This window comes from Zootoca vivipara, chromosome 5 (assembly GCF_965207765.1).
Source record: "Zootoca vivipara chromosome 5, rZooViv2.hap1.1, whole genome shotgun sequence".
Taxonomy (NCBI): Eukaryota; Metazoa; Chordata; class Lepidosauria; order Squamata; family Lacertidae; genus Zootoca; species Zootoca vivipara.
Genome location: NC_142588.1, coordinates 89,071,208 through 89,143,296, shown reverse-complemented (window position 1 = coordinate 89,143,296; position 72,089 = coordinate 89,071,208). Strand labels below are relative to the sequence as shown.

At 47.5% G+C, this 72,089-nt stretch overlaps 1 long non-coding RNA gene across 5 annotated transcripts; it reads right to left on the bottom strand.

The window, feature by feature from the left end:
* Positions 1-21,597: 21,597 nt before the first annotated feature.
* Positions 21,598-50,970, bottom strand: LOC148685774 (uncharacterized). 5 transcript variants are annotated; one of them, XR_015949913.1, is made up of 4 exons: positions 50,002-50,913; positions 42,395-43,543; positions 42,020-42,164; positions 39,152-41,311 (listed from the first exon to the last, which is right to left on the bottom strand). It is a non-coding gene; the product is annotated as an uncharacterized LOC148685774 (long non-coding RNA). The 5 variants fall into 5 exon arrangements; XR_015949914.1 differs by lacking the exons at positions 39,152-41,311; positions 42,020-42,164 and adding an exon at positions 21,598-23,339 and having other exon boundaries at positions 50,002-50,910; XR_015949915.1 differs by lacking the exon at positions 42,020-42,164 and having other exon boundaries at positions 39,153-41,311; positions 50,002-50,910.
* Positions 50,971-72,089: the final 21,119 nt, after the last annotated feature.

The following is a 72,089-nucleotide window of genomic DNA, read 5'->3' as shown; positions in this document are numbered from 1 at the left end:
GCTAAAGCATCCATGACAGATGGCCATCCAACCTCTGCTTAAAAACCTCCAAGGAAGGAGATTCCATCACCTCCTGGGGGGAATCTGTTCCACATATAGTAGTGGCTCCTACTGCAATACCAGTAACAGGGTACTGCACTGCCACTCTGAGGGAGATCAGCAGGGTAAAGATGGGGGGCAAGGTGCATACCACACAGCTCTCTTCTCCAACAGACGTGTCTGGTTTGGGAGCTCAGGAGGAAGAGCTGAAGGCCGTCTGAGGCAGGAGCTTCACTAACAGCGAGAGCCAGTGTGGTGTAGTAGTTAAGAGCGGTAGACTCGTAATCTGGGGAACCGGGTTCGTGTCTCCGCTCCTCCACATGCAGCTGCTGGGTGACCTTGGGCTAGTCACACTTCTTTGAAGTCTCTCAGCCCCACCCACCTCACAGAGTGTTTGTTGTGGGGGAGGAAGGGAAAGGAGATTGTTAGCTGCTTTGAGATTCCTTCAGGTAGTGATAAAGTGGGATATCAAATCCAAACTCTTCTTCTTCTACTCTAACAGTAGGACTGGCCCTGACGTGGCTGGCTGGGCTGATATTCTCTCTCCCTCAAATGGACTTTTGAGGTTGTAAGAGCAGAGGGTGACCCTGGTTTTAACTTTGGGGGGGGGGCTGTTGAGGCGGGGGAGTGTGGCTCAGCTCTCACATCGCAGTCACGGAGGCAGAGGAAAGAGTATGAGGGAAACCAAGCGCTGTGCCTGATGTTGTGCCAGTGGCAATTACAGCTCCCCGACTCCTGCCCTTTTAAAGTACTTACGTGATGCATTAAGCCATAAAGGGATGACAGGTTTGAAGGATGGGAATGTTTTACAAGTCGAGGGGAGGACTGAGGTAACCCTCGACATGGAGGAGGGCAACCTATATCCTGATCGGGGAGAGCAGGTCTGGAATATGTCCTTGATCCCAGGGCACAATGACTGGCAGAGGCATTGCTGCGCATTGCCTTACAGGGGCCCCCTTGCAGCAAAAGGCGTGCGCCGGGGAGGGGGCAGTGCTATTGAATAACACTGAACTCGCCACGAGGCTCACAAAGGGAAGTGTGTTTGGGAAGGAGCGTGAGGCGTCTGAAGGGAGGATGGATGCGAGGACCCAGGCAGACGGTCTCCAGTTCCCCAGTCAAATTTGGCAAGAAGGTGCAGGCATGAGCTTGCAAGCTGGCAGAGCAAGTTTGTTTTCTAGAGAAGCCTCAGCCGAGCTGCTGCTGCTGTTGAAGTGGCTACTTCTTTCTACTACACGCTTACTCAGGCCCGGCTCTAGGTGCAGTCCCGGTGGCGTGGGGCGCCAGGGCGCCGGGCCAGCAGGGGGGGGCGCTGCACAGCAAAGCCGGGCCAGCAGGGGGGGCGCTGCACAGCAAAGCCTGCTCGAGACGGCCCTACGCTTACTATTGCTGCCACTACTGGTATTAGCTACTCTTAGGATACTACTGCCCAGGCTGCTTTTCCAGTTGGAACTGAAACCTGGAATGGTTTTCTCTCTCCCCTTTCCCAGTGAAATAAAAGTGAGAGATGCTCTACTTTTCCATCCTCCTTTTGCAAGGATTTCTTGACAACATGCTGCTTTGAGTGGCCACTGCCATCAGAGCCCCTTCCATCAGGATGCTATTGCCCCGTATGCGTCCTTCCTCAGAGTGAGGTCTGGGGGAACAGCTGAAATATCGGGGTTCTGGAGGTGGGTGGGAGGTAGAGGAAGTAGCTGCACTGTGGTGGCGGGGAGCATTTGCTAGGCAGCCTCAGGTGGCAAAACGTCTTGAGCCAGCCCTGCTGGAAAGGACCGCTGCCAATGGAACAGCTCCATCTAAGGCTACTTCAGGTGCTCATCCTCTTACACAGGGGTGGGGAACCTTAGGCTCAGAGGCCAAATCTGGCCATGTGGCCTCTCCCCAGGCCACACCCCTTCCCAGGCCATGCCTTACATGGGCCCTGCTCCAGCCCTTCCTCATGTGTTCTCGCCTAGCTAGAAGGTATCGTTGAGTTCCTTTGCCCATATTTTGCCTCTGTCAACACTCACCACTGATATGTGACCTCTGGAAGATTGTCCATAAGGGGAAGTATCCCCTCTGCTGCAAGAGATTCATTTCACCTGTTGAAATGAAGGGACGCTTAGTAGGACCTTCCCATCTATGTGTTCATGGTGCAGCTTATAGAGAAGGAGAAGCTCTCTTTCCGACATATTGGATCCGGGGCATCGTTGCCCTAGTGGCAGTATTAGTCAAAGCAGGTCATCTATTCTGGATTACTTCATCTAAATTGAACTGAAAGGAGACCCTTTGTTCAGGGCTGCCCCAAGGCTTTCTGTTGCCTAAAGCAAAGGGCAATATGTCCTGTTCATGGACAAGAGCTGAGTAGACTGGCAGGTGAATTTTGCTTCAGCACTGGCAAAAGGACAGCATCATCCACTGCACCCAAGGGCAGCAGGCTAGCTTAGGGGGATGCGTAACAACCCAGCTGGCACACACACGACTATGATCTCCAACAAAGGGAACTGGCAGAAGGCCCTGGGAGGACTTATCCTGCACCATCTTCTGCCTGATGGTAGGGCTGGCTCTGCCTTTCTTTCAGAGCTCCATGATTCCACAATAATAACCACGCATGTTCTGCTAGCATAGCTGCCAAGTTTTCCCTTTTCTCACGAGGAAGCCTATTCAGCATAAGGGAATTTCCCTTAAAAAAAGGAATAACTTGGCAGCTATGTCTGCTAGCACCCGATCCAAGAACATATTGTGATCAGAAGAGTCTCACTGCAGCATTTGTGCTTCAGGAGAATCCAAATTTCCTATTTTAGTGCCTAGTTTCCTGTCCTTAAGCTTTCAGGGCATAGTGTGCAAAATGCACAACAGTGTTTGCTGACAGCCAGGAGAAATCAACAACCAACGATGATGGCCTTCTTTTGACAAGATTCCTAGCATTCTAAGGGCAGGAGAGCTCTTTGTCCCTCCATGTGGATCCTAATCTCCATCTTTCTTTGCTGATCCCTTGCAAACTCACACATGGGTGCACATGGTGCAGCACTTTGACTTTGCTTGGATGCAGGTTGGGGAACCTTTGACCTTCCACACGCTGTTGGACTCCAGCTCCCATCAGCCCTAGCCAGCATGACCAGTGGTCAGGGACAATGGGAGCTATAGTCCAGCACAGTATCTGGAGGGCCACAGGTTCCCCCTCCATCTCTGCTCTGATGCATCAGTTCCAAACCCCAATCAGAGAAACACATCGCTGCTGTCAACAGCAGCATATCCAATGGGGTCATTAAAGTTTTCCTTCAATATTTGTAGCTTCAGGGTATCCTCCTGCAACTTTTATAACCATTGCCTGTTCCAAGTGGCAAATGCAGAATTGCTCTCCCATCTCTTTGAAGGAACCTTTAAATATTTGAAGACCATGATCATGTCATCCTCACCCTTCTTTTCCCTCGGCTAAACAGTTCCCGGTACCTTCAGATTCTTCCTCCTATGTCAGAAGCATGAATGAAAGCCTTTATCACCTTGTTGCCATCCATGAATTCAGCTCCATTTTGTCATCACATTTTTCTAATAGGTGGTCTCTTGGCTCAAAGCCCCAGGCCTCATTTTTTATTTAAAAGGAAAGACTCTTTTGTCATTTTGGTTGTGTCACCAGAAATGTTATTCTGGAGGTAGAGCACACTGACAATATACACAATGCGGAGCTCTTCCATGTATAAAACGGTTTAGTGCAGAACATTAGCATTGGTATTAATAATGCAGTTCCTGCTGATCTGAACAACAGGAAATGTTGTGCGCAACCAGGGTGCATTGCATCTGCAAGCTTGGGGTTCAGCAGGTTCCCCAAACAATGTCTTAAAAATGAGCATCTTCTGAGCACCCTTTGGGTTCAGTCAGTCAGCCATTTACAAATTATTATTTTCTCAGTTGCACAAAAGTAGATAAAATGTCCAAATACAAGTCTTAAATAAACTTAATAGCAATTCTAAAGTAAAGCACTATTATCACTTTAGGTAAAGAAAAGCATTTTTATCCTGTGCAGAGAGGACAAAAACAAAGAGGCATATAAAGCTTGGCCAGATGTGCCACTACAGAGAAGGCCTGTTTCTGGGTCATCATTGCATGTGGATGACTCTGAAGAAATGACTCCTTTGCAGAGTTTGACAAGAGTAGGTTTAAGCTGCAGTGGGTTGAGGACGCTCTTAGGATCTTCTCCATTTTTTCCCAGCCTGCCATCAGCACGAAACCATGAAATCGTTAGCAATCTTGATGGAGGTAGGGAGTAAAGGCAGCCCCTGTGTTGGAAGTACAAGTCCCCGTGGGGGCGAATGAGAGTAGACATGACTGAAAGTGATCCATGATGATGTAGTTCAGGAAGGTGAATCCAGAGGAATGGTGGGTAACAGAGTCTTAGCCAAGGAATCTGCATTATATGCAAGCACTCCAGGAGTCAGTAGGGCCCAAAGCTGATGACCATCATGCCCTATTGTCCTATTTTCATCTGAGGAATGTTGAAGGGTATGTTAGCCACAGGGTAGCAGACTGAAGAGGCCCACAGACCACCTGGTCCCAGTCTTCCCCACTGCAGGGAGGCCTATTGTGTTTCTGTTTAAATTACAGAAGCTATTTCTAAATTTGCATGAGTGATGTAGCATCTTTTCCAGGAGCATTCCTGGGCAAAGGGAGATGGCTGTCTCCACAGACCCATGGAAGCGGGGGCAGGGAACAACCTCAGCCGCTTCTTCAAATCGCAAAGTACACCCCCATCTGAAAGTGCTGAGACTTCCCCACCCCCAAATGTGCCGAAACAGGCAGGGCCTAGCACTAAATTTTATCTTTAATCAAGTTATCTTTCCACCCATTTACCCGGGACAGATGTTAAGCTAAACAGCCTGTAATTTCCCAAGACCCGCCCCCCCCGGATCCCCTTTTGATGTTGCCTTGGCCACTTTCCAGAGGTTGATCTGAGGAACAAGTCACATATTTCTGTTGCAAAATCAGGGATTTCACATCTGAGTTCTTTAAGATGCCATCTGGATTGAGTGATTTGTTTGTTTTTGTTTTGTCAATAAGGCCTAGGACTTCATCTCTTATCGCCACCATTTGCCTCAGTTCTTCAGATGCTCTTACCAAGAAAGTGAGTTCAGGCACAAGCATCTGCCCTACATCTTCCGTCATGAAGATGCATGCACAGAATTCATTCAGCTCCTCTGCAATCTCCTTTTCCTTATGCAACACACAGAGTCACTTAGACGATGTGGGGTGTAAGGAAAGCCCAGGGTCTAAAATCACCTAGCCTCACCAGAGATTGTTGTTGTTTAGTCATTTAGTCGTGTCCGACTCTTCGTGACCCCATGGACCATAGCACGCCAGGCACTCCTGTCTTGCACTGCCTCCCGCAGTTTGGTCAAACTCATGTTCGTAGCTTCGAGAACACTGTCCAACCATCTCGTCCTCTGTCATCCCCTTTTCCTTGTGCCCTCAATCTTTCCCAACACCAGGGTCTTTTCCAGGGAGTCTTCTCTTCTCATGAGGTGGCCAAAGTATTGGAGCCTCAGCTTCACGATCTTTCCTTCCAGTGAGCCTCACCAGAGATAGGCCAATGGGTGATTCTTGGAGACAGGGTCATGCTTCTAGAAGAGAATATGGCCTCTCCTTCCTTGCTCATTCTGCAGCCTGTTGACACCCAGCCCCAAAGTGCTTGTGCGCAGACTAAGGAGTTCGCACCTGCAGTTTGGCCAATTCTGACAACATGAGTTATGAGGGTCATTAACGGGGCACTGACTTGCCACTTTGAGCCACTGAAGCAACCAAGGAAGGTATGATGGTCTGCCCCTTCCTTGCCCTGCTCTCAAGGGGTTCCCACTCATTTCAAAAGGTGGTAGAGCCATAGCACACATGCAAAAAGAGTCCTAGGGAAGACAGCTCACGACAGCATCACCAGAGGACCCATTTCTTTGAAACAGCAAAGCTGTTCACGCTTGTTCTTTTAAAGAGCAGTACATCTGAGATGAGGGATGTCCTAGAATGCCAAGGGGAATAGAAATGGGAGCAGAAATTGCCATTGTTTTCTTATTCATCCTATCTCTGAAATGGAGATCAATTCAGCAAATGTGATCAGCATTCACTTCTGTTGCTGCTTTCGGTCTGCAAATTATACAATATTAGTTATGTGCACACACACACACACACACCCCGATTTCCATTGTGTTTCCTTTGCACTGAAAGGAATGGGGTGCAGTGACATAATGACAATGTAAATTATGTAAGTGGCATAATTTTGCTGCAGCGGACAGTGATACAAATGGAATAGTCTTTGGTAGAAGACAAATTGCAGTGGAAGGAAAACAGCGCTGCATGCGATGAATGCAAGGTGAACATAAAACGATGCCTTCTTACATCCCTATCTGAGATTATGCTGATTTTAAGGGACATTATTATTCTCTAACTCTTTTCTTTTGTCTCTTCCCCCGCCTGCTTGTATGGAATTTCCTTCCATCGTGTTTGGAAACTTGCAATTCCATGCAAGAGTTTTTCAGAGCATCTTCTGTCTTTGTCCCATGCTCCCTTGCAAAGAAGCAATCAAGAAATACATTAAAGCAAGAAGTGAGCATTTGATTGAATATTTGCATCTTTTTAGCATTTGCAGCCACATCTTAGGGGGACTGTCCTTTCAGATTAATCCATTCTCATTAGGCAGTGCTCATAAATGGGGCCATCTCTGCTTAAGATGATCAGTAATAGCACTGTAATGTTTCTTGGCCCTCAGAGACAGCAACGTACAGCAAATGCAGGCTGAGCTCAACAGAATCTTTCCTGCATGCCAGAACACTCCAAGCTGTGAGAGACCAAACTGGCCGCAACCGGTTTGCAGTGCACCAGAGCCAGGAGGACTCCCTGATGAAGGCCCTCGAGTGACAGCCTTGAGCACCTTCCCTTCTTAAAATCAAAGAACAACGCACGAATCCTGCAACGAGATCATCAAACAGATTTGCTTTACTGGGTGAATGCAGAATGTAACATTTTTACAGCAGTAGCATCAATCTGGAGACATCCCCCCCCCATGCATTTAGCCCCAATCATGGATTTCCTCTTCAAGGTCAAGCACTGAAAATACTACCTCTGCATATTTGCTGCAGAAGGGAGCTACCAGTATGTTGAATGTAGGAATCTGCCTTATATTGACTCAGATCATTGCTCCATCTAGTTTGGCATTACTGTATCTAAAAACATAGGGACCTAAGAAGAGCCCTTCTGGTCCATCAACTCCAGCATCCTGCTCCCACCATGGTCAACCAGATGCCTACAAGAAGCTTGCAAGCAGGATCTGAGTGCAATGGCACTCTCCATAGTCATTTCCGGTGACACTCACCTGTACGGTGATCTGCTCCAAGTGTAATCAACATGGTACCCTCCAGATGTCGCTGAATCACAACGCCCATCATTTCTTATCATTGGCCATGTTGGTTGAGGATGAAGAGACTCAAAATTGAACAACATCTGAAGAGCAGTAGGCTGGTTATCCATGATCAACTGACTGGTGACAGCTCTTCCCCATGACATCACAGCTTTACCTCTTCTCATCCCTGGTGTGGTTGTACAATTGCTTTACTTAGTGTGTGAGTGTTTAAAATCATTTTTAAAAAAAATTCATTTCATTGTACATGCAGTGCTATGGAAAATCAGGAAGAAGAAACATTTAAAATTCTTTATTTTGCATTTTTCTGTTGTGAACTGCCCTGGGATCTTTGGGTGACGGGTAATATACAAATTTAATGAATAATAATAATAATAAAACAAGACTGATGGTTAAAACGGTGTTTGATCTGCAGGTATTTCTATCTGTCACTTCAGTTGTGAAAGCAGAAGGCTTCCCACATGCTGAACTGGACGCTCCATTGGCTTGATCCAGCGGGGCTCTTGTTATGTACTTAAGAAAAGACATTCAACTCAAAACACCATCATTATGCCCAAATACTGCCTTAGCCAGAATGTGCCCCTGTTTAGAGGCTTCCATTGTGAGGACTGGGGTGCTGGGGTGTTAGGGAAGGAGTAGCACCTCTGGTATCACATTGTGCTCCTCCTGGGGCAGATGGGGCCAGTCAACCTAGGAAGGTAGCCCATCTAGGAGAAGGAAAACTCTGGTCGCAAACCTCTGCTGCCTTGCAGGACATCTTTAGGAGAAGAGAAGGCTAAGAAGTCCCTAGAGTGGCTTGTACGTCTCTTCTGGCAACTCCTGCAGCCAAGCTTGTGCCAAATATATAGCTCTGCTTTCCATAGTGAGGTCAAGAGGGGAGTCTTGTCATCTGGGCAGCCCAGGACCTCCATATACACTGCCCAGGCTTGTGCCCCACAGAGGTCACTTCAGTGTTCCTAATGCAGCAAAACCAACACAGATTCACTTCACCCACAAAAGGATCACTCCATTGTCTCTCAAGGCAGACAGAGGCTACCAACAGCAACTGTGAGAACAGAATGCAGGCCTACCTACACCTTTGACCTGAGTAGCAAGGTTCTTCTGACGATCATCTGTAAAGGCTCAGCAATCTGAGTTCGCTACACTTCCTCAAGGCTCTTTTGCAAAAGCTCCAATTGTTGTGAGTCATTGCCTGGAAGAAGATGCACACTGCATTCTTCCATGCAGGGACCTCCGCTCAACGCCGCAATCCAAGGATTTGATGGACCGTTGCCCTTCCTCCCCCAAAGGCCCTCGTACAGCCAGTCCCTCAGAAACTCTGGCTACTCGACTCCCTTTGTTGCTTGACATACATCTGATGCAAGAGGGAGAGGTTTATGTTTAAATCTCCCATCCATTGCTCTGGGCACGCGTGAGGTAATTAGAAACAGACCCGATCATAAATACACTAAAATACTAGAAGTAATGATAAATTAGGCCTATCCATTCATCACTAGGAGTAGATAGGGCCCGCTCCCATTCTGACTCAACTCCTCTGGCTGTTCCAACGAAAAGAAGATGACATGATCTATGCCAGGGTCCAAAGGAATCTGACTGTAGCCACGTCAGCCCATATGGAAAAGATGGTTCCTCTCTTCCCTGATCTTCCCCAGCTTTTTCAACACGAGAACTTAATGTACGCACAGTTGTTCTTACTTGAGCTGCCCTCTTTGTTCACTGTGGGGCTTAACTGGATGTTATAAGAACTCTCATACTCTGCACCTCTTTCCCTCCCAACTTCCTCAAAAGGTCTAGGCCATGCCTAGGGGAATCTGTTAGATGTTTTTGGGCTCCAGCTTCCACAGCTAATACAGCCATGTTTTTAGTTTATCTATGCGTTGTGTGGAGAAGTAACTTCCTGTGTCCTGAATCTTCCTTTGATGGCCCAGAGTTCCAGTATAATGAGAGGGGGAGGAAAACTTCTATCTCGCTCTCTCTCCAAATCTCTCTCTCTCTCCAAATATCTCTCTTTTCCGGGCTACCAAAATGGTAACTGCTGGAGTCCATCACAACACTACGTGCTTTCCCTTCACCTTCCCAGAAGCAAAACCAAGGGGATTTGCTGAGGCAAATGGAAAAACCATGGAGCCGCACCTCCGAGTGCCGGGAGTGACTCAGGTTGGAAAAACAGGGCAACCACATTCTGAGCTTTCGTCTGTGTTTACATACCAGTGCAAACAGAATTCTCTCTCTCGACTCCCGCTGTGCATTCCTAGGGCAGCTCCATATGGTTGGAATATTCTCTAATCGCCAGCAAATGTCAATGACATGTCACCCAGCTAAAGCTCGCAACCAAAGAGGAAGAGATTACTTTGGGCACTCAGAGAGCTTGAAAAGTGGCCAGCCAAAAAGGATGACATGGATTTGGCGCTTGGTCATTCCCATTGTCAACACCTCGGCCTCTGTCGGTTGCCTTCTGTGATGGTTGACATCTCCCAGGAAGCAGGAATGCTTGCTTAAAAATCTCTCCACTGCAGCCGTCCATGCTTTGCCTTGTCCCTCAGTGTCTGGGTTCTCCCTTCTTATTTGTTTGTTTGCTTGCTTGTTTATTGAATTTATAGCCTGCCTTTCCTCCCAAAGGAGTCCAGGGCAGCAAACAAGAGATAAAAACGATAAAAGCATTTTAAAAACAATAAACCGCTGCATGCTTCTTATCCAGTGGTGGCTGGAGCCCATTAGGACTTGTAGGTTAGAAGGCAGAGAGACCCACAGAAGATAGTGCCCGGCCTAATGATAGGTGGAGCCATGCAATTCTCATTTTGTCCTCATTCTCTTCCCCATTCACACTTCCCTTTGCTTCATATTTCTAGGCAAAGGTCCAGGCTTTCCAGGTGTCCAAGAACTTTTATCTTTGGCCTGGTGCTTTCCCCTGAAAACCCGCTCTTTGCCACTGAATCAGAGCAGAACGTAATCCATGGAAAACCCAAATTTCTGTTTGTTCTGATTCAATGTCAGAAAGAGGGTTTCCCTGGAGAAAGCAGTGGGGCAAAGAAAATAGTGGACACAAACCGGGAAATGGGGACTCTGCATGAGAAGCCGTGATGGCTTAAGGTTTTTCATGATGATCCCGGTATTTGGGGAGCAGTTGGAGGGTATGCATTTGAGGTGTAGGACTCTTTTTGTGAAAGGCTGGACTGGATGAATCCCAAGCCAGAATTAAGATTGCCGGAAGAAATATCAACAACCTCAGATATGCAGATGACACAACCTTGATGGCAGAAAGTGAGGAGGAATTAAAGAACCTTTTAATGAGGGTGAAAGAGGAGAGCGCAAAATATGGTCTGAAGCTCAACATCAAAAAAACCAAGATCATGGCCACTGGTCCCATCACCTCCTGGCAAATAGAAGGGGAAGAAATGGAGGCAGTGAGAGATTTTACTTTCTTGGGCTCCTTGATCACTGCAGATGGTGACAGCAGTCACGAAATTAAAAGACGCCTGCTTCTTGGGAGAAAAGCAATGACAAACCTAGACAGCATCTTAAAAAGCAGAGACATCACCTTGCCGACAAAGGTCCGTATAGTTAAAGCTATGGTTTTCCCAGTAGTGATGTATGGAAGTGAGAGCTGGACCATAAAGAAGGCTGATCGCCGAAGAATTGATGCTTTTGAATTATGGTGCTGGAGGAGACTCTTGAGAGTCCCATGGACTGCAAGAAGATCAAACTTATCCATTGTAAAGGAAATCAGCCCTAAGTGCTCACTGGAAGGACAGATCGTGAAGCTGAGGCTCCAATACTTTGGCCACCTCGTGAGAAGAGAAGACTCCCTGGAAAAGACCCTGATGTTGGGAAAGATGGAGGGCACAAGGAAAAGGGGACGACAGAGGACGAGATGGTTGGACAGTGTTCTTGAAGCCACCAATATGAGTCTGACCAAACTGTGGGAGGCAGTGGAAGACAGGAGTGCCTGGCGTGCTCTGGTCCATGGGGTCACGAGGAGTCAGACACAACTAAACAACAACAACAGGAACTCAACAGAGCTTAATCTAGCCACATGGAGTGCCTCGCGTGCTATGGTCCATGGGGTCACGAAGAGTCGGACACGACTAAACAACTAAACAACAACAACACTTGTTTCAAACTGTTTTTAATGTTCAGTTTTGTCATTGCAATCTGCCCTGGGACCTTATGGGGGAGGACGGGTAAATATTAGCATCATCATCATCACCATCATCATTATACAGCCCTTCATCACAAGATCTCAGGACAATTGTTGTTGTTTGTTAAAATCATTTGTCCTAACACACCAGACTCTACAGGTAACCATATTCTCTTAGGGGGTTGCCCTATAGATCAGGTTTTCGTGTAATATTAAATATTACACGGGACATACATCTCTGGGACCTCGAGATATATCTGTGGCTGCAAAAGATCTAAATCCAACAGGAATGGAAGGAGAGAGAGTCTGAACTGGCTAAAAAATATTAAATAATTTTTTTTTATTATTTTAAAAAAGCATGTTTCTAAGAAGGATGAAAGCTGCAAAGTAGGTATCAATAGACTCAGAGAGTGGTTAGATGAGGATTTGGTTAGAGGTGGGGTGTTGTAGTGAGATATTTGCCTAAGGAATCATAAGGGACTTCGTACAAAGGTTAGTGCCTTTTTAGTGAGATACTAACTTTCATGCAATGAGAGCCAGATGTGGGAATACTCATTGGAACATGATGCTGGGGGAAGAGTGTGCAAGCTTGCTGCATTATGTTGAGGTACAAATCTATGAAAACATACTGCTCTAGACACTGGTTGATTCACTGTTCCGGTGCTTGTTGAAGCGTTCTCAACAGAAATGACAAACAGGCCAACATTTACTGAAGGCCGCCCCCCCTCCCCCCGAATAAGGAGCCCCATCAACTACCCAAAATGAGTAAAAAGCATCAGAATGATCTTATCATGTGCCAAATTGCTAAAAGCTAAGGAATAGAAAGCAACTTAATCACCTACCCAAAGACATTGGTTCAATCAGATGCAGGATATTTTGATAGTGGAGAAACCGGCTCATCAGTTAAGAACATAGCAAGGAGAGAGGCGAAACTTGAAGGTTTTCTGACAGTGCAGCATCCCTTTTTTTAAGCACACAGATGGCAACAATCCCCCAACCAAGGAACCAATCAAATTTAAAGCAATGTGTTAATTATTAAGAAATTGGAGAACCCCTGCAGTGCGTCGAGTAAAAATGTCCCTTTCTTTTCACATCCATTCTGGCAGACTTTGCCAGTGTGGAGGCTGATGGGAGTTCTTTTTTATTTCTTATTTATATTTCTTACATTGAGTGGTTACTTTTTTTTTTTACAAAAAGAATCGCAAAGTGACTTAATACAAATATTAAAACTGAATATAAAGACCAAAGCAAGATGAAAACACGAAAACACAGCAATGGCATATATAAAAAGGAAAGGCAAATGCTATCCATCCCAGTAAAAATAAATGTCAATGAAGAGGCCACAGGTATACCCTGAATCTACCAGGTTAAGATGTCCAAAGTCTGGATAAAAAGAAACATTTTTGCCTGGTGCCTAAATATAGATAGTGATGGTACGTCATAAGCAGGGAGCCACCACTGAGAAGGCCCATTCTCCACTTTCTTTCTTTTTTAAAAATATTTTTATTGGACAAATTTAACAGAACACATTATCAATCAATATAACCAATTACATTTTCCCCCTTTTTATGCCCTCCCCTCTCTCCCTCTCCTTCACCCTCCAGAGACTTCCCTCAGTTCCCCCCTCTGATTTGTTTACACATGTTATTCTCTGCATGTTATAAAGTTGTACATATCATTGCCTTATCTATCTTATGTTCTAGTAATACATTGTGGGTGTTTATTCTAAACCTGCCAAGGAGTCCAAGTCCTTTTGTTGTCTTTTTAAATAGTTTGTTAAAAGTTCCCATTCTTCCTTGAAGTCATGGTTGTCCTCTCATAGTTTGTATGTTAACTTTGCCAGTTCCGCATAGCTCATCAGTTTTTCTTGCCATTGTTCTTTCGTTGGGACGTCCTCATTCTCCCCATTCTTGACCTTTCCTGTAGGGAAAGAGTCTCTGGAAGAGTCTGGAATGCTATATGTGGGGAGAGGCGGTCCTTGAAGTTCCAGGTCCTGACCCACATAACGGCTTCAAAGGTCAAACCCAGCCCTTTGGATTTAGCCTGGAACCTATCTGTAGTTACTCATCGTCCAAAACTTCTGAAGAGCTCCACTTTGGGGAAGTCTGGCTTAAGGAAATCTAGCAAATCAGAGTGCATAAACTCTGAAAGAAACAAGAGGTTCTTCCCTCAACGTTCTTCAAGGCCTTTGCTTCATAGGAAGTGGGACCTACATTGGCTCCCAGTATGTTTCCGAGCACAATTCAAAGTGTTGGTGCTGACTTTTAAAGCGGCCCAGTATACCCGAAGGAGCGTCTACACCCCCATCATTCTGCCCGGACACTGAGGTCCAGCACGAGGGCCTTCTGGTAGTTTCATCACTGTGAGAAGCAAAGCTACAGGGAACCAGGCAGAGGGCCTTCTCGGTAGTGGTGCCCGCCCTGTGGAATGCCCTCCCATCAGATGTCAAAGAGATAAACAACTACCTCACATTTAGAAAACATCTGAAGGCAGCCCTGTTTAGGGAAGTTTTAAATGTGTGACATTTTAATGTATTTTAATCTTTCTAGGAAGCTGTCCAGAGTGGCTGGGGAAACCCAGCTGGATGGGCAGCGTACAAAGGATAAATTATTATTATTATTATTATTATTATTATTATTATTATTATTATTATTATTCCTGGAAGAACCAGAGCATTGAACTGACACCTTTACAACTGTAGAAACAGCCTTATGTGGCTGCCTGCCTTTCATGGCAATGTCTGCCACTTGAGGAGGCAATTAAAGTGAGCAGGAAAGATGGGCAATATAGATGCCTTTCACTTAATGAGAAAAGCTGCAATGTTCCTGGAGGCAGTAAGTCCAAAATCAGGTTTAAAAACCAACCAGGGAAATACCTCTGCCTTTCCCTGCAAAACCAACAAGCCCTCCATACCCAACAAAAAATCAGAACTGGAAAGATGGAGTGCAAACACGACCACTTTGTGTAATTCCTCTACACACTCCCCCCCCAAAAAAAGATGGCATCTGCTAGCAATCAGGCCACCTTAAGAGAGCCTTGGTAGATTAGACTCAGGTTTCTGCTCATCAGGATTTCCGGGGGAAAAGGGGGACACTTGAACCTTTCAGGAGGTGATGAAAAGCCAGCCATGGGGATGGGGCATGTGAGTGATGGAGGGAAGCAGGCAAGGAGCAAACAGAAGCAGAACACACCGATACAACAAAACCTGCCCATCTCTGATCCCCTTTCAGATTTCAAGTACTTCCCCAGCTAAACCTTGTTCCAAATGTGGAGTAGGGCACGCCAGCAATGGCTCTGGATGGAGGATAGAGAGATGTCTGCGGGAAGTAGCCTAGGCAAAATTTGCATGTATTGCTCCACCCACTTTTGCCTTTGGCTCCACCCTCCAATGGTCCCCTGAAGGTAGCCTAAAAGGGAATGAAAATAAATTTCCCTGCCCGATTAAAAATCTTTCTGGCCATTTGACTTCCCACCGCCTGTTACCCACAACGAGGGATGGATGGAGAAATTTGACTCAGTTTCCTGCTTTTTCCACCCACTCCTGATGTGCCAGATCCACTAGCCTCTCTTAATGGCTCTTAAGCTGGAAAGTTCTCAGCTTGAACCTCACCTGCTCTGAACCCATGCATCTAACAAAAAAAAGGTGATCGCAGAGCCTAGGAAGACCTTGTCCTTGTGACTTTTAGCAGCTGATGCATTGGGGTCACTCCTTCTGAAAGAGCAGATTTAATTGCCGCCGTCTAGTAACGCCCTCATCTGCTTCGTTTTCTATTTTCAGATCCGATGCAAAACTCTTCTCTGCACCACTGGCAACTAATGAATACCTTCTTCCCCGGGCAGAGCTGCCAACTCCACCCAGGCCATCTCACACTGGGACTTTGCGAGGGCAGAGAAAACGTGGACAAAATCCTCTTTGCTGAGCGTAGAAGGCATTAGGAGAGAAAGCTCGGCTTTGGCCCAGGGAAACTGCTGCTTCAGCGAAAGCATCCCCTTATTCATCCCTCTCCAGTTGTGGCACAGGAAACAATTTCTGTGCATCAAACAGAAAAGCACAGGGCCGTTCAGGAAGCTTCTGGGAAGGCTTTTCGCTCGCTGGGGAGTATCTGCCTTGCCAGCAGAATTGCACGCCGGATGCGGGGAGAGAGCCAGCCCTTTCTCTTTCTATCCCTGGGGCTGCTGTCAGGATCAAAGCTGGTTCCCCTGCCGAGACTTGCTGCACTCCCAGGAGGGAGCTGTTTACCTGCAACTGGGCCCGTTGCTCCAGCGACTGTTTAGATGCTGATAAGTTTTGCAAACTGCACACCCCTCCCTGCACAAACTAGAGTTCTAGCCGCATCTTTCTCTCCTCCATTGAATTCGCTGTTCAGAGAAGGTGGCAAAGTCCTACAGAAGGACTGGAAGCAGAAAAGAGCACCCAGAAGCGCAGAGTTCAGTTCCCAAGTAGCAATTAGCCAGTTGCCAGCCATTAGTTGTCTGGATCAGGGCTTGAAGGTCCTCTGTTCTTTGATCACAGTATTGGAAATTCGCTCCCTGGAAGGACAGATCGTGAAGCTGAGGCTCCAATACTTTGGCCACCTCATGAGAAGAGAAGAATCCTTGGAAAAGACCCTGATGTTGGGAAAGATTGAGGGCACTAGGAGAAGGGGACGACAGAGGACAAGATGGTTGGACAGTGTTCTCGAAGCTACGAACATGAGTTTGACCAAACTGCGGGAGGCAGTGGAAGACAGGAGTGCCTGGCGTGCTATGGTCCATGGGGTCACGAAGAGTCGGACACGACTAAACGACTAAACAACAACAACAACAACAAAATTGGAAATTCATTCAGAGGTCTCCTTCTTCTTTCGCGATCGCTTGTAGCCGAGTAAGATTGTCTTCCATGAACATGGTCTTAACAGTGAGTCTGTAAGTGACCGTGGAGGCCAATTCTGGATCCACATGTCCTTCCAGTGGGGACATAGGTTTCCAGGTGGGAGTTGATCATGGTGAGGGTTTGCCAAACATGCCTCCCTCTTAGCACATTTCTTCCTTTCATCCTGAGTTTGAGCATCTTCAAAGTCCATGACACCTTTGGTAAGGGCTGTTCTCCAACTGGAGCGCTCGCAGACCAGTGTTTCCCAGTTGTTGGTGTTTATACTATATATTTTTTAGATTTGCCTTGAGAGAGTCTTTAAACCTCTTTTGTTGACCACCAGCATTACACTTTTCATTTTTAAGTTCGGAATAGAGTAGTTGCTTTGGAAGATGATCATCAGGCATCCGAACAACATGGCAAGTCCAACAAAGTTGATGTTAAAGAATCTTTGCTTCGACACTGGCGATCTTTGCTTTTTCCAGTACACTGGCATTAGTTCACCTGTCTTTGCAAGTGATGTGTAAAAAATTTTTGGAGACACCATTGATGGAATCTTTCAAGCAGTTGGAGATGGCATTTATAAGTGGTCCATGCTTCACATGCATACAGTAAGGTTGGTAGTACCATAGCTTTGTAAGCAAGAATTTTGGTTTCCCTGCGAATGTCACGGTTCTCAAACACTCTGCACTTAAATCGGGAGAAAGCCGCACTTGTAGAGCTCAGGTGATGCTGGATTTCGGCATCACTGTCGGCCCTTGTGGAAAGATAACTGCCCAGGTAGGAGAAGTGATCAACATTTTCCAGTTACAGGTAGGTAGCCGTGTTGGTCTGCCATAGCCGAAACAAAATAAAAAACATCCTTCCAGTAGCATCTTAGAGACCAACTAAGTTTGTCATTGGTATGAGCTTTCGTGTGCATGCACACGAAACTCTTTGCTTTCAACCTACTCAGATTAAAGAGCTTTCCATCTGTTCAATATATGATTTCTACTCCAGTGGGGAGTTTCCCTTCAACAAAGTGTAGGATCATGACCCTCACAGTCCTTCCAGCTTGACAGTTCTATGGTTCTATGATTCTATGAAATAGGTGTGTTGTAGTAGTTGGAAAATCAGACTGGGACCTGAGAGAACAGGGTTCAAATACTCACTGGGTGACCTTGGGTGGCCAGCCACTGCCTCTCAACCTACTCTACCTCACAGGGCTGTTGTGGGGATTATATGAGGAAGGGGAGCACCATGTAGCCACCTTCACCTCCTGGGAGAAAGAGGTGAGATAATAAAATAATTTTTCACGGGAGAACTGCAGCTCAAAATTCAGAGAAGTGCGGATTTCGAAGGACTGCTGTATTTCAGCCTGTGTATTGTTCCAGCAAGTGCAGATTGTTGTTGTTTAGTCGTTTAGTCGTGTCCGACTCTTCGTGACCCCATGGACCATAGCACGCCACGCACTCCTGTCTTGCACTGCCTCCCACAGTTTGGTCAAACTCATGTTCGTAGCTTCGAGAACACTGTCCAACCATCTTGTCCTCTGACGTCCCCTTCTCCTAGTGCCCTCAATCTTTCCCAACATCAGGGTCTTTTCCAAGGATTCTTCTCTTCTCATGAGGTGGCCAAAGTATTGTCCTTCCAGGGAGCACTCAGGGCTGATTTCCTTAAGAATGGATAGGTGTGATCTTCTTGCAGTCCATGGGACTCTCAAGAGTCTCCTCCAGCACCATAATTCGAAAGCATCAATTCTTTGGCGATCAGCCTTCTTTATGGTCCAGCTCTCACTTCCATACATCACTACTGGGAAAACCATAGCTTTAACTATACGGACCTTTGTCGGCAAGGTGATGTCTCTGCTTTTTAAGATGCTGTCTAGGTTTGTCATTGCTTTTCTCCCAAGAAGCAGGCGTCTTTTAATTTCGTGACTGCTGTCACCATCTGCAGTGATCAAGGAGCCCAAGAAGGTAAAATCTCTCACTGCCTCCATTTCTTCCCCTTCTATTTGCCAGGAGGTGATGGGACCAGTGGCCATGATCTTGGTTTTTTTGATGTTGAGCTTCAGACCATATTTTGCGCTCTCCTCTTTCACCCTCATTAAAAGGTTCTTTAATTCCTCCTCGCTTTCTGCCATCAAGGTTGTGTCATCTGCATATCTGAGGTTGTTGATATTTCTTCCGGCAATCTTAATTCCGGCTTGGGATTCATCTAGTCCAGCCTTTCGCATGATGTGCAGATTAGGTTTGTGCTAAAATGTGGATGGAACTGGATTTCTCCCCCACCCCTACTAGAGGCCTGTGGGAATTCCATAGCACCTCTAAGTAATTACGCAAGGAGAGCAGGAGTGGGAGCGAGCAGGCTCATAGTCATTGGACTGGATCTGACCCATAAGGGACACCTGCTCCACCTCTGCCTTACCGTTAGCGACACCTGCCTACTGCCTGTGGCCCTATGCACTAGGCAGGTAGTCTCAAACTGCAACCATGGCATTGCTACACATAGGCGTGAGTTGTAATTGTATGCTCTGTCTCCACCAAGACATGCAAGGATGGTGCTCCGGACGTGTTCAAAGGCAGGTGAGCATTCACCCTCCTCCATGCGATGAACCAGGTTAGGGGAGAAGCCTTGCCTGAACCAGCCCGCTGCTGGTACTATGGCAATGTCAGTCTCCTTCAAACAGCAGGTGGGGAATAATTTCAGTCGGAGGGAGAGATCTGAGAGACAGATACAGAGGACTTGGAGTCTGCATTTGGCTCCTGGACCAGAGTTTCCCCACCCTGATCTAACGACAGATAGATGATAGATAGATAGATAGATAGATAGATAGATAGATAGATAGATAGATAGATGATAGATAGATAGATAGATAGGTAGATATGTATATATGTTTCTGCTCATATCATAACTTCCAAACCTGCTGATCAAAATCCAGACTCTCGTTATTTGGTCCCAAGCTCTCACGGCTGCTAACTGACTCATGCAAGAGTGCGAGACCACAAAATGAGTGTCTTTTGGCCCAGACAAAAGGATGAGTGTCTTTTGGTCCAGCATTGTAGCGCAAGCCAGCTGACTCATGCCCCAAAACAGGACATTGCAGAATCCAATCAATTCCGAGATGTCTCGCTCAAATCAGGACAGTTGAGGAGTACGCCATATCCTAGACCAGGGGTCCCCAGACTTACCGGCGTTTGGGCCGGTTCCCGCCGCGCCGATCGCGCGGTGGGCCAGAGGACGGGGGAGCGCGCGCCTGTGCGGGCCGGCGGGCGGGGGAGTGTGCGGCGGCGCGCTTCCAGGGTGGGAAAAGCGCCAAAAATCCGTTGTGCACATGCGTATGGGCCTCCCCCGACCCGGAAGTGCACCAGAAATGACCTCTTCCGGGTTGGGAGAGGCCCATACACATGCGCACAAAGGATTTTCGGTGCTTTTTTCCCGACCCGGAAGAGCGCTGCCGTGCTGCACGCCATAAGAGCGGGCGGGGGTCGTCGTGGGCCGGATTGGCAGGCCAATTGGGCCGCATCCGGCCCCCGGGCCGTAGTCTGGGGACCCCTGTCCTAGACGCATAATGTCAATGGATGCCTTAGCTGAGATTCCTGCATTGCAGGGGGTTGGACTGGATGACCCTTGGTTCCCTTCCAGCTCTAAGGGTCTATGATCCTATGAAATGCAGTCTGCAGCTCAGTGTGGCTTCAGCTACCTTCCAGAAGAACAGGTTTTTGGGATAACAAAGGGATAGGCAATTACTGGCTGTTCTAGAAATATCTATTAATGCACCAGGCAGTGACAGGCACAGAAAGTAACTCTGACCTCAATAAACCACTGTCAGTATTGATCAGGTCTTGAACCAAGAAGCTTTGATACCCCTTTGAGCCCATAACACGGAAGCAAAAGGATGAGTATCCTTTTGGAGCCCACAAAGTTCTTCTCCCAAATATACCATTGGTTGCTCTCCTCTTGCCTATAATTGTTTCCAGGTCAGGTACGGATCTTTCCTTGATTAACAGCCAGGCTCTGGTCTAGGGATCAATCTATTTCTGGTCCGCATCCATTTTGCATGTGTTTATTCATCCGTCTATTCTTCCCAGTTTCTCATTAAGCTGCCATTCCCCCCCCCTTAGAAAAACCCTTATGAAAATTCATATTTAAATATATGCATGAATACGCATGCTATCACAAAATATGTATTTAAATATGTATTTTATCTCAACGTACACGTTTCTGAATGTATTTTATCCTAAAATACACATTTAAAACACTTTTCGGGCATCTTCTGAGCCAGGAACTGTATCTCCAAATTCAGGGAAGTGTGAAATTCAAAGGATAATTACATTCCAATCCATGCATTTGTCCAGGTGGTGCGAATTAGGTCAATTGCTTTAAAAATGCGGACCAAGTGACATTCTCCTCTGTCCTTACTTTGGTCTTGCCTCTCTAACTCCCTAGATGCTCTGCAGGTACTTCTGCCTCTCAGTCTCCTTCCTCCTCCTCCAATTCCAACCCTCCATGCCTCCTAGTCTGCAAACTTTCTGAAATGCTTCCCTCTCCAGCTGAATCCCAATTCCAGCTCCTCATCAGACAAGGACTCGCGGGGATGTCAGGTCAGGAGCATACCAGACCCTAAGATTTCAGGGCCCCAACCTGCATAGCTGCCAAGTCTCCCGTTTTCCCCGGGAAATCCCCGTTTTTCCAGCTGTTCCTAGCTGAAAAAACAGAATTTTTTGTTTTTCCCTGGTTTATTCTGGCACGGCGGCCATTTTGGAACTGGGCGGAGCATGCTCAGAAGCGACTTTTGATGCTGCTCTGCCCAGTTCCAAAATGGCTGCAGTGCGACTTCTGGCACGGCGGCCATTTTGGAACTGGGCAAAGCAGCATCAAAAGTCACTTCTGAGCATGCTCCGCCCAGTTCCAAAATGGCGGCAGCGCTACTTCCGGTCTGCTATTTCCGGCCCGGTCCCTTATTTCTCTGACAGCAACTTGGCAGGTATGCAACCTGAGACCTGGGCGATGCTACGGGGGTGGACCCCAGTGATGTCATTAAGCACAAAAATTAACCACAGTTGCAGAGAGCATGTCATTCACATAAGAAGCACAAAGTCTAATGAATGAACCGACATATCACTGCTTGGAAATGAAGGCAGAAACCTTAGCCAAATAAATAATAATAATAATTTTTTATTTATACCCCGTCCTTCCCGGTTTAAAAAATCAAAGTGGATGTTCCACACCCTCTAACAGTCCTCTGATGAAAATCGGGACATGTATCTCACACAAGAGCATGGCACCACTGCAAGCACCAAGGCTGGCTCATCCTCCTCCCTGAGCTTGGCGGCAGCAGCGCTGGAGGAGGAAAATAGGACATTCCATTGGGATGCGGGTGGCGCTGTGGGTTAAACCACAGAGCCTAGGGCTTGCTGATCAGAAGGTTGGTGGTTCGAATCCCCGTGACAGGGTGAGTTCCCGTTGCTTGGTCCCAGCTCCTGCCGACCTAGCAGTTCAAAAGCATGTCAAGTGCAAGTAGATAAATAGGTACCGCTATAGCGGGAAGGTAAACGGCGTTTCCGTGTGCTGCTCTGGTTTGCCAGAAGCGGCTTTGTCATGCTGGCCACATGACCTGGAAGCTGTATGCCGGCTCCCTCGGCCAATAACGCGAGATGAGCGCCGCAACCCCAGAGTCGGTCACGACTGGACCTAATGGTCAGGGGTCCCTTTACCTTTACCTAGGAGCAAATCAGAAGCTGGGATGGCTTCTGTAATTCCAGGAATGTCCCAGGAAAATTGGGACACTTGAAGGGTATGGTCCAGGTCCAGCTGAAGCAAGGAAGTCACCTGCTTAGGAAGTCTAGGTAGGGAATGTGCTCTCACCCACCTGGAGATTCAAGCCTCCTTCTTGGCAACTTGGCAACCTCCTTCTTGGCAACTTGGCAATCTCCACCTGGAGATTCAAGCCTCCTTCTTGGCAACTTGGCAACCCCAATGGCCTATAATTTGCTGTGCCTCTTGGTGGACCCTGCCATCAATCATCCTCAGGGCTCCATCCAACTGGCCGGACTTGCATTGGGGTTCCTTGTGTTCTTTGCTGCCTGTATTGCACAGGGGGGTGGACTAGATGACCCCTGGGGTACCTTCCAACCCTACAATGCTATGATTCTAACTCAGATAAAAAGCCTTTTGCTTGTCTCGATGGAAGAAACAGAGAAGTGTGTGATCAGGTGTATAGATTTCGCCGCCCACCCACCACTGCCACGGGAATGCGGCCCTTGGAAACATCCCTGGCCCTTGCTCTATGGCCTCCTCTTTCCCCCTCTTTACTTCAGACCCCCTTGCAGAAGTGGAGATGCCGTAGAATTCCTTCCCCTCCCTGCGGTTCCTCAGGAAAGGGGTTAACCAGGACCCTTGGGGAAGCTTCAGCAGCTCAGTGATCTCCCAAGGTGTTTCGGGCACATTTTAATTCTCCTTCCCTTTATTTCCTTTGCTTCCTTGGCCCTTGCGACACCTATTAATTAATTAATTCCCATGTTTGTTTCTGCCTCATTAAACAGTGCTTATTAAATGTTTCCCAAGGTAGAAAGAGTCACATTTGGCAAGTCTGTGTTCCTCCATCTCACAAGGCAGATAATTACCAGCTCGCCTCTGAAGAACCAGACCTTCTGGTGCCCTGTCTCCTTCAGAAAACGTTTGGGCTGGGGAGCCAATGGCCCTGGGAAAACCAGGAGGGGAAATGGCAGGATCGGTGCAGCAGGACAAGTACCAGCTGTTCTTGGGCCTCCAGAGAGAACCCCGGCCTCCAGGTTTCCATCTTTACACGTTCTCCATTCTGCGCAGGCAACAGTCAAGTATTTTTATGCTTATCCTGTTTGCTGTCTAATTTAACTGGTTCAGATGGCTTCAATCCAGACTTCAAGCCTTCCCTCTGATGCTGTGGGCTGTGCGGGAGAGGTTCTTAAGGGCATCTGCAGATCAAGATAAATACAACTGAAGACATGAATGAAACAAATGAGAGCTGGTCCAGAAAAACACATTTGCCACGGGAAGCTAGGGCGTGGGTGGTGCTGTGGTCTAAACCACTAAGCCTCTTGGGCTTGCTGATCGGAAGGTCAGCAGTTCGAATCCCTGCGATGGGGTGAGCTCCTATTGCTCTGTCCCAGCTTCTGCTAACCTAGCAGTTCGAAAGCACACCAGTGCAAATAGATAAATAGGTACCACTGCAGTGGGAAGGTAAACGGCGTTTCCATGCGCTCTGGCTTCCATCACGGTGTCCTGTTGCACCAGAAGCACGTTAGTCCTGCTGGCCACATGACCCGGAAAAGCTGTCTGTGGACAAATGCCGGCTCCCTTGGCCTGAAGCGAGATGAGCACCACATGCCATAGTCGCCTCTGACTGGACTCAACCGTCCAGGGGTCCTTTACCTTTACCTTTTCCTATATCCTTATGGCAAATACTCTCGTCCCCTGTTCATGTGACAAAACAGTCCAAAGAACCTGATGGGTCAAGCCAGAGGCCCATCTATCCCAGCTAGAGGCTTCTGAAATTGGTTGCTGGAAACAACAGGAGGGAAGAGCGCTCAAATCCTGCTTGTGGATTTCCCACGGGCATCCGTTTGGCCACTGTGGGAACAGTGCACTAAATGGGCCATTGGCCTGATCCAGCAGGCTCCTCTTATGTTCTTATGTGGAGTCCCATTACTGGGACATCCCAGTGTGTACATGCAAAGTACTTTTTCCCCTCTGCAGAAAACCCAGAAATAGCATAACACACAAACACTGTGGTTTGCAAGCTGCAACCCCTGCCCAGAGTCGTGGCTTTGGGCCTAGCCCAGCTGTCCTGTCGGCCATTTTGTTGGGTCACTGCAAGGGTAGAAAACACATTTCCGTTGCCAGGCAACCCCAAGACCGGCTGCCCAGCCACTTCTGGGTTGACTCTGATGTGGTTGGACAGACCGAACTTGCCCAGCGAGCGCAAACATTGTCACTCTTTCCATCCTTTCTTCTTCAATAAAAGCAATTACATCTCACGAACCGCAGCTCAGAACTGCTGAATGTTGCCACATCAGAGTCCTTATAGTTTTCGGATACATCAATTTCCAATTAAAGCAGTTGGCTCATTCCGTTAATCTCATTTGTTTGAGTGTTCCAGCAAATATCAAATAATAGCCATTTATTATGGAAAGGGCTTTTGATTGGTCTGCCTTCCTCCATGCAGAGAAAATAGGTTAATTTTAACCTTCTTTTGTAACCATACCGGTCCTGTTAACCATCTTTCAATTGCAGGAGTTTTATTGCTTCGCAGAACACTTAGCTATTGATACGCTCACTGTAAACTAATTACATCAACTTCCTTCTTTCCTTTGACCAACCCCCTCCCCCCCCAAAAAAATACCCCACCCCAACCACATCGGCTAGCTAAGCTAAAATTGAGGGCAGCTTCAATGCTAGAGGCAGTGGAAGTTACAACCTCGGAATCATGGAGGGAGATCCCATGAGACGAGGGATTTGCATATCAAATACACGGGACAACCTTGCTTGGAATATGAGAACAGCTCAGCTAGAGGAGTCCAAAGGTCTATGTAATCTAGCATTCTGTTTCCAATAATAGCTATTGCCTCTGGGAAGCATGGAAGCAGAGCATGAATGCAACAGTCTTCCCCCTATTGTTTGTCCTTTTTATCTGGTATTCAGAGGTAGACTGCCCTCAAACAAAAAGGCTCTATTTAGCATCATGGCTCAGACCCATTGGTTCCCATCGTGGAATCATCTTGCAAGCTTCCTGAAACACCCCTTCCAGCTAGAGGAGCGCCATCAAGCGAAAGATAATGGGTTTAATCCAAGGTACCACCAGTTTATTATATTTTGTTTGTTTATTTCTTACATTAAGATGCCACCTTTTCCACCAAGCAGTCCCATGACCTTACTCCCACCCACCACCCATCCCCATAATGGCTCTTCTCCCAGGCAATTTCCTGAATGGGAAACTGGTTTTGCCTGTTATTTCAACACTTTGCTAAATCAAAGCATCTGGCAGCCCATTTTAATACTGCAGGCATTGATTAAACTCCAACACCCACTAGAACAAGGAATTTAGAGGATATGGCACCGAGGAATTTAGAAGCACAGGTGGCACTGTGGGTTAAACCACTGAGCCTAGGGCTTGCCGATCAGAAGGTCGGCGGTTTGAATCCCCGTGATGGGGTGAGCTCCCGTTGCTTGGCCCCTGCTCCTGCCAACCTAACAGTTTGAAAGCATGTCTAAGTGCAAGTAGATAAATAGGTACCGCTTCAGTGGAAAGGTAAATGGCATTTCTGTGCACTGCTCTGGTTTGCCAGAAGCGGCTTAGTCATGCTGGCCACATGACCCGGAAGCTGTATGCTGGCTCCCTTGGCCATTAAAGTGAGATGAGCGCCGCAACCCCAGAGTCGTCCGCAACTGGACCTAATGGTCAGGGGTCCCTTTCATAGCTGTTAAGTCTCCCGTTTTTCACGGGAAACCCCCTTATTTAAATCTGTTTCCCGCTGTTATCCCAAATGGCAACATATCCCGTAATTTCCCCGGATTTATAAGGAAGCAGCTCCTGCTGGCCAAAAATCACCTCTGCTCATGCCTGGGCATGCACAGAAGCGACTTCTGGTGCCGCTCTGCCCATGTCTGGGCACTGGAAATCGGGAAGAGCCGGCACCGGAAGTCACTTCTGCGCATATCTGGACATGCACAGAAGCGACTTCCGGTGCCACGCCGCTGCTGATCCCTTCTTTTCCAATCTGGAAGTTGACAGCTATGGTCCCTTTACCTGTACCTTAGTCACCCACAATCTCAGAAGACTGCACGTGTAGCTCTCAAACTTCCGTGCAGCACAAGCTGGCAGCAAATTATACCACAGACACTCTGGAGGGCCTGCCCTCTTCCGCTCCCCTTCCACAATTAACTTCCATCTCCAGGGCCCACTCCTATGACATCACCAGGGCTTCCTGCATTACATCACCAGGGGCCTCCTCTAGGTCTCAGGTCTGGGCTCTGAAATCTCAGGGTTTGGGATGCTTCTGATAGAGGTTGATTTTGGGGGAAATTTCAAAATGCAGTGTTTCCTAAGAAATGACAGGCTAGATATGGATGGTGGCTAACATGTGTAAACTGCTTCCCGTATGAGCAGTGGGAACACATGGGATTCCGAGTAGATGGTATACAGGCTAAGAAATGAAAAGATCAGTCACAGCAGAAGTTCAGAGTACAAAGAGAAGAGGGATCACACCACACACGAGAAGCTGCCGTCGCTCACATGGGGAGGGTCACCTCACCTGCCTCTGCAATCAATCATCCCTTCAAAGGGAGCTTGGGCAAGATAGCATCTCGGTGGCCGAGATTGAGTTCTGAGCTGGAGCTCAAACAGGAATAGAGATTGCTACAGATAGGGGCATACATGGACTCCCAAAGTTTGAAATAACTATTTGCGTCTGATGAGACCAGTAGTCTGCAGGGGATTTGCAGGGTAGGACTAATGAGGAAAGATTAAGCAAACTAATTGGCCGGTAACCGCACCAGAGAATAGATAATCACGTGGCAAATACAGTGGTACCTCGGGTTACAAACGCTTCAGGTTACAAACTCAGCTAACCCAGAAATAGTACCTCGGGTTAAGAACTTTACCTCAGGATGAGAACACAGAAATCATGCGGCAGTGGCGCGGTGGCAGCAGGAGGCCCCATTAGCTAAAGTGGTGCTTCAAGTTAAGAACTGTTTCAGGTTAAGAACAGACCTCTGGAACGAATTAAGTTCTTAACCAGAGGTACCACTGTATTACCGGTAGCTCTCACTAGGAGTGTGGCCTGTTGAGGTTGCACCCTGCTCTCCCTCATCATGTCGTGTGCATAAGTCATGTGGAGAAAGCTTGCTTTTGCTTGGAAGAATGGAAAATAACAAGAGTAGAAACTGTTCTGAACATTTCATGTGTATGTGTGTATTTAAATTGTCTTTGAAGTGTAGGTGGGTCCCCATGAGGCAAGACACAGTGATAACAGCAAGAACCTTTATTGAATCAACAGAACTGGACAACAGGGGCAAAGCAACTGTTTTTACAGTCATACCTCGGTAGTTGAACAGAATCCATTCCAGAAGTCTGTTCAACTTCCAAAACGTCCGACTTCCAAAGCACAGCTTCTGATTGGCTGCAGGAAACTCTTGGAGCCAATTGGAAGCCTCAGAAGCCCCGTCAAACGTTCGGCTTCCAAAAGAATGTTCGAAAACCAGATCAATCACTTCCGGTTTTTGATCATTTGGAAACCGGAACGTTCAACTCCCAAGGCGTTCGGGAGCCGAGGTATGACTGTATACATTTCTGGAGGCCTGGGCCACTCCCACTCCCAACGTGAATGGCTATCTAAACTTCTAAGCTGCGAATCATGATTCAGAGTTTAAGGGTCAGTGGCAGAGGCCCAAATCCTGAAATGTTCTGTGATTGGATATCATGTATCAAATCAGAACACAGGGGCTCAAACTTGAGCAAACACAGACCGCTGAATACGTAACAGCCTTGCAATGTATTTCTCCCCTCTAGGCTGAGCACACACCAGGAGTGGGGCAGAGCTTTGCTTCACTGCTGTTTACCTGGATAGGGCAGTGGCAAGGTGAGTGTGTTGTGGTTGCACAGGTGAGAGTGCTGCTGGCCAATCCAGTGTGACTGCCTGGCCCTGCCCAGGTAAACTGCCCACCCCCCTCCCCAGTGTTGTGTAGTGATTACCAAGTTGGACTAGGACCCAGGAGACTGGGGTTCAGACTCAGCCAGGAAGCTCATTGGGCAGCCTTGGGCTAGTCACTGCCTCTCAGCCTAGCCTACCTCACAGGGCTGTTGTGATTAACCAGCGAGGATGAAAACCATGTACGCCACTCTGAGCTCTTGGGCGAAAAGTGGGATATAAATGTCATAACATCAGCGTGTCTGATTAGGACAAGGGTTCGAATCCCCATGAAGCTCCCTGGGTGACTTCAGGCCAGTCACTGCTTCTCAGCCCAGGGGAGTAGCAGTGGGGAACCTGCTTTGCTTTTGCCTGCCTGAAATGTGTCATTGAACTCTGATAATGCATGCCTCTTGCTTATTTCTTTTTTTTAAAATATATTTTTATTAATTTTCCAATTAAAACCAATTATATCACATTCATTATTTCAAATTATACACATATATATATCAATCAAACCGAATGTTATGCCAAATCATCTAGAGAATTTTTTTTGGGGTTCCCATGCTTCAAGAAATTGGGGATTCCTCGCAACCGTCCACTGCCGTCTTTTTTCTAAAGTTCAAATCGTCTCTCCAAGTTCATAATAATCCAGATCTTCCCCTTACAGTCACATAGATGTTTTCCACTTTCAACCGATTGTTTCCCAGCTGCTGAGATAAATATCAAACAAGGTTTCACAGATGTTCTTTCTCCTGTGTGGGTTAATCAGTCCAGCCTCCCCATAAATCTTCTTAGTCTGGAGCTCCCTGTTGCTTCGAAGCAGCGCCATCTTAAAAAGCTCAAATCACTTTCGTTTTCTCTCATAGCCATGTAGATTAACGATCTTTATAAAATTTACAGCTTTTCCAGGCAGAAGACCCAAACATCAAACCATAAACTCTTGGTAAATTAATGGATCTCCTTGCCCTATAGCTGAACTTAGCTTCAGGTCGCTGCTCCAATTCAAAGTGCGTCACAGCTCATAAATCCTCCGAACGCGTCTAGGCACTCCTTCCGTCCGACTAGGGGGGGGGGGGCTTTTCTCATCGGCAACTCCACATCTTTAAAAAATATGCTCAGTAACAACAGTTTATAAAGTTCAACTCACACAGTCTTTTGCTTCTCTTTCACTCCAAACAAGCCAGGACATCGCGTCTGGGAAGGTACGAAGTAACTCATATGAAGAAAAATAAAAAAAAACTCACTTCCCATATCGCTCCGTCCCCATCAATCCTTCTTCCAGATGAAATACAGCCTTTGACTCCTCTCCCTCAGCAGCATAAATTTCTCAGCAGTAAACAGTGCTTCTTCCTCTCCTTCTGAAGTATGTCCATAGATTTAAGCCTAATTATCTTCTTTAACCATGGAAATCCCCGCCATGTAGATTAGCGTCCGGGAGTCCTGGCCCTCGTAAGTGCTTTTCAGCCCAAGCTCCCCCCACTCCATAAACAGTCGGAGTGGGTCTGGGGGCATCGCGGGCCAGCGGCCCCTCTCCGTAACCCCCGGAGAGGGTAGGGGGTTGCCATTTACTCCCCTAGCAACCGCCAAATTCCTTACGAAGGTCAGAGGGATGGAAAACAGGTCCGCCATTCCTGCCGGCGGAAACCGGAACCTGATGCCTCTTGCTTATTTCATTCATGTCTTCATGCACCATCCGGATTTTCCTGAAAGGTTTCTGTGGGAAAATTAAACTTTGGCTGTCCAGAGTGGAAGGTCAACGCGCACCAGTAGCTTCTCATGTACAATGGTTCCCAGATACTTTCATATCAATAACAGCTCTGTTTTAGGAGGAACACTGGGGGTTGATGCTGCCCCCACCCCCCAAAGCATCTTCCACCTGTGGCAGGTGCTGCTTTTTGGCTAACGGTAGGGCTGGCCCTGGACATATAACATGTATATAACATACAGCTCTGAACATGGCTCACCCATGAGGCAAGGTGAGGCAACGGTCTCAAGCAGCAGGATCTACAGGGGCAGCAGACCCTGTTGTCAATCTCCTCCACCCCTGCTGGCACACACTGGGTTGCTGTGGCCAGTCTACTGGCATAGCACTGCTGTAAATCTAACATGGGGAAGGAGTTTTCGAATGCTACAGGATACAAGGTTTTTTGGGTGGTAAAAGACTGACTTGATATTCCTTTATGATACATAGCTACAAGCTTACTGAAGAAGCCAACTGTGGTGAAACAAGGTATATAACCTACCGGTAGGAACATTGTCTTCACCTGTGGATATTCCTATGCCACGCCCGACCTTCATTCGGACGCATTGTTGCCACCTACCTAAACATTGGTGAACACCTCATTCTGTGGAACTCAAGTATTTACATCTATTTTGGAAGTACATTTGAATTGATTTATCTCCATATGGATACCCTATATCAGGGGTGGCCAACTCCCAAGAGACTCTGATCTACTCACAGAGTTAAAAACTGGGAGTGATCTACCCCCTTTGGGGGGGGGGTTCAGGTCAAAGCTGTTGGGTTTTTTTAAGGAAGGGAAGCCCTGTTTTGGGGGGGTTAGGTCAAACTTGTTGAGCTTCTTTTAGGAGGGAGGGAGGCCCCATTTTGTTGCTTCAGGCCATAGTTCAGCTTTTTTTAGGGAGGAGGAAAATTTTGGGTGAGGTTTTTTTAGGGGTGCCAGTGATCTAGCAGTGATCTACCACAGACATCCAGTGATCTACTGGTAGATCACAATCTACCTGTTGGACTTGCCTGCCCTATATGAACTATTACAGGCATGTCAAACCTGCGGCCCTCCAGATGTTTTGGCCTACAACTCCCATGATCCCTAGCTAGCAGGACCAGTGGTTGGGGAAGATGGGAATTGTAGTCCAAAACATCTGGAGGGCCGCAGGTTTGACATGCCTGATGACATATGAACTACGACTTATGACTGTGGACATTGCATTTATGTTGGACTAAATCCTTTTCTGATACTTCTGCAACACGTGGTTGTGCTATTTATGTTATTTCACATTGTCTTTATAAATTCTTGAAAGACTTGCTACACCAGCCGGTTACGCCTGTTTATATAATTGACAATTGTGTTTGTAACTGAGGTTATTTGTGTATATTTGTAAATCTAACACCAGCATTATATGAGTGTAGGATTGCTCGGCCCCAACTCCTTGCAGTTTTGGAGTGTCATAAAACCTTTGCCAAGGGACAGGTTTCCGGTTACAACAAAGTTTAAAGAAACACACACAGGAGTTTGGGGGGGGGGAGAGAGCCTCAGCATTCAAGCCTTAACTTGGTAAAGGTTTGTTTCTCAGCACAACATGCTCTTTACTGCTAAGTGGGCAGTGCAGTGCAGTGGGTAGATCATTGGGTTCAAATCCCAGCTCAACTACAGAGCTCACTGGAAGGACCCTGGGCATAACATTCTCTCTCCCAACCTACCTCACAAGGTTATTGTGAGGGTGAAGAAGACAATGTGTGCAATCTTGAGCTGGAGAAAGCATGGCATAAGAATGTTATTAAAAAACAGAAGGTGGACCTGAGTGAATTCCATTCTTTGGCCTCCTCCCTTACCCTTAATCTGATCCCTTCGTTATTTCTCTCTTTTTTTCTGAGTCCAGGCCACACTTCCTTAATTTGGTTTCCCTCATTATAATATTTCTCCAGGTTTGACAACCAACCCCTTTCTCGTCTCTGGACCATTTATATTATCCATGTTACATTCTTCCATGTCTTTCCCCCGAGGACAGGAATATGTAAAGCATGTCCTTCACCAAACGGCAAACAAAATGGCCGTCGCCCTCAGGGCCGCGGTTTAATTACCTGGAGTTCCCCAGTGTGAAACGGATGCCCACCTTGCTCCGTGCAGTGGGTTTTCTTACAATGCCCTGCGGCTCAGGAAGCCTTCCCTCATGCTCTGTGTTCCAAGAGCTGGGCAAATTCAGAGTAATATCAGCCAGAGTAAGGCAGAATATTTTCTGTACGGCTGAAGAACTGAGATGGAGCAGGCAAAGACGTACTAAAATAGCTTGTGGTTTGTATTCCTCAAGATGTCTGATTTGGCCACAAGTGACACACACCTCAGTTGCATCCCGTTTGGACTACTGTAACGTGGGACTCAGAAACTAAAAAATACTTCAGCCAGACTGTTGACCAATGTTGGTTATAGGGAGCAGGCGACTCCCTTGCTACGACAGCTCCCCTTGCTGCAGCTTATTTTCTGGCACAATTCAAAGTGCTAGCTATTATTTATAAAGCCCTATAGGGCTTATGTCCAAGCTACCAGAAATATTTTAGTAGTACTTTGATTCTGTCTGTTCCAGAAATCCATTCAACTTTCAAAACGTTTGAAAACTAAGGCAGGGCTTCCAATTGGTGCAGGTGCCCTGGAAACAATAGCTGACAATTCCGAAAAACATTTGAAAACCAGAAGGCTTGTTTGTCTATTGTGTTTCTATCCCACCTTTTTCTCAAAGAAACTCAAGGTGGTGTACATGGCTCTCCCCCTCCTCACTTAAATCCTCACAACAACCCTGCGAGGTAGGCTAGGCTGAGAGGCAGCGACTAGCCCAAGGCCTCCCAGCAAGCTGCATGGCCAAGTGGGGGATCTGAACCCTGGTCTTCCCCAGGTTCTAGTCCAGTGCTCTAACCCGTACACCGCACTGGCTCCCTAGTTCTCTGCCAGTTTCCTTCCTAGCCCCACTCGGCGATTTCCCAGCAGCTCCTCCCATGCCCCTTCTCTTCCTTTCTCTCCCCACTCTAAAAACCCACCGTGTCCCCCATTCTCCATTTGCTGCCCACCTGGCACTCCTGGCGCACTCGTGCATCTTTCTCCCGCAGCCCAGAGGGACTGGCCGCCTGTTTATTACCCAGACACTTTTATTGCAGCTGTGAATTATGAGCTGGCATTGTGCAAGAATTTAAATGCCCCTTGTCTCAGAGATGCTTCTCCTATTAACAGTTCATCTTTTATTGTTGTCCAGACAATGATCTGTTGTCCTCGGGATGTAAATCCCGAGGGCGCGCCATGCTTCAGTTGCCTGTCCTTTCTTTGAAAGGCAGACGCTGCCGCGATTGTGCGGCTGTTTGTTTTGCGTGCCGTACTCTGCGCACGGCACAACCGAGTCACCTAGACACAGGACCGATGCACCAGAAAAAAACTCTGCTTGCCTTCCATAATGCAACGTCTGGCATTCCGGGTCTCCCCCCCCCTCCTTCCATGAGAGGGATTGGATTTCCTCCCCACTCCCCTCCACATCCCTCTAGATAGGTCCAAGACTTTATTAGAGGATGGAGGATCCTGGCCTAGGATGAGAAGATGAGCTGAGCCGCAGCATGCAAGTCTTGGCAAGAGGGAGATTCAGCTCAGGATGGGGAGAGGAGGGGTGGTGCTTGGTTCAAGGATGGTTCCAGCTCTCAGAAGCTGATCAAAGGAGAAAACACACACATATGTGGGACTGAAGATAAATGTGCAAGAGTTTGTGGACGTTGTGTGTGTGCCTGAAGGCTTTTCTCCTGTTCCGGGAAACCCATTTGTGGATTCGGTCTCCAGTATTTCGGGGAGTAGCCAGCGGTTCTTTGACCCTTCTCAGCTGGGCTTCCTGCTCCCACCTCTGTTCTTTTTGCTTTATCCAAGACTTTACAGCCCAGTCTTTACTCTCTTTTTTTGCACACACCCTTCTCTGAGCAGTCAGAAACCTGATCCCCTCCCCTGGACACTTATCAGAGTTTTGTAGCATAATAATAATAGTAATTTTATTATTTATACCCCACCCACCTGGCTGGGTTTCCTCAGCCACTCTGGGCGGCGTACAGCATATATAAAACATAGTAAAATGTTAGTAAAGTATTTCAGTCTATTTGCAAATGAAGCGTACGGGAAGGAGGCACAGCCTAAACATGACAACAGTCAAATCCATTGCTCCCATAAGACCTGCATCAGCAATTGGTACTTCCAGGCGACTGGGGGAGAGACTGGCCATGATTGCCCTCCCCGACATTTCTTTTTGCTGCTGCCAGCCTCCTCTGATGTAAGGATATGGGGACCAGCTGCATGCCATCTATCCTGGTGAAAGGACCCTTCCCCTCTGAACTGCATTTAAGCCAGGCTCTTTGGAATTCAGGAAGAACAATACCAGAAACTTTATTGCCCGTTAACTCTGGTTTTGCTTTGCATTTATGTACTCAAACCTAGATTGGGCATATGTGTGTGTTTGGCAATACTGAAGTTATTCTGTGCTTTGTGAATTTGTTGGTTTTTGCTCTGCTTTTCATATATTTGGTATTTGGATATTTTGGATGCTTGCTGGAAGCCGTGTTGGGCACAGCTCATGGGTGGGGGTGGGGTGGGGAATGCCGTATAAGTAAATTCAATCAATCCCACATCAGATCTGCAGGGAGAGGTGCAGAGTACCCCTTAACACAAGGGGTGTGGGGTGGGAAAGCAAACATTGCATCCTCACCGATGGGAGGGTTTAATGGGACAGCACAGCCCCCTGCCTAATGGGATGAAGAGGGCACGGCGCAGAGGAATAAGGGGTATATGGATGGATCTCAAGGGGTTGTGGAAAATAATGAACTGGAGAGGAAGGAAATCCAGCTTCCTGGACTTGTCACAATTGCTACACTTAGGCTGAAGCAGCCATGAAATCTCTGCCCTAATCGGAAGCTCTCAACAACTGCTGTGGGAGAGATAGGAAGCGGAGGGCTGGGTTGCTGATCTCACACTCCAGCCCTGAGACGGCTGCATTAAGTTAGCTATGAATTAAGTTGTCCACACTCTGGTTCCCTCCAGGGCTTCCGGTAGCAGAATGTGCAACAAGGTGCATTTGGGCAGAACAGGATAAGATCACCCTCCAAACTACACTCCCACCCACCCACACAGAGTACACACGGGGGGGGGGGGACAAACACCCCACAAGCCAGTGTGAGTCAGGGACATAATTTTGCTGCCGTCTTACCTTTGCCTGGAGAAAGGGGGAGGGAGGCAACCTGTTGCTCCCGGGAGTGACATTTAACATTAGCTGCTTTGAGGCCGTGGAAACAAAATGAATTGAATGGGTTAAAGGTGGTACATAGGGTTTCCAGGCCAGCAGCATCCCAGACCCTGAGATTTCAGGACCCAAACATGAGGCCTAGGGGTGGGCTCTGGTGATGTCACAGGGGATAGACTCCAGAGAGTCTAGGCAATAATTTGGATAGGTTAATTGGGACAGGGGAAGAGGGAGGGGACGACGGCACCCACTATCCAAGTGTGCATGCAGAAATTTGCAGGTGACTCCTGCTAGAGTGAAGCTTGCACACTGCACATGCAATAAATTATTATTATTATTATTATTATTATTATTATTATTATTATTATTATTACTACTACTACTACTACTACTATTACTCTTGCCCACCTGGAGATTCAATCCCTCTACCTGCCACCTGGAAGTAGGAGCAGGCAAACCTGGAGACGTCAGGTCAGCCAGGGTGTGTATGTCTGGCATCCCTAGTGGTGCAAGACATTCAGTGGAGACCTGAACCCATGGTTGGGGGCAGGACAAGCCCCCACCCCTGCAATGCCACTGTTATGTACTGAGCTGAATCCTAGAAAAATAGGATCCAGAATCAGCAGTCTGATTGGTCCGCAGGAGCCACCCAATCCAACTCCAGGTGGAAGTGAATCCGCAACCTGATTGGCCGGCAGGAGCAGCCAATCAGACTGCTGGCAGAAGTCAATCCACAACCTGATTGGCCCACAGATGTAGCCCTGAAGTAGCCAATCACGCAAGGCCCATTGTGTAAATAATGTATATACTGTACTGTAAGCAGATGATTTTGGGGAAAGAGCCATTCTTCTCTTCTTCTCCTTTGACGACTACGACTCTCGACTCCGAGTATATTTCACCCACCATGAACATTGCCCCCAAGCACATGACTCAACTTTCTATCTTCCCCATGTTGAACAGAGAAAACCCGCAAGTGACTTTTACCTGCGTTCCTTTGAATGCCAGCGGAATGCTCCATGTGATCCTGCAGGGTCCCTGAGCGCATGAAGGGTTCAACGTGCCTTCAGGAGAATGCGAGGAAAGGCCCTGGGGCAACATGCGGCTGGGGCAACATGCACAGAGGCAATGTAAGAGGGGTTTCTTTGCATGCACGAACACCCCCCACCCATGGATATAGCATGTGCATGTTCAAGAAAATTCCCAAACGCAGCTCTGGGGATGTGGCAACAGCTGTGACATGTCTGAGGAAGGAGGCTGCTGGAAGCCAATAACTGCTAGATGCAAAGGGAGGGCTCTCTCCCAAAACAGTCTCTGAGACATCTTCCCTCCAGTTGGGAGATCCAGACAGAACTGAGCTGAACTTTCCCAGAATACAGTACATTCCCCACCCCCTGAGAAAGTTTATGGGGTTTTCCTTTTTCTCACCACTCTAGGAAAAGGCCACTTCACACCGTTTTCTCCAAATATTTTCCAAATATTTATTTTACTGGTGGCAGACACCCCTGGGTCTGGGACCTTGTGGGGGATGCAAACTGGCAGGCCAGCTGCCCAATGACCTGAACTGGTTTCTCTGCACACAAAAAGAAGGTGGAGAATTTCAAGAAGCCATTTACACATTTCTTGTGCCAGATGTATGATGCGAGAGACTTCTGTGCTGCCTGGCATATATCAGGCAAGAGGAACTTCTGACCCAATGGCCAAATGCAGCCCTCTAAACCTCTCTGCCTGGCCCAGAGAACTCTCCTTAGGCCTCACCCTCTTTCCCCAGGCCACACCCTTCACTGGCCCTGTTCACACCTTCCATGAGTGCTTTTGCCTGGCCACCACCTTTGAACTTTGATCCTACTTCCTGTTTCCCTGGAAGGAGGAGGCAAAGGGGTGTGTGGAAGCTAGCCTACTGGACAAAGGTGAAATTTGCATGTTCCACCCACTTTTCTCTCTGGCTCCGCCTGCGGGCCCTGGAAGTTCGCTCAAAAGGGATGTGGGAACAAAACTTCCCCCACCCCTGTGGAGAACTTTCAAGACAGCCTGTATCTTTCCCCCAATTGACGTCGAGGTTTCCTGCTGCGACTGTTCGTTAGACACTGATCTGTCGCTCCCACCACCACTTTGTGGCTTGCTTGCCTTGCCCATAATAATACTCTGCAGCAATCCTACTTGGCCAGCGTGAGGAAGGAAATGAGAAGGGGGTCTTTTATTCCGATCTAGAGACAGGGGGGGGGGGAGAATCCGCTTGTGAGTTCCCACTTCTGGGAGCCCGAGAGGTAGCCGGAGCTTCCCTTTGAAGGGTTCAAAGTGACGAGACATTTGGTGACGCTCTGGGCCGAGAACAAAGCTCTATTGAGTGACGGCTAGCAGTTGCTGTCTCTGTCCCTTGAAGTGCGCTAGGCATTTGATTCCCTCGTGCACACAAAAAATGACTGCTGTTGGAGGGGGGGCACATTTGCAGACAGGCGCAAGCTGCTGTTCTCACAGATGCTGTCCCTTCCACACGCACTCGGCCCTCGGCCCGCCCCTCTCTGCAAACGGGAAGGAAACAAGACCCCGGCTTGGGTCTCTTCAGCCTGGCACCGAGTCCCAGGTTCCTTCCACACCTGGCTTCTCGCAGTGCTCTCGAGAGGTGGCTCTTGGAGGGCAGCCAGGTTCAACGGGACGCTGCGAGGGAACACAGTCGGATGGGGACTACCCAAGCCACGTGAGGGGGGAAAAGAGGCCTCTTGACCAAGCTCGGGACTAGGACGTGCTGGAAGGCTTGTCTTTGACAGAAGGCCTCGCGCCCACCAACATCAAGGCTTGCTTCACCTTGCCGGCTTACGCTCCGACCTCGGAAGAGCCCGCGGGGGTCACTTTTTTTTTGTTCCGGCAATTCCCGGCGCATTACCTGCTACACAACGGCCTGGTAACGGTAGTTGAGTAATGCGATTTTCAGCAGGGATTGAGAGCATGACTGTAAAAATAACACAGTTAGAGCCACCATGAAACCAGCTGTTTTCATGTTTAAATGGGAAGCTAATTTTGTAACAAGCTGGGGGTTAGAGAGGAGGAGGAGGAGAGGGGGCTCAGGGAGCAGCTGCAATCCTTCCAGCGACTCCAAAGCACCTACTTGGCACCGAGTCTCGTTTTCGGAGGTGTTTTAATAATAACAACAACAACATCAACAACACAGCAAAGTCCCAAGCAAACAGGTCGCAGGCCTAGCTAGCTCGCCAGGTGGAATCCCAGCTTTGCATTCAATTCCCTGCGTCCCTAACATCCTTCTGTGGAAGAGGCTGGGCCAACAGCAACTTGGCAGCAAGAGAGAGGAAGACCTGCTGGGGTTTACTTTAACATCTTGTTCTTAGGCCAAGATCGCTAAATGGAACTTCCATGCCCAGAAGCAGTAGACCTCCAAATATTAGATGCCAGGACAATTGGTGGGAGAGGGTTAAGCAGGTTCTCCCCTTAAGGAGAGAGCATGGGCATAGCTGCCAAGTCTTCCGTATTCCCCGGGAAACCCCCGTTTTCCCAGCTGTTCCCAGCTGAAAAAACGGATTGTTTTTGTTTTTCCCCGGTTTATTCTGATGCGACGGCCATTTTGGAACTGGGCGGAGCATGCTCAGAAGCGACTTTTGATGCTGCTTTGCCCAGTTCCAAAATGGCTGCAGCGCAACTTCTGGTGCGGCGGCCATTTTGGAACTGGGCAGAGCAGCATCAAAAGTCACTTCTGAGCATGCTCCGCCCAGTTCCAAAATGGCGGCAACGCTACTTCCGGTCTGCTACTTCTGGTCCGATCCCTTATTTTTCAGGCAGGAACTTGGCAGGTATGGAGCATGGGTTGCAGAAGGGTTAACAAGACATCCCAGGGTCTGTTGGGGCGGGTCAGTTTGGATGGCCACATGTGTGATTGGTGGGTGTGCTGTTGCTGGGGAGTTTGGTATGTTGCAAATGATTGATTGGCAGCCATAGCCATACAGTTTCACTTTGCTGCTCGCAACGAATCTCCCGCCCGCCCTCCTCTATATTTAGGGGTTCTCTGCACTTGGCATTGCTGCACCTGTCATGGGGTCGCCTGTTTTGAATCAGGGGCCTGGTAGGAATTTTGCCCACCTGGCTGATTGGCTGGTGCCAGGTGGTTTTTGCCTACTGTGTAGCAAATGATCACAACTTGTACGGTTGAGGTTAGGCATTAACTCAGATTGGATGGTGGAGGGGTACGGTTTTTGGTTGGGCCTGCCCCTCAAAATTGCTGCTGCCTTTAGGGGTATTCCGTTAAAGGAATCCTGGGGCTTCACATGTTTGTCCGTATCCCCGGTAGGGGCTAGGACCGTGCATGTGCCTTGGGGAGCATCTGAGGGAGAGGTGAAGGGCTTGGGCCCCTGCCCCGTCCTCTCTCAGAGGGTGCTTACCTATCCTGGCTTCCCTAGTATGCTAGCGGGAGTCAGATCTGTCCCAGGCGGGGGACAGATGGCTGGAACCAATGCCTAAGCAACCACTCACATCAGTTGTATTTAAATAAAGTTGTGGCCAAATGAATGCCAAAAACCTTAAACTTAAAATCTTGTGTGAAGTGTGAGTTATTGGGGGGATGTCTTGGTACCTCGGCACGCAACTGACTTCCAGCTCTGCCTGCAAGGTTCCCTTTGGCCACCGAAGGACACAGGTTGCTGAGTAAGAAGAGTCTTTGCGGTCCATCAACAGGGTTCCTCTTACTGAAGTGTTTGTTTACACCGCTTAATGTTCACCATATAAAATAATGGCCTACAGCTTAATAGAGGTGTGTAGCCCAGTGGCTAGAGGACCTGCTTGGAATGCATAAGACCCTCGATTTGGGTTCCTGGAATCCCTTTGCCATTGGAAGATGGCAGAGTGTTAAGGCAGAACGGGTGGAAAGCAGACGACCACAGTTTCAGGAGACAGTCAGGTGGTGTACCCATAGGATGTACACCAGAGGAGGAACGACCTCTGGGAGGAGCTCAGAGAGAAGAAACGCCATGGAGCATTTGCCGCAGCACAACTAGACTCCTTCATCTGCCTCAGCTGCAACAAAACATGTCTCTCCCGTATCGGTCTCTACAGAAACAGCAGGCGCTGCAACTTTCCAACAGTTTGTCTTTGCTCCCAAAGGCGCACTCCTCCATTGTCTCCCGAGACAGACGGATGTAAACAAGCTGAGACTGGCTGGCCGGACGGCTGGCTCTCTTGTACATTTCCACATTTCCTTTGGTCGCCCCCCTGTCCCGCCTTTAGAACATTGGGAAACAGTGTAATGACAACCTAGTGCAAATATACTATAGAGAAGATCATGCACTAAAATGTGATGAATATTTGCAAGCAGCTTTTTATTATTATTATTAATTTTCAAAATGATGCAGAACTCGGGTGAACTGAACTTAAGATAGGGAAAAAGAAGTAATGGAGAAAGCAAAAAGTGATAGATTTATCCATTCCCTACTTGGGACTTCTGAGAGCCTCTTTGGGTAAGAAATCATCAGGTTGCCATTTTGCCCCCTGGCTCTAAAACGCACCCACAGGGCTGGACTCAGTTCTTCCCTCCTCGGCCTCCTCTCTTCCTTCCTCAGTTTCTGGCCTCCTCCTCAACTCTTTCTCGGCTGCCGCTCACTCCTTGGCAGGAGCAGTGGGAAAGTTTGCTCATGCTGAGAAGGAGGAATCACAGTTTGGTTGTTATCCTTACCCCCCACCCACCCAAGCCCTCTTCCCTCCAGCGTCCTCAGCTTGGGCTCTGCTGCAACTGATGGCCACCTGGCATTTGTTTCCCAGGTAACAAGAAGCCTTAATATTTATATGAAGTTCGGAGCAGTAAAGTTTGTGTTACCAAGGAAAGCAATAGGTAAGAAAGAGGGACTCGGCATGCATCATCCTACACACTAAAAGAGGAAACTCATTATCCAAAATGGCACCACCTGCTCAGAAGGCGGAGGTGTCGGGGGAGCCCTGTGTTTTCAGAGGTTCAAAAATATATTTGGGTAGGGGGAGACTTCTAAGGTGGAGGGTGATAACCCAGAAGAAGCCAGCAAGGAGTGAATGTGCTCAGTGGTCATGGGATACTGACTAACTCTTGGGAACAAAACTGGGGAGAGGACAATGGAATAGAAGAGGGCTTGGATGGATGGATGGGAATCTGAAGAAGAGCTCTCCACGTCACAGCATTTTGTTGAAGGCTGCATTTGTCGTAACTGTTATGGAAGATGGGATCACAGCCTCGGGTTCCACCACTTGCCCCTCCACAGACAGAAAGCAAGCGAAAGCAATAGGTGCTTCACCTTTCATCCCTATCAGAGAAAAAGAGACACTCTTATCTGCTTGTAACATTGCTTGATCCCAGCTCCCCACCCCTTTACACTCTGCCAAAGGCTCATTTTTACACCATTTCACTCTGGAGTAGCTTCTCGTGGTTTAGCTATTCAAATTTCCGTTTATTCTGATCTTTTGCATGTGGTTTTAGTGCCACTGTTTCACAGCTAAGCAAATGTGCAGAGGACTTCAGCCCATGCTGCTTCTGTTTTTTTTAAAAGGTAACTCTTATCATCCATTTACTCACACACTCCACTTCAGGATCCACAGAAGCATAGGACCACCATGTCGAGGATGCAAAAGCCTGAGAGCTCCTCCTGAGGCCCACACGCCAGTAAACAATGGGCATTATTTTAATTTAATTTATGCAATTATTTACCTACCGGTATTATTACATTTATATCGCCCCATTTCCCCCAAGGAGCTCAAGGCAGTGTGCACAGCTTTCCACTTCCCTATTTTATCCTCACAACAACCCTGTGAGGTAGGCTAGGCTGCGGGACTGTGAGTAGCCCAAGCTGACCTAATGAGCTTTGTGGCTGAGCGGGGTTTTGAACCTTGGTCTCCTGGGTCCTGGCCTGATACTCTCAAAGTTGGCATTCCAGCCAGGCAAAGGCACCCAAGGTGAGATGCAAGGCCAGTGAAGGGGTGTGGCCTATGAAGAGTTCTGGGGTTCTGCAGCTTACCTGGATGGAGAAGGTAAGCAGAGAGGTCAGGACTGCATGGAGGCATCAATGGGACCAAGCCAGTGCACCTTCCCAAGCTCACCACTGGCCACTCTTGTTGCAGGCTCCCACCATCCTTGTGATGGAGATGGACTGAGGATTAAATCTGTAAATTAAAATTTAAACCTCCTGTCCCATGTGTGAGAGTAAACAGGCTGTGGAGCCCTTTTTAGCAGAATAAAACACTTAATGTGCTTTTGCAGTTCGTTGGAAGCTAGGAATTAGGCAATTGCACTTTTTAACCCTGTTTACTTGTGGTGTGCTGACCTTTCCCCTGCTTGGCCCCATTGCTATGAATAAGTCACAAATTTTAGTTTTTAAAAAAGGTTTACTTACATTCAGTGCAGGCAGCAAATACTTCTAAGTAACATGGCCCAAAATTAGTTTCCAGAATGGAGTCTGAGCTCTGAGCAGAGGCCAAGGCAGGTACATCTGTTCACATTGCTGTCTTGAAATAGAGAGAGATACCGGTAGCTCAGGCAGGCAGGAAGTATGTCGGATTATCTCCTTTGTTAGAAATTGCCACCAAAGTGTTAAGGAAGTGACCTCATATAGTCCCTTCTACATTGATTCAGGAACTTTATGAGTGCCACCTCCTCGTGTGCCTGTCTGGCAATCATGCATTTGTGATTTTGACTGGAAATCCCACATCCTGATCACTGGCTATACTGGTTGGGGCTGATGCGAGTTGGAATCCCAACAATATCTGGGGGCCCCATTAATGCCTGTTCAGATACAATGGTACTTAGGAACATAGGAAGCTGCCTCATAATGAGTCAAGATCAACCCTCCATCTAGGCCAGTACTGTCTACCCTGGCTGGCGGCAGCTCTCCAGGGCTTTGGTAACCTCCCATATAGCCCTCCCTGTAGATGCTAAGGATTGAGCTTGAGACCTCCTGCATGCCAGGCAAATGCTCTAGTACTGAGCTCCCAGATGTCTTTGAGCGGCAGCGATAGTACAACTGGATCCATTGTAGGCGAGCAAACTTTTTGTGGTTGCTTTCCCCTTTAAAGAACATGTTATGGTCAGTTGACTTGCACACAGTGCTTCGGAAGCCAGCGCAGGACAGGCTTTTTTGCAGAATAAACGAATACACTGTATGGCAAGTGAAAAGAACTTCAGCCATGAATGTGGCTGCAGCTGGGGAGGAGGGGGGGAAGCAGGACTCCAGCTGTGATCTTCAGAACAAGAATAGGGGTCTTACAAGCACTCTAGCACGTCTCCTTATTCAGGAATGTCAATGGAAGCAGGGGTGCAGATCCACAGACCCAAAGCAGGCGGAGCTGGGTGGCTGAATCGGCTTGCAAGATTTCCTGGAGATCTGTGGAAGTGTCACAAGGTAGGCAGGGGGCAGGTGCTCCCCCTCACCCCATTCACCCCGCCTCTGTTTCAGTGCTGCCTTCCAGAGAACGGCTTGCTAGGAGAAAGCTGCTGACGGGCTCATTTCATTGAAGGGATAACTGCCACCGTGCTGGAAACATCTCTGTTTGGACCAAATAAAAGGGGGATTAGCAATGAAAGGCACCTGCCCGTGTGTGTGTGAAATGTGACTGGGGGCAGAGAGAGACTTCTTGAATGCAAGCAAAGCCCAGCTTTATTTTTTTCCATTGAATGGGGACACAGGATTTTTGACCAGAAAGGTTTATCACTTCCCGGTTATGGTCAGGATTTCTATGCCCTCATGGTGCTGCTGGTGGTGGTTTTGAAACAGTATTCTGGGGGATCCTTGGAATCTTTCTTGGAAGTTTATTCAGGAATTCTTAAACATGAAGATTATCATTATTATTGTTGTTATTATTATTAATCAGATTTGTATACAGCCCTTCATCTGAGGATCACAAGGCAGATTACAATATACGAACACAAAAAACCAGAATCAATACTCCCCGCAAACACACACACAGAGACACTTTAGAAGGCCCTCAATTGTTTAATCTGCCAAAGGCCTGGGAGAAGAGGAATGCTTTTGCCCAGCACCTAAATATATGTAACAAAGGTGCCAAGTGAGCTTCCCTGGGGAGGACATTCCACAAACGGGGAGCCACCACAGAAAAGGCCCATTCTTGTGTTGCCACCCTCTGGTCCTCTAGCAGAGGAGGCACACTCAGAACGGTCTCAGATGATTATTGCAGGGTCTGTTAAGTATAATTGTGTAATTCATCCTGAAATGGAGAATGCCTGAATGTGTTTCATTGAAGTCTTTAACATGGGGATTTTCCATGTGGCTAGATTAAGCTCTGTTGAGTTCCTGTTGTTGTTGTTTAGTGGTTTCTGACTCCTCGTGACCCCATGGACCAAAGCACGCCAGACACTCCTGTCTTCCACTGCCTCCCACAGTTTGGTCAGACTCATATTGGTGGCTTCGAGAACACTGTCCAACCATCTTGTCCTCTGTCGTCCCCTTCTCCTTGTGCCCTCCATCTTTCCCAACATCAGGGTCTTTTCCAGGGAGTCTTCTCTTCTCATGAGGTGGCCAAAGTATTGGAGCCTCATCTTCAGGATCTGTCCTTCCAGTGAGCACTTAGGGCTGATTTCCTTCAGAATGGATAGGTTTGATCTTCTTGCAGTCCATGGGACTCTCAAGAGTCTCCTCCAGCACCATAATTCAAAAGCATCAATTCTTCGGCGATCAGCCTTCTTTATGGTCCAGCTCTCACTTCCATACATCACTACTGGGAAAACCATAGCTTTAATTATACGGACCTTTGTCAGCAAGGTGATGTCTCTGCTTTTTAAGATGCTGTCTAGGTTTGTCATTGCTTTTCTCCCAAGAAGCAGGCGTCTTTTAATTTCGTGACTGCTGTCACCATCTGCAGTGATCATGGAACCCAAGAAAGTAAAATCTCTCACTGCCTCCATTTCTTCCTCTTCTATTTGTCAGGAGGTGATAGGACCAGTGGCCATGATCTTAGTTTTTTTGATGTTGAGGTTCAGACCATATTTTGCGCTCTCCTCTGAGCTCCTAGTTGGGCTGATAATTAACTTATTGTTCTCTGCTAGCTCTGATGAGGTGTTTAACCTTAGATCACATGAGAGGCTATTGAATTGCAAATTCTCCAACTTGGAAGGGTGGTGGCTCTCGTCTTTGTTCTCACACTTATCAAGAGTAGGGATGGGTAAATGAGCCCCTCCAGAGAGTGAATACAGCTCTAGGCTAAAATGGAGGCTGTACGGAGATAGAGAGAGAGACCTTTGCTTATAGGTCTGTTTGGAATTATCTTTCATGTCTTATAATCAATCGATCAATCAATAAGCAAACAAGCAAGCCATGGATTGGACCATGGAGTGCGCAGCCAGAAATCTTCACTGAACTGAAGGAGAGTAAGAAATGTCCATCTTTTCAATAGAAATACTTTCTGCTAGAATCGTACTCAATCTGCAAACACTGCTGAGGAGGCTGTTAAGAAGAACCCCCTCCCATCTAGAACAGAGCAGATGTTCTGGGCCTCCACATAAACACACCTTCTCAGGCCAAGCAGGCATTGGACGCTGGGAGTTTGCAACAATTTGGGATTTGTTTCAGGAAGTGCAAAAGTATTGTTTTGCACTAACTCACTGCCCCGTGGCAGGCAGTGTGTTCTTTTTTTAAAATGGGGTCTGGTTACTCACGAGGAGAAAATACTGAGGCCATATGGCTGTGTTGTAATTCTATTTATTTACAAAACAAATTGAGCAGGGAGAAGCTGGCAGGCATCCAGGCAGACACAGCAAGTCCTTAAAAGCGGCAGCGGTTTCCCCAAAGCAAACCCTCGCAGCTTCCCGCAAGGCTCATTCCGGCTGGCCAGCTGCAATAACCCAGGCTTCTGTCTCCTTCGAGGGGCGCACCCAAACCATAAGAGCTCTTTCCGTCAGTTCTCACCTGAGCAAGCTGAATGTGTCCCGCAGGAGCAAGCACCTGCTGTCAAATCTCAGAGAGGGAAGCATATCTGAGGCATTTAGCGCCCACCAAGGGACAACTTTAGCTACCAGATAAGCAAAAACGTAAGGGCAAAGGTGATCTCCTTATTTTGCAAAACCCACGGCTACAGTATGGCTCCTTTTCTGTCAGTCTCCCACCCTGCAGGCCGCACTCTCAGCTCTGTTATGATTAGGAGAGCGCCAGGAACCGCAGCATGCTCAACAAAACTAAGACTAAAACATATCAGTCATACCCCCACCAGCGCTCCAACAGACAAATTAAGTAATGAAGAGAAAGCCAAAATAAACCCGAGTCAGAAAACCGGAGACATGACACCATAGCTATTACTTCCATGTACAACATACCAATCTCTTTCGTTAAGTTCAACGCAATGTCCTAAAAATGCTTGGTCTATGCAGGGTGGGGGGTGCTTTTAAATATATATATTTTTTTAAAAAAACAACCCCCCAAAATTGAAGTTATTTTTTAATTATGTCTTCTCCCTCTTTGTTGCTGGCTAAATAAACTAGAACACGGGAGGAGAACAGGCGGGAAAGAGCACCCATTAAAAGCACACAATCGCTCAAACGTCAGAAGCTTGCTTAACCGAAAGCAAAAATACAGCCGCTTTTTTAAAAACTAGATTAATTCTCTCTGCGCGACAAAACACGTCCCCCTGCCGCCTCCCAGAAAAGCCCAATGGCACAAGAGGAAGGGAAGACACGATAATAAATACATCCGAAGGGCAGAAGCCAAGGGGCTAACACCTGCCTGACTGAATGCACAGAGAAGTTAATGGGGGGACTCTGAAGGCACCTTTAATCTCATTCAATAAAGTAACTTGCCAGGTGCAAGTTGGCTTCCTTGTAATAACAATGACTCTCTACGAAGAGCCAGAGATTGGCATGTCCAGCGGGACTGTCTGTTTTAACAAAATTGCTGGTTAGGAACATGCTGAGGCAATTGTGGCTTGGACGCTGAACAAAGAGTACAGTAACAGTTGCAAAGGACCTGGAAGACTACGAGAACACTCCAGAGTCCTCCTCCAACAAAAACACTTTGCCTTAGGACTTGCAGGACTTTCTGGAAAGGAAGGGACACTCATTCATCTGCAGCAGTTGGGGTGGGAGAGCAGGCAGGCAGGTTTCTGCACCAGCCTGGAGCTGGCAATAGGGATTGGGCCCAAATCAAGCCCCGGGATGTCATGTGACAGCAGCGAGGCTAGCTCAGGATGCAATTGATCTCAACCTAGAGCCTGAGGTCTCTGAGGACAAACAAAGGAGCAGGACCATCAACCCCAACAACCCTGGAGGGCTGTAGGATCCTTAACATTCTTGCCACAGGACTGGGGGAGAGGAGGGAGCAAGTTGGCTGCCAATGTGCTTGGGTAGCTCAGTGATGGGGCACCTGCTTGGATCATAGTGGAGACCCGAGCATCTATATGTGCTCCCAATAGATATATTTCATTGCTGAAGAGGCAACATTCCTTGCCAGCTGCAGCCTTCCTAACCTGGGGACAGTCAACTGTCTCACTCAGATAACAGACTCAGCAGACACAGGTGGTGCCAGGCATTTTCTAGTTTTGCGTTCTGGAGAGGAATCAGTATTTTTCATCATACAGAGTGTTTCCCAAGGAAACAGGTTGATTGTGCAAATTCTCCCCATCCTGCTTACTGCCATTGCTTTCCCTGACTACTGATAGTTCAGACCCGCTTCTCCTCTGCATCTTTCCTGAATTCGACTTATTGTTTGGACACATTACGCATTGCAATCTAACATTTCCATTTTGCTTATCAAAGGTGTTGATTAGGGGGTCTCTGAATGGATGCACAGGGACCCAGGTGGCGCTGTGAGTTAAACCACAGAGTCTAGGGCTTGCTGATCAGAAGGTCGGCGGTTTGAATCCCTGCAACAGGGTGAGCTCCCGTTGCTCGGTCCCAGCTCCTGCCCACCTAGCAGTACGAAAGCACATCAAAATGCAAGTAGATAAATAGGGACCACTCCGGCGGGAAGGTAAACGGCATTTCCATGCGCTGCTCTGGTTCGCCAGAAGCAGCTTTGTCATGCTGGCCACATGACCCGGAAGCTGTCTGTGGACAAATGCCAGCTCCCTCGGCCTATAGAGCGAGATGAGCGCCACAACCCCAGAGTCGGATACGACTGGACCTGATGGTCGGGGCCCCTTTAGCTTTACCTGAAGGGATGCACACCAAAGGAATTACACAGAGGTATATATCACAAAACTCTCAAACATCAAACGACAGTACACCAACAAGGATATTACATAAATGATATAATTTTCTTAAGTGTTATAAAATTAACGTCACAGAGCACCGTCCTCCCAAAGTCCAGACTTTCAGGTTGTGTCTTCTTGAAGCTTGATCTCTATGCTGGCTGGAGCGGAAATGGCCTTTTCTCATTCCCCTCAGCCCCACAGCAGTTCTCTCAAAAGCGACTAGAACTTACAGCCCTTTCAAGCATGAAAACCTCAGAAAACAAGGAACTTAAAATGCTGGAGACATCAATTTTAAAACTTTAGGGAAACCTCACTCTGAACTTGTTCTGAAGGGTTCGGGGCCTTATGGAGAGGAGACACAACCGACATCATCCAGACTGAGGTTCTGAGGTTGTTGTTGTTGTTTAGTCATTTAGTCGTGTCCAACTCTTCGTGACCTCATGGACCAGAGCACGCCCAGCACTCCTGTCTTCCACTGCCTCCCGCAGTTTGGTCAGACTCATGTTGGTAGCTTCGAGAACACTGTCCAACCATCTCGTCCTCTGCCGTCCCCTTCTCTTTGTGCCCTCCATCTTTCCCAACATCAGGGTCTTTTCCAGGGAGTCTTCTCTCCTCGTCAGGTGGCCAAAGTATTGGAGCCTCAGCTTCAGGATCTGTCCTTCCAGTGAGCACTCAGGGCTGATTTCCTTCAGAATGGAGAGGTTTGATCTTCTTGCAGTCCATGGGACTCTCAAGAGTCTCCTCCAGCACCATAATTCAAAAGCATCAATTCTTTGGCAATCAGCTCTCACTTCCATACCTCATTACTGGGAAAACCATAGCTTTAACTATACGGACCTTTGTCGTCAAGGTGATGTCTCTGCTTTTTAAGATGCTGTCTGAGGTTCTGAGGTAATAGAAACTAATTGCCCATAATGGTGACTACTCCCAGCCTCAACTCTCCCACTAAGCAACAGCAGCTTAGTTAAAGTATGATGTAGAACTGGATTACACTAAGACTAGGAAGCGGACAGAATGGTGCCATAATGCCATTAGTGCATAGCTACATGATGCAGCAATAAAACTCCTAGCACATTTGCAAAGCTAAGCAGGGTCTGGTATGGTTTCCAATCAGATGGGGAACCTCATGCATTGCATGGGGTTGGACTAGATGACCCACGAGGTCCCTTCCAAGTCTACAGTTCTAGGATTCTGAGACATCACTGGGGGCTAGTGAAGGAAATTTAGTTTGAGGGTAAGTGAGGGCCATTATTGAACATTTCCCCAAGAAGCACCAAAGCTTACCACAGCTGAAAACATTCACACAGATGAGGAGCTGTTTTGACTTAGCCTTACTTCGCTAAGCTGAAGCGTCTTTCCTAGTTTCCCACAGTGTGGGTTGGCCAAGCATTTGGGGTCAAACCACCCTGACAGGAATATTCAGCTCAGAATTGCTGGGGAAATCAATCAAGTTCAAAAGCAAAGGGGGGGGGAATCCAAGAGATAATGCTTTTTTTTAAAAAAAACAACCCACCATCTATATGGAGGTGTGCACTGGGTCTGTATCTTTAACAATGAGGTTTTGAATTCCCTTTATGCATTCCCTCGGACTTTATAAGGATACATGATCTATAAGTCTCCCCTTTCGTTTGACTCATCGCTCAAGTCCCTGGCCAGCCATAACCCACCAACTGCTCCTTGTGCGCAGCACGAATCGGCCGGCGACCAAAAGAGGCTGGGACCACCAGGAGAACGACCATCCTTTCCCATCGTTTTAAGCGGGGATGCTCTGAAGGGCCTCGGTGAGAAAGCAAGAGAGCTGCCATACCTCATACCGACGGCATGTAGCCCCGCTCCTGACTCGCCTGCAGGAAACAGATGTCACCAGTTAAACAGATCATGAAAGCTTCAATCGCTTCCTTATGGCGGAGGCTGGCCGGCTTCTCCTCTCTTTCACCCTCACCGCTGGCGGACGGCTTCAGATGCTTCGTTCCTTTTCGGGAGGCAGAGGAGGGGTGTGTGTGTGTGTGTGTGATGATTCCTGGGAAACATTTGCCCAGGGAAAGACATGCAAAAAAAAAAAAAGACCCCTACACACACACACACACACACACACACACACACACACACACACACACCCTGCTCTTGGACCAAGAGATACTGCAGGGTCTCTGAATTCCAGCTTCCTCTTCTCTCTCATCCATTCCTGACTCTTCCCTCCAATATGGCCTTGGCCCCTGGAGGAGAGGTGAGCAATAAAACAGGATCCAGAAAAGAAAACAGCTGGCTGTCAGCGCCTCATTAGCTCCTTGGCTTCCCCCGGCATTGGGACCCATAATCTCCGCTCCCCACTCCTCCCACCCCAAGGCATCCTGTCCATTCTTCTCATTCCAGGCCCATAAAGGACGGGAAGATGTCCCACCAGGTCCCACCCAGCCCAGAGCCGAGAGCCAGAGATGTGCGGTTGCTCCCTGCTGTGGCTCATTCGCCACTGCAGAATGCAGTCCGTCCGCACAGTCCACAGCACATCCATGCAGTTGAATGCTTTGCAAGCCTCTCTTTGGAAGCCGACCAGCTGCGCCTTGCTGCTGGCTTGTACAAAGACTTCTCTTGAATGTGTGGGGTTTCTTACTTTATTTTTATTTATTTGATTTATATAGTGCCCTTCATCAAAAGCTGTAGCAAGTTAACCGGAAGATCTTCAGCAACCACCACACTAATCAATCAGCAGACATCAACACCCAGGAAAAACACTCCATCGGCCAAAAGATTACAACTCACTGAAGGCTCAGGTGATAGTTAGCCATTTTTAGCAATAAAGAATTTTTAAATTAAGGTATGTGAGTTGCTTTTTTAAAAAAGCACAATGTTATTGCATGCTTAACAGACTACAGTATATTGCAAACATAACTTTTATACACACCGAGAAACTGAAGAATTTGTGCGACTCTATTTATTGCGATATTCGCTTTATTGCGGAGGTCTGGAACCAAACCCACAATATCTCCGAAGTATGTGTTTATATGCGCCCCCCCCCAAAGAACAAAGACCATCTTGGCTATAAATTAGTGGAAGACTATTGGAGAGTTTATGAATATAGCATGAAGAGCCTTTGGCAACGAGACTTTGTGGTTGCAGGTGCTCTGGGAGTATATCTCTCCGCAAGATTTGTGGTGTTACAAGTGCATCTCTGTTTTTGTCTACGAGATGCTGGAGGGTATGTTTACATCGGTCTTCTGAATGGGCACGACACAGATCTCAGTGGAGTGGGATGATGAAACTCCAGCAGCCAGCATGTGTGCAGGAGGGACAACCAGTCTTTATGGCTGTTCAGGATCCACCTCTTAGGACCCACAACCAAGTCTGCTGGGCATAGTAAAAAAATCTCTGAAAGTGTTTGCTCAATCTGCATTTTCGAGCATTTAAAATGTACATCTCCTGTACTAATATAGGGATCAGGATGCAATTATCCTCCAGATCTTGCACTTCTCTGAATGTTGCAATACAATTCTCAGTTCAAAAAAATGTACTTGGGCCATCCTTTCCCAGCATATGGCCTGAAAGCTTATGGTGCTGCCATCTTGCTTACGCTAAGCAGGTCTGAGTCCGGTAAGTCCGGTATGTGTAGTAATAATAATAATAATAATAATAATAATAATAATAATAATAAATATTTATTTCTACCCCACCCATCTGGCTGGGTTTCATTAAAAACAGAATAAACTGAACATTAAAAACAGAATAAAACTTCGAACATTAAAAACTTCCCTAAACACTGTGTGACTGCCTTAGAACCAGGGGTCCATCACCTTGGACTCTGTGATGGAGAGAAGCTGGGATATAGATGTGAGAAAATAAATGGGAGCATAAGAGAAGTCTGCTGGATCAGGCCAATGGCCCATCTGGTCCAGCATTCTGTTATCACAGTGGCCAACCATATTCCTGCAGGAAACCAACAAGCAGGATTCAAGCACAGGAGATCTCTCCCCTGCTGTGCTTTCCAGCAACTCGTATTCAGTTGCTTCTGCATCGGACCATGGTAGCAGAGCATAGTCAGCATGGTGAGTAGCTATCACTAGCCCTCTCTTCCATGAATATGTCTTATCCTCTTTTAAAGCCATCCACGTTGGTGGCCTTCACTACCTCCTGTGGCAGCGAGTTCCAAAGTTTAACTACGTGCTGTGTGAAAAAGTACTTTCATTCTTTTTATCTGTCCTGAAAATAAATGATAAGATATAAAATTGAATTGAAATGCATATTTAAATACAGGCAATTCTCATGGTTTTTTTGGGGGGGGGTTATGTTCTGGACCCCCGTGTGCATTGGTGGGGCCCATGCAAAGTGTCCCACCCCATTGCGGCCCTGTTCCGCCCTTTAAGTGACGTTTTAGGGTTCGGCACCATGCGCACATGCGCAACCCCCATTAATCAGATGCACATAAATCAGGAGTTGCCTGTATGGATTTTGTGGCGAAATAGATATTTAAATACATTTCTTGCGTGAATTATTTGTTGCTGTTGTTGACAGCTGAATGTGGAAATGGAATAGAACTGTCCAAAGGAGCATGTGCAACAAGAAGGAGACTGGTACCTAGAGAGGAAATGAATGAGAACATTTATTTGGCATCTTATTCACAAGGGCTCAGGCCACACAACACCTTTAAGACTGAGAATATTGTGCCATAAAGCATGTGTAATACTGCAACATAAAAATGAGAATATTAGAGATATAAAACACATTTCTAAAATAGGCTGCAAAAAGCAAATGGCTTCTCGCTCCCTAAATGGTTGCCCACAGAAGAATGTCTTGCAGGAGATTTTCATTACCCTCAGGGCTTGGCAAGAGCAGAGCTGTGGTAGAGAACGGCTCCCTGGAAGGAATGTTGCTCAGTGGCAGAGCATCTGAGAGCCAGCGTGGTGTAGTGGTTAAGAGCGGTGGACTCGTAATCTGGTGAACCGGGTTCACTTCCCCGCTCCTCCACATGCAGCTGCTGGGTGACCTTGGGCTAGTCACACTTCTCTGAAGTCTCTCAGCCTCACTCACATCACAGAGTGTTTGTTGGTGGGGGAGGAAGGGAAAAGGAAATTGTTAGCCGCTTTGAGACTCCTTAAGGGGAGTGAAAGGCAGGATATCAAGTCCAAACTCTCCTCCTCCTCCTCCTCCTCCTCCTCCTCCTCCTCCTCCTCCTCCTCCTCCTCTCTGCATACAGAAGGTCCCAGGTTCAAATCTTGGCATCTCTCGGTAGGGCTGAGGGAGATCCTTGTCAGAAACCCTGGAGCATTGTGGGCAGTCAACAAAGACAACAGTGAGCTAGATGGACCAATGTTTTCCCACCAGGTTGCTCACCGGGGCAAGATGGTTTGAGCATAATACTGTACACCGATCCTGGTCTGACTGCATTGGCTGCCAATTAGTTTCCAGGCCCAATTCAGAGTACTGGTTTTAACCAATAAAGCCTTAAGAGGGTCAAGTCCACAATGCCTCTTTCCACATTAACTGACCCGTACTCTGCAAACATCATCTGAATTCCTTCTTCATGTGCCTTCATGAGAGGTCCAGGAGGAATCAACACAAGAACGAGCCTTTTCTGCACTGGTTTGCACTTGTGAAATGCTCTCCCTTCAGAGGCTCGCCTAACACATATATTCATTACATATTGTCAGGGGTCTCCTTACAGAGAGCCCCCACCCATCATTTTCACCAGCTCATCACCCAGCGTCAGCACCAGCAGCGAGTCAGAGGAGAGGAATGAGGAAGTGAGCGGGGTGGAGAGAGGGCTGTCCTATGCTACAGTGCCGCTCTGAGGGAGAGCTAGGGGAGGAGGAGGATATGAGACAGCCATCAGACACAGGGCGTCTGTTTCCCCCGACACTTGAATTGAGGCGTGCTAGCACCCGTAGAGCAAGGGGGCAGCGTTTTGGGGTCCCAATGCTCTTATGCTGGGTGAAGACCAGGAAGAAGCCATTGTGAGGTTCTGATACGGACTGAGCAGTCATGTTTCCCGATACTCTTGCACTGTAAATAGCATGCACAATAAAACTCTGAAAGAAACAACGGAGTGGAGCGTCTTTACTCCTGAGTAGCCGCAACCATCCCTGACACATATCTTTAGGCACCAGGTGAAAACTTTTCTCTTTAACCAGGCGTATGGCTGGTTAACATTCTATGACCTTTTAAATGTCTTTGTAGAAGGGTGGTTATTGCTTTTTTATTACGTATGCTGTGTTCTCATTTTGTATTTTTATGTTGAGAACCATCCTATGATCTTCGGATGAAGGGCAGTATACGCAGGGCTTTTTTTCAGCCAGAACTCACTGGAACTCAGTTCTGGCACCTCTCAGGTGGGTGCCACTGCCATTATAAGAGAACAAGGGAGGTGTTCATGGTGAGTTCTGGCACCTCTTTTTCTAGAAAAATACACTGGATACACACCTTAAATAGATAAACAGTCTGGCTTGGTATAACACGGCTTCCTAAGGTTGTGCGTAACTGGCCCGGACAGATTGCAACAGATGACTGGTGACTGCCTTTATATTGGGGTGAGGGTGGGGTCACATTTGTGCAGACTTGCATAACTGGAAGGCAAATTCCAGATGACACAGTGGGGTGCATAGCTGCCACGTTCTCCCTTTTTTTAAGGGAAATTCCCTTATGCTGAATAGGCTTCCTCGCGAGAAAAGGGAAAACTTGGCAGCTATGGTGGGGTGGCAGTGCTCACCTGACCTCCCAACAGCTGAGTCGCCGGACTTTCTGTTGTTTACTAGGAAGGAGAGGGAGGGGCAGGTGAAAGGGGGTCAGTGGGGTACCAAGACATTGGCAGGATTCCCAGATTGACTCCACTGGTGCATTTGCACTGTGCTAGCCTCCCCAATGCCCCACCTCCCCTCCCTCCAATGAAGCAGCAGTGATTCGGCCATCTGGAGGTCACATGAGTGCTGCTGCACCATCCTGCCATCCCCTATTGGGTAGGGTGGATTTCGTTGGTCTGAGACAGAATATTGCAGGTGGTCGGGTGACAGAACCTGGCAGACCTTGGTGTGGATGAGAGTTTTCAGAGCCTCCATACCTTGACAGAAGATACAGACCGTTGCTGTTCCCCATAGACCACTGAAATACTATCTAGGACTAGTTGACAACTTTACACTTAAGAGAATGGTTTGAATCACACCATAATTTCTCAGCTGTCCTTTTTTAAAAAAAAAAGAAAAGAAAAGAACACATAAATGGGGCTGCCAGATTTTAAACTGACCATCGTAGCATTGTCTTTAACAGCTGTTTGGACTACAGCAATGAGCAGGCGATCGTGGTTTATCTCCAGTTTGTGAAAAGCTGTGCCTGCTTATTTCTGCACACCAGACTTCTGTTAAAGCACAGGAGCAAAACAGCTTGGTTTTCTCTCTCTCTAGTCAGTTGGCAAACCTACGCACAAAGATGGAGGCCGTTGGCAGGGGAAACGGTCCACCCCCTTAAGGCTGCTGCACAAATCAGTAGATATTCACGATTTCCTGGGAAGTCTGGGCCCTGGGTGCCATTGTGATGTCTCTAACTTCCATCTTAGAGTGGTCATTTTAAAAAGAAAAAGAAAAAAGAGAGTGTCAATCCAGAGTATAATAATCCTGGACAGATAGAAACTGGTGCTTTTGAGATCTGAAACAGCTTGAAGTTGCATACATACAACATTTTACTGTGGAATCAATACAGATTGAATATTTGCTTTTTTAATGTTTGATGTTTTACTAAGTTTTTATAAATGCTGTAAGCTGCCCAGAGTGGCTGGGAAAAACCAGCCAGATGGGTGGGGTGTTAATAATAATAATAATAATAATAATAATAATAATAATAATAATACTACTACATGGCCCACACACAGAATGTAGATCTACTGCATGTTTTGTTATGCCCCAGAAAAGTGCTTCTTGAGAAACTGTTTCATCTTGAAAACAAAAGCTTGTTGCAGATTGATTCGACATTCCCTGGCATTGCGTCCATTTGAAAACAGATGTGGGCGGTCTCAGCAATAGAGGGGGGAGATCAGCACCTCTCCAATGATGTTGTGGGTGGGCATATACCAAGATCACCACTTCCTTCTCCACTCACCTGCAGCAAGAGAAAGGTGTAGATAACCTATGAAGAAACCATGCCTAGCCTTGTGGATGGCAGGCTCTGGACTCAAATCCAGATTGAAAGCAGCACGTTGAGGATGAGCATAAACGATTCCGTATTGAGAAAAGCTGCGGTTTTCTGCTACAAATGGGCCGGTGCGTGTTTGCAGCCTGAGGCTGGCAATCTGACCAGCTGCACCTGACATCACCCGTGCATAAGTCGTAAGCAGGAAGGACAAAAGGACTAGACAAACATGCTGTCTTAATATATTGTGCTTATCTGGCAGTAAATCCAGAGCAAGTGTTGGCAGTCCTTCAGCCTATTCAGTAGGTTCCAGATGTATTGGAGAGGCCTGCATTCTTACCGCCTCTGCTTAACCCATGGCGCATGCAGCCAGGACTGCTGAGTCCGGCGTTCTCTGCTTTTGCAACCGATGTGCTTCGCAAACGAGTCTTATCTTTGCTGACTCGGGCACTGTTTGGCTTGCTCAGCTTCTTGTTGGTTTCCAGCGGTGCTTGGTCCACCCACATTATTTTGCTCCTCCTGAAATTTTTGATGGCATCACATTCCCCAGTGACTCCCAAAACTCCCTGCAGCCATAGCAGCTCTGTACTAAGCAATTGTGCTCTGCAAACAGAGAAAATGGCTCCCTCCCTGCACTAGGCGTTGTGCGGTCATTGATGGGGATATTTGACATGAATGGGTCATCAGCTGACCTGGGGGGGGCGGGCGATGCAGTCTTTGCTGTGTTGGTTGCTTTTTACCTTGGGGTGATTTGCTAGAAGAGAGGCAGTAAAGATTGGAGTTCACCAGGGGAAACCAGCAATATCATTTTACGTGGTTTGCATCTGGGATGGGCGGAAATGGGGTGTGACGTAGTTGAAACAAAAAAAATTCCTTCCAGTAGCACCTTAGAGACCAACTAAGTTTGTCATAGGTATGAGCTTTCGTGTGCATGCATGGTATCTGAAGAAGTGCGCATGCACATGAAAGCTCACACCTATGACAAACTTAGTTGGTCTCTAAGGTGCTACCGGAAGGATTATTATTTTTATATTTTAAACCCTTTAGCAATATACATGCAGGCATTCTCCATTTCAGTTCGCAATTAAACAATTATCCTTAACAAGGTGTTGTGTGAACTTTCCCATTTCCTTTATCAGACATTTGCCAAAGACAGCAGAAAAGGGCTGATGCCCCCCTCCTAAGTGCTCATCACCTTCTGCACCTTGTTGCAAGTTATATGACCGGCTGTAAGTCTTGAGATGCCTGGCTTCTGAACAGAAATTTATTTCTTGCTTTCCTGCCTCTGTTCCCGTGACTGATCTCAGCTCCATGTTTATGATCCTTTCGGTGCCCTCCCCACACCAACCACAGATTTTCCTGGCATCCGTGCCTCTCCCCCCCCCCTCTCTGGATATAGTACTTGATCCACTGAAATTTACAAACAGTTAAAAATACTTTATGTGCCTTGGTGATATCGCACACATTTAAGGCTATTTAGGGCTTGAATTATGTTTCTAAAATGTTGTCCAATTTGTAAGCATCGTAAAAGAAAGTTATCTTGGAAATAACGGCAGGAAAATTACAGTCCTGGCTTCCCGTTGAGGGGGGCACGACCCGTAGTGGTTCCAGCATCTTTGTGGTGTGGTTTGTGACTAATATAAGCCATGAGTTACAGGGCTGCAGGGTCTTCCTGGGAGTAAACTCCCCTCTTCTCACTGTCACCCAAAGCAATGTTTGAGGAGATGCTTAGTGGGTTAGCCACAAAGCATGAGCATTTGCGGTGGTTCTAACAGAGAGATGGAGTGAACGAGAGAGAGGAAAAGAAAGATGACATTTGCACATTATCCAAGGCATGGAGCCATGGTGCTGACCCAGCACGCCTGCACACGCACACAGACACACACACCCCTGCACATTCCTCAAGCCAGTTTTAAACCAAAGACTACCGAATAAATGAAATCTGGGATTTAGCTGCCCAAAGCAAATATCACAGTCCCTCCTCTAAGCAATGGTTGTGTTAACATTTAGTTTACAAATTTTAGTGGGTGATTGCTTAGGGCAGGCATCCCAAACTGCGGCCCTCCAGATGTTTTGGCCTACAACTCCCATGATCCCTAGCTAACAGGACCAGTGGCTGGGGAAGATGGGAATTGTAGTCCAAAACACCTGGAGGGCCAAAGTCTGGGGATGCCTGGCTTAGGGTTTGTGCAGCCCATCCTCACAAGAACTCTCTGAGGTAGACTGTTGATATGCCCAACTACACAGGCAAGGCAGTTGAGTTTATGGGCCGGGGCCCACGTGTTGGCTTACTGCCCGTTGGCGACAGCATCTGATGACTTACTTGTATGAAAGGTCCTCTAGTCCAACCCCCTGCAATGCAGGAATCTCAGCTAAAGCATCCATGATGGATAGCCATCCAACCTCTCCTTCAAAGCCTCCAAGGAAGGAGAGTCCAAGGAAGAAGAGCCCTCCCCTTGGCTGTTGTTTTTCAAAGATTTGTTAAATACCTGGGAACAGCCAGTCAGGGATCCTCTGCAGAAGGAGGAGGAGGAGGAGGAGGAGGAGGAGGAGGAGGAGGAGGAGGAGGAGTTTGGATTTGATATCCCGCTTTATCACTACCCGAAGGAGTCTCAAAGCGGCTAACATTCTCCTTTCCCTTCCTACCCCACAACAAACACTCTGTGAGGTGAGTGAGGCTGAGAGACTTCAAAGAAGTGTGACTAGCCCAAGGTCACCCAGCAGCTGCATGTGGATGAGCGGAGACGCGAACCCGGTTCCCCAGATTACGAGTCTACTGCTCTTAACCACTACACCACACTGGCTCTCCATTGGTCCATCCAAGGATGGGAGAGCAAAGCACGGCAGAATGACAATACCATTGATCCACTGCAGCTGAGAGGGAGCCCGCAAGCATTGATTGGGTTCACTGCCCATCTACTCAGCATCTCCTGTCGTCAGAGGTGTTTGTTGCAGGAGACATCCCCACTGCACTGAAATAAACATCCCATACGAATGTTGAGGCCTCTGTGTCGGACCACTGAACTAGCCTTGCTTAGACCTTTGAACGACAGCTGCTTCTGCAGCCTCCTGCTTCAAAGCCTTGCGTGGAGCAGATTCCATCCCTTTCCCCCGGCAAATGGTTTGACTCCTTACAAGTGGAAATGTTCCTCTTAATGCAATACGCCTTGCTTAAACGAGACGCATCGGTGCAAACCGCAGTTTATCGGCCACAAGCAGCTGCCAGCATCAGTGTGCGGCATTTAACCCAAATTGACCTTCTTACAGCTCCGGCCTCTCGCGCCGGCTTCGGCCTCCTTCTCTGATTATCAGTGACAAGGGGAAACAATCATTCTCCATTTTCTCGGTGACAGCCTCTTAAATATTTCATGATTCTCATTGTGTGTCTCTTCTCCTTTTTCTCTCCTGGCAAAACAAACCCGGCTCCTTCAGAGTCCCTCCTGTGTGTCATGTTAGCTGTCAAAACCTGTTACGATCTCGGTTATTTCCCCCCAGAAATGCCTTCTAGTTTTTCTTCATTAGGGGAGTTCTCAAACTTTTCTGGAGTGGGAGACCCTAAGCGGAAACTACATGCTGGTTTTGAAGATAGATTCTGGTTTGCTTTTTGCCGAAAAGTGCACCTTTTTCCATTCGAAATTGGAACCCTGGTGGTGAATTTAGTGACATAACCACAATACACCCACCTGCGAGCATGTAACATAGTGATGTTTTGAGCGCAGAATCTAACTGGTCACCTAACTTCACACGGAAGGCAATAATGGAGCTCTCATTTCAGCTGGGTTACTAATGCCAAACCCAGCATGGCTCACTTGCATTACAAATGCCTCTCTTCCTGTGACTCCTCTGCATGAGCAAAAGCAGCAGATGCTTGCAAAGGTAACGTTGGAAAGGTTCAAAGGTGATCTAGGCCTCATGTAGTCAACCATGAAGACAACTTAGAAGTTTCTCCTAACTTGTGGGTTGTTGTTTTTTACTGAAGTCCTACAGCCAATCTATGCCATGGGAAGTCTTGCTCAGTCCTGGCAGTCGTGTGTGTGGAGTATTTCGCCAGTTACATAAGCTGTGCACACACAAACACAGGCTATGTCAAAAGTGATGTGTGACCCTTGTTTACATGAGGCTGAGTCAAGCAATGGGAGCATTTGCTGTTCTGCCCCAGTGCACAGACCCCCCCAAACAAGGAAGAACCTGAACCATTTTGGGTGGCAATGATAACTGTGGAGTCAACCAATATCTGTCTAAACCAGGGGTCCCCAGACTTACCGGCGTTTGGGCCGGTTCCCACCGCGCCGATCGCGCAGCGCGCCGGAGGACGGGGGAGCGCGCGCCTGTGCGGGCCGGCGGGCATGGGAGTGCGCGCCCGTGCGCTTACTGGCGCGGCGGCGCGCTTCCAGGGTGGGAAAAGCGCCGAAAATCCGTTGTGCGCATGCGTATGGGCCTCCCCCGACCCGGAAGTGCACCAGAAATGACCTCTTCCGGGTCGGGAGAGGCCCATACGCATGCGCACAAAGGATTTTCGGCGCTTTTTTCCCGACCCGGAAGAGCGCTGCCGCGCTGCGCGCCATAAGAACAGGCGGCGGGCGGCGGGGGTCGTCGCGGGCCGGATTGGCAGGCCAATTGGGCCGCATCCGGCCCCCGGGCCGTAGTCTGGGGACCCCTGGTCTAAACATTGCCTCCCAAGTCTTTACCTGTACGGCTTTGCCTAGGGGCTGGCCCAGGAGAGTACTGAAGCTGTGCATTCACCAGGGCCTCAAACAGCCCACAAACAGCTCGCTATCCCAACAGTGACATAATTTTGCACTTTGCAGAAAGGATGTGAGAGGCTCAGAGAGACAGAAGGGGAGAATTAGCAGCTTGTACACTCGCTTCTTAAAGATCAAGGAACATGTGGTGGGATCCAGAATCTGAGATCCAGAACTCCTCTGCCTGATTCCTCACATCACCATTATTATTATTATTATTATTATTATTATTATTATTATTATTATTATTATTATTACAGTGGTACCTCTGGTTAAGAACTTAATTTGTTCCAGAGGTCGGTTCTTAACCTGAAACCTGAAAAGGATCCTGAAAAGGATCTAGGAGTCCTGGTAGACCACATGAGTCAGCCGTGTGATGCAGCAGCTAAAAAAGCCATTGCAATTCTGGGCTGCATCAATAGGAGTATAACATCTAGATCAAGGGAAGTAATAGTACCACTGTATTCTGCTCTAGTCAGACCTCACCTGGAGTACTGTGTCCAGTTCTGGGCACCACAGTTCAAGAAGGATACTGACAAGCTGGAACGTGTCCAGAGGAGGGCAACCAAAATGGTCGAAGGCCTGGAAACGATGCCTTATGAGGAACGGCTTAGGGAGCTGGGTATGTTTAGCCTGGAGAAGAGAAGGTTAAGGGGTGATATGATAGCCATGTTCAAATATATTAAAGGATGTCATATGGAGGAGGGAGAAAGATTGTTTTCTGATGCTCCAGAGAAGCGGACACGGAGCAATGGATTCAAACTACAAGAAAGAAGATTCCACCTAAACATTAGGAAGAACTTCCTGACAGTAAGAGCTGTTCGACAGTGGAATTTGCTGCCAAGAAGTGTGGCGGAGTCTCCTTCTTTGGAAGTCTTTAAGCAGAGGCTTGACAGGCATATGTCAAGAATGCTTTGATGGTGTTTCCTGCTTGGCAGGGGGTTGGACTGGATGGCCCTTGTGGTCTCTTCCAACTCTATGATTCTATGATTCTAACTGTTCGTAACCTGAAGCACCACTTTAGCTAATGGGGCCTCTCGCTGCCGCCGGAGCACGATTTCTGTTCTCATCCTGAAGCAAAGTTCTTAACCTGAGGTACTATTTCTGGGTTAGCGGAGTTTGTAACCTGAAGCATTTGTAACCTGAAGCGTTTGCAACCTGAGGTACCACTGTATTATTATTATTATTATTATTATTATTATTATTATTATTATTATTTACAGTGGACCCTCTGGATATGAATATAATTCGTTCCGAGGGTCCATATGTACCCTGAAAAATCTGCAAGTAGAGGCGCCGCTTCTGTGCACACATGCGGCGTGATAGAGCGCTTCTGCGCATGTGCACGCGGCGAAACCCGGAAGAATACCCTTCCGGGTTGGCCGCGTTCTCAACCCAAAAGTTACATTACCCGAAGGTAACATATCCTGAGGGTCCACTGTATTATTATTATTTCTACGCCACCCTTCATGTGAGGATCCCAGGATTCTTTACAAACACAAAAATACAAAACATAGTAACAAACAAACAAACAAACAAACAAAACAAAACAACCTTCATGCACACAGTTCAGAAGGTCATAGATTTTATAATTAGCCAAAGGTCTGGGAGAAGAGGAATGCTTTTGCCTGGTGTCTAAAGATATGTAATGAAGGCGCCAGGTGAGCCTCCCTGGGGAGAGCATTCCACAAGCACAGAGCCACCGCAGAAAATGCCTGGTCTCATGTTGCCACCCTCTGGACCACTTAAGATCCTTCCACTGTGTACCAATGGAATGGTGCTGACGGATGCCTTTAACTTTTTGTTTAAAAAATGCATTTCACAGTAAAAAAAAATGTTTTCTTTTTCCCATTCTTTTGCTGATAACAAAGAACAAAAAAGACCAACCTGGAAACCTGGAAAATTGTACACTGAAGAGATCCATACAGAGAGAGAGAGAGAGAGAGAGAGAGAGAGAGAGAGAGAGAGAGAGAGAGAGAGAGAGAGAGAGAGGTTTTATACATTCATTTTATGTATTCATACCAATTAGGAAGTCCTTATTTCTTTCTAAGGTCTGGGTCCTGTAGATTATTAGCTGAAACATAGAATATGAAGTTGCATAAAAGTGCGGACCTTCTCAGTCCCAAATGTGCAAAACAAAAAACAAAACAAAAAAACCCACCATTAGTCAGATCAAAAAACAGCTCCAAGCCAATGGAAGGGAACTCTGTGTATCCAAACAGAGCCGTCTCCCCCATTGGTGTTAGTGGTTCGTCGCACCAGGGCGCCAGCCTCTCAGGGGGCGCCCTAGCAAGTGGGGGAGCTGAGCAGCTTTGCCAGCAGCATCCCCTATCCCTGCACACCTGCCAGCTGCGCCCCGCCAACTATATGGTTGGCGGGCGTGCAGCTTCCTTCCCAAGCCTCCGCAGGAGGAGAGCAATCCCCGCAGAGGCTTAGGAGGGAAGCTGTGCACAGCTTCCCTCCCAAGCCTCTGCATCTGCTAAAGACGGCCCTGCTCCCGGTCGTTGTCCTCCTCCTGCTTCCTGGCGAAAGGCGGCATGCAGCCTTCTCAGGCTGCCATCTTGGGTGCCCCGACACCGGAGAGCATGTCCGCCAGCACGTTTTCCTGCTTGATTGCAGCCACTATGCTGGGGATTGGGGCGGTGGGGGAGGCAGAGGACATTTTCTATCACCCCCTCCCTTGTTTTGGAGTTGCTGTGGGGGCACCAGAGGGATCTTTGCTCCACGGCGCCGGATATTCTTAAGACGGCCCTGTATCCAAAGCATGGAGGCGTGGTTTTGAAACGTGATCCTCACTACAAACAGGGGGTGCACAACAGAAAGAATGTAAAGGATCTGGTGTGTAGCAAATAACCTGATGCATTTGTCTGCATTTCCCATTTTAAGATTGCCCCGTCCTCCCATCCACCCCCACAGAGAGGAAGAGATTTCCAAACACTCTCCATCCACTTCGATTCTTTCCAGATCTCCAGTGCAATCTTTGCATCTTCTTCTCCCGGTCTCCGTTGCTTGGTGCAAGGCCCTCCCGTTTCTCCGCAAACTCCAAACAGATTTGACTCCAGATCTTCAAAGGGGGTGGGTGAACGGGACCAGCCCCAGGCTGGGAGTTTGCAGAGGGTCCACACAACCTCTGTCGGGGGTGGGGGGGCAGTGCCCTCCAGCAGGGATCAGAGGTGGGGTTGCTCGCTTCCAGCCACTGCCCACAGGCGTTGCCTCTGCATGAGCCATCGAAAGAAGGTGTCAGCAAACAACAGAGCGAGCAGGCTTCAATTAGGATCCTGGCAGGGAATCAGAAAGCCACACTCTGTTATGCTGCCAGGTCAACAATGGAGCCATCAAGCCATGCCTGTGAGGCGCCAAATCTATCAGCTTCCCCATATGGTTGCCATCTACCGTGAGCCATTTCCTGCCAAAGCAGTGAAGCCCTGGCTCTGCCCCCTTCTCAATCTCCAGGCTTGCTCTACGTTACAAGAAGTTCCATGGATTGTGTGTGTCCGTGTGTGTATGAGCTTAGGACCAGCTCATTTGTGAGATTATCTTACCCCATCTATGCCCATTCGACAACTTAGACCTTTGAGAATGCCAGCTACAGGTGGCACATAGTACACATTCTGCAGTTGTAAGAAATCCATATTTTACTATGGTAGCACCTACACTTCAGAACTCCCTGCCTGTTGATGCCAGGCAGGAGTCGTCACTGCACCTCCCCCTGTGCTTGCTTAAAACACTTTTGTTTCAGCAAACCTACCCACATATAAAAGTTATGCGTCTTTTTAGCTTACTGCCAATTTTCATGTTTTCAATGCTTTGACATGCATACCCTCCAACGTGTCTCCAATGCAAATAGGGAAGTCCAGTTTCTTCTTCTTCTTCATCATCATCATCATATTATTATTATTATTATTATTATTATTATTATTATTATTATTATTATTACCCTGCCCATTCTGGGAGGCTTCCAACATATACAAAAATACAATAAAACTATACAAGGCTGCCTTTAGATGTCTACTAACAGCTGTACAGTTACTTATCTCTTTGGTTCAGAGGTCGCTTAACTCCATACCCTCCAACATTTCTCTGATGAAAATAGGGACGTCCTAAGGAAAAGCGAGACATTTCGGAATCAAATCAGAAACCAGGACGGCTTATGTAAATCCGGGACTGTCCCTGGAAAGTAGGGACACTTGGAGAGTCTGTACATGTATGCTTTACAGCTGTTTTTTATTGATAATGTGTTGTTGTTGTTTTGTAAACCAATTTGAGATTTTATTACAATCAAGCAGTATGCAGTTAAACAAACAAACATTTTTAAGAAGGCAGGTAAACTGCGCAGAGCAAATGGCTTTCTCTTCTCTGAAGGCAGCGGTGGTGGATGCAGTGACCTGAGGAACGCCACCCCAGATCTCCCAAGAAAACACGAATCATAAGAATATGAGCACTGGCCTGCTGGATCAGACCCACAATCCATTTAGTCCTGCATTCTGCAGCCCACAGACATCTGCCAAATGAAACTTGGGCGCTCACAAGCAGGATACTGTATAAGTCAACAACCTACTACTGCTTTTCTCGGGAGGACCCAGTATTTGGAGATACACTGCTTCTGAACATGGAGGTTCTATACAGAGCTGTTGTTCTGAATAGATTTCTCATCCAAGGATTTGTTTACTTTTTAAAAAACAACAACAACAACAACCCATAATCACATCTTGTGGCCGTTTGCAAAGTTCATTTTGCATGATGTGAAGAAAGAAGTTTCCTTCTCTCTTCCACCCCACCCCATCCTCACCCCAAACCTGGAGATGAAACTCTCTGTGGTATCAGGAGGTCAGGAATGAAGCATGAACAGGACTTCCTATGCTCTGTTCCAAGAGGCAAATCAGATTCAGACCAGCTATTTGCATAAGTTCACATAATCTTTTACGTTAGTCATGAGAAAGAGTAAAGAGCAATGGCTAACTAACGCGTGTAATGCGAAAAAGTCCATTCTCCTGATTCATGCTACTGGTGATCGAATTGAACTTCATGATGACTAGTAAATTCAGCAGTTTTTTTTCCCAGGTTGCATCCTCGAAAGCAAAATCTGCAAGAGAGATTCCCTTCCTCCAGGACCTAAACCTTTGCCATCCACTTAATCTGCAGTACCTTCAACTCTTCTGGAATTCCTGATGCTTAATATAGTCCCCTATTCGGCCACTTAAATGCCTCTTTGTGCCTATTCAGACTTGGAAAAATGTTGACCCTGGATATATTTGTGTTGGCACCACCTGTAAGAGTGTTATGCCAACAAGTGAAGGGAACTGAATTTCAGAAAGTTAATGGTCGTGGAAATAATTTTGCTTCATGACTGGCTGTGGGCTTGGCTCAAGAAATCTCTTTCCTCACCAGTGTAGGGTGAAAAATAAATATTAGGGCCTCTTCCAAGTCCTTTATAGGTGAATATACGAAGCTTTCTTAGACTGAGCTGGGTTATTGACCTATCCAGTTTAGCATTGTCCACTCTGTCTGGCAGCAACACTGCCTGCTGCAATGCTTTGCTGGAAAATGTTTGGGGACAGAAAGTGAGCATTGAATATTATGTTCTGCTTTTATTCCCATTGGCAGTGTGGAGAAGAGGATCTTAGTGTGAGACTTAGTTAGAACATCTTGCATTTTGAGTAAGGATGGAGCAGAGATTTTATTCAGTTTGCATTTAAAGGTAAAAGCTTACCCTAATTCACAGTTTCTGAAACAATATGTGAATCAAAACACACTGATTCTAAATTTGCATTTACAGTGGTTTACAACAATAATGCGTTCCGGAGGTCCTGTTGCAAACCAAAACAGGTTGTAACCCAAGGCACACTTTCGCCAATGGGGCCTCAAAAAAGGGGGGGGGTTGTAATCCAAAAAAAGGACACACACTTCCAGGTTTGATGTGGTTGTAATCCAGAACGGTTATAATCCAAAACGGTTGCAAACCAAAGTACCACTGTACTAGAATTTTTCAAATGCAGTTCTCCAACTAAATGATTGTTACCAAAAGATGCACATATTAGAGGGAAGCGTGCATAACGATGAACATATTGGTGAAATCAACACTGAAAGGTGTTTTCTGTTAGGATAAATTGCTGACAGAAATGTGTGCATTAGTTAAAACTGCTTAGTTATGTGTCTATTAGGGGGAAAAAATCACAGTAAGATACTGAGGAATTCTCACAGAGATTTTAAAAACTTTTTTTTTTTTGCAGAAATGTGGAGAAGTGGGTTAAAGATTTTTAAAACGAGGAATGGAGAGAAAAGAAATGGACAGAGCCTTCCATCTCTAATCCTGAGGCACATCGTATAATTATAATGTGAAATCATTAGCCTAGTCCACCCCCCTGCCAATGCAGGAAATCTGCTGCCACAGCATCGCTGATAGGCTGTCCGGCCTTTGCTTAAAAACCTCTAATGACATTCTCATTTCTGCTGTCAAACAGCTTATGCTGTTAGGAAGCTAATATCTAGTCCAGTGGTTCTCAAACTTTTCTCTCTCTGAAATGTTTAAATGCTTCTTTGATTGTCCTTGAATCTTCCTGCCACACTTGCCATTCTCTCCTGCCACACCAGTCTCGTGAGCCACACCCTTCGAGAACCACTGATCTAGCCTCATCCCTATTCCTTGTAATTTTGAACCTAGTGGTTCTGGCACCACCAATAATGACCGCTCCCCACATCAAATGGGGGGGGCGACTTTTGCGTGGTCGCGCACAGCCCCCTGGATCCCAGTGCGGCTCCTGGTAGTTCGGACTGGCTTCATCCTCCCCACGCTGGATACCTGGGGTCTCCGCCTACCTCAGCCAACAGCCCAATCCTGCCTGGGGAGGCGTTGCCAGGGGATTGGCCAGGTAAGGGGAGGGACCACCCTGCACACGCAACAGAAGGTGTAGCTTACCTGGGAAGCGGCAGTTGGATTTTAATACCCTGCCCTTCCCGGTTTGAAAACTTTGATTAAAATGTGACTTAAAATACAACATAAAATGCAGCACCAATATCAATAAAATTCAGGGGTCATTTGGGGGAAGAAAGAAAAAAACCCAGTCAGTAGACATCGAATGATCACCAGGACTAACTGGCCAAGTTGGTCCCACTAGGGCCAGCAAGGAGACCATAGAATCATAGAGTTGGAAGAGACCACGAGGGCCATCCAGTCCAATCCCCTGCCAAGCAGGAAACAGCATCAAAGCATTCTTGACATATGGCTGTCAAGCCTCTGCTTAAAGACCTCCAAAGAAGGAGACTCCACCACACTCCTTTGCAGCAAATTCCACTGTCGAACAGCTCTTACTGTCAGGAAGTTCTTCCTAATGTTCCCAGGGAAGAATTTAAATGTGGGGTCCCAGAAAGGGTTTCTTCATAGAAGAGGAAAGGGAAAAGGGAATAGAGGATCAGGCTAATTCAAATTGAAGGCCTGTGCCCACACTAGGGAAATAAGGAAAGTTGCGTTTGATTGTACTGATAGATTGCATCCAACACAGACACCAGATGCTCCAAGTGCCCCTATCTTCCGGGGACAGTCCTGGATTTACAGAGGACGTCCTGCTTTCTGATTTGATCCCGGAATGTCCAGCTTTTCCTTAGGACCTCCTTATTTTTATCTTGAGAGTCCCATGGACTGCAAGAAGATCAAACCTATCCATTCTGAAGGAAATCAGCCCTGAGTGCTCACTGGAAGGACAGATCGTGAAGCTGAGGCTCCAATACTTTGGCCACCTCATGAGAAGAGAAGACTCCCTGGAAAAGACCTTGATGTTGGGAAAGATGGAGGGCACTAGGAGAAGGGGACGACAGAGGACGAGATGGTTGGACAGTGTTCTCGAAGCTACGAACATGAGTTTGACCAAACTGCGGGAGGCAGTGGAAGACAGGAGTGCCTGGCGTGCTATGGTCCATGGGGTCACGAAGAGTCGGACACGACTAAAGGACTAAACAACAACAATTTTTATCCGAGAAATGTTGTGGGGTATGAGACACATCACATCCAGGCAAGCAAGAGGCATTAAGAAGGGCACATTCCAGCCAGGCCAGAAAGTGAGTGCAGGACAGGACCGGTATGGGGTGTGGTCTGGTGGAGAGTCTCGAGGGATATGCCTTTGACCCCTGGACCTTAGGTTCCTCAACCCTGATCAAAGGATGCATTCATGTTAGATTGTGTGCGTGTGCAAATAATTTAGACATGACCCCTGGACCGCATGCCTCTTACGAGTAAGACAGATTAGACCCTGCTCCAGACTCCCCTCGCTAGGCAATGCAGGTCACTGTCGAGAGCAGAGCTCTCTCTGTAGTGGTGCCACAGATCTGGAACATCCTCTTCGGGGAAACTGGCCAGACGACATCACTTCAAAACCTTAAAAGGCAGCCTAAAAGCACATTTTGTTTTGCCACATTTTCAAAGGCCGATAATCCATTGAGATTGTTTTAAACTCTTCTGCTGCAGCCGTTGGGTCGTGCTTTCAGGTTGCTGGCTTTTTCAGTGCATGCATTTATTTGTAAAGAAAACGGCATCACACTGGTTGGCAGGATCCTGCCATAGGTCCTGGAGCCGAGGCAAATATTGTGCTCTCCAGTTGAGCTTACTCGCTTCTGAAGAGTAGAAGCATACTGCACATATAAAAACAAGAGTTTTTATAACAACGGGGGGGGGGGGAGGAAAGCCTCTTTGTTTGCACTTTGGATCACAATCTGTGTTTGTCTATTATTCAGAGCAGCTTACAATAGTAAATAATAAGGCAGCCCATGCATTCAGGCTTACAATCTAATAGACACAAAAGGAAAAGCAATGGGGAGGGAGGAGGAATGAAGTCAGGCACCGTACAATTTAAAAATGTTTTTTTCCCCAGCAAGGAGGGGGAAGCAAGCTGCCTGCAGTTGCTCCTTTTTGGCCCATGGAGGGTTGGTGGTGGTAGAGTGACCTTCCCTTGCTGGTGTTTTTGCTTGAACAGCAATCTCTTGCTCCTTTGACACAGAGGTGCCAACTTGAATAAAATATGGGGGAGGAGGGAGGTAAGCCCCACCCCGGATAATCAATCATAAGATGCAGTGCACACACACCAATTTGAATCACTATGCCCAGCAACTTTGTGGGGGGCTGGCACCCTCAAATATTTTATAGGGGGCTGAAGGGACCTCGGCCCCTAGGAGTTGGCTCCTATGCGAGTCTAGCCAATGGGTGGGGCCAGAGAGTCCTTTCACGTGGATAAAATCATAATTTCACATAATACACTCCTGGTGTCTGGACGGACAAGTGACTGACCAGGAACGAGATCTCAGGGTTGTAGCGGATTGCTTGGCGAAGCTGTCAACCCAGTGGGAAAAGGTGAATTCCACGTCAGGGATCATCAGGAACAGGAACTGAAAATAAAACTTCCAGTATCATGATGCCAATATGCAATCTTGTGGTGTGGCTGCATTTGGAATACTGTCGACAGAATTGTAGAGCCAGTATTCTGCTGAGTCACAATGGTTGGGCCTTTTTAACTTAGGGGAAAGGTAAGGAAGAGGTGTGCAAAATCACACATGGGCCGTAGAAAGTGGATGGAGAAAAAAGTTTTCTCCCTTTCTGAAAATACTCGAACTCAGGAACATTCGATGGTGCTGGATGCTGGAAGATTTAGGATGGATAAAAGAAAGCACCGCATCAAACAGCTGATAGTCAAATTTTGGCACTCACTTCCACAGGAGGCTGTGAGAAGAGGATGCCAGACCAGACGGGCCTTGGGCCTGATCCAGCAATGATGTCCTTATATTTCCCTTGCTTCTGAAGTTCTGGGACAGTGGGAACAGCATGCTGTTTCTGGCAGGGAGGGTGGGATTAAGCTCCCTGCAGCTACTCCTTGTTTGGGACACGGGTGGCGCTGTGGTCTAAACCACTGAACCTCTTGAGCTTGCTGATTGGAAAGTCAGCAGTTTGAATCCCCGCGATGGGGTGGGCTCCAGCTGCTCTGTCCCAGCTCCTGCCAACCTAGCAGTTTGAAAGCACGCCAGTGCAAGTAGATAAACAGGTACCGCTGCGGCGGGAAGGTAAACAGCGTTTCCATGCGCTCTGGCTTCCATCATGGTGTTCCGTTGTGCCAGAAGCAGTTTAGTCATGCTGGCCACATGACCCGGAAAAGCTGTCTGTGGATAAACGCCAGCTCCCTCGGCCTGAAAGCAAGATGAGCACCACAACCCCATAGTCACCTTTGACTGGACTTAACCATCCAGGGGTCCTTTACCTTTACATTTACTCCTTGTTTGGCCCATCGATGGAGTCAGGCTGGTCTCCCCCTTGTCTTGATGCTCTTCCTGGGGTTCCAGAATAAGCCCCTGGTCCTCAGGCTGATGCCAGAGGTTGCCCCAGTATTGTGTTCCCACGGCAACTCTTACCTTGGATCAGACTCATTGCCTCAAATGGCCGGGGACTAATACAATGCCACACCCACAAACTTATTTAGCATCCACTTAAGGTACATGGCTTCCCTCCCCAAATCATGGGAACTGTAGTTTACCCCTTTGCAGAGCTGCGGTTTCCAGCACCCTTAGCAAACTGCATTTCCCAGGATTCTTTGGGGGAGGACACATGTTTTTATATAGTCCAGATATAGTCGGAAGCAGCATCTGTGTTCTCTTTCCCTGTCAGAAGTTTTGAGGCTGGGTTTGCGGGGAGGCGGCTGACAGCCTCGCTCTGCGCCGATGGACACCAACACAGTCTCTGCCCTGGGAGATGCAATTTGAGAAAAAGAGTTCGCCTGGTGATGTGGAGGTAAAAAAAAAAATCCTTGCCTATGTCAAAGAAATAATAAACAAGTCTCTTCCCCCCCCCCTCTCCCTCTCCCAGGATGCTAAGATGGGGAATGAGCTCCTTCGGTTTCCTGAAAAGGGCTACGCTCTCTGAGAGCCGAATCGAGGGTGGCTTTTCCGTGTTCTCATTAGCTTCTCCATATTGCTCGGCTCAGCCTCTCCCCCACAAGGGACTCTTCTGAGCGATTTGCCCTGAGATTTGCCCAGACTCTTCCCTTTTCTGGACAGTTTAGCATTATCTCCACCT